This window comes from Phaseolus vulgaris, chromosome 1 (assembly GCF_000499845.2).
Source record: "Phaseolus vulgaris cultivar G19833 chromosome 1, P. vulgaris v2.0, whole genome shotgun sequence".
Lineage (NCBI taxonomy): Eukaryota > Viridiplantae > Streptophyta > Magnoliopsida > Fabales > Fabaceae > Phaseolus > Phaseolus vulgaris.
In genome coordinates, this window is record NC_023759.2 from 27,825,926 (window position 1) to 27,896,522 (window position 70,597).

Here is a 70,597-nt window from a genome sequence, read left to right on the forward strand (position 1 = left end):
AATGATTCTTGACATTCTTAGGAATCACCTTGAGCTGGACATTATAGAGGCACTTTTCTTAGAGTTGGATCATTGTTCTAAGACAAGAACTCACCAAAAACTAGTACCAAATCCCAAACTCATTTGGATGTTCCACATATTTTCAAATTGAATCAACAAAGAGAGGTAAAATTAAAACACACCGAACAGAAAAGGATGATAAGCAAACTGAACCGAACAAAGTGAAATTAAAAGGCAAAGAACAGAAAATAGGTGCTAGAAAACAAGAACAGCCAAACGAAAACAACAAGACAACAAACTTAGAACAAGGAATTAAAAAAGAAGAAAGGAAGGAGAGAAGAATTGCTCATGAAGATGGATGAATGATGGATGATCTCGCCACTAGAAGTGTGGATGCTCCTAGATGAGAGTGTTGCCGCCACTTGAGGACACCATGGATCCTTCAAGATAAGACTAGAGAAGAAGGCTCAAAAGCTCTCCAATGCTCACTCCAATTTTGAGTATAGTTTCTTTAGATAAATTCAAATATGAAATTTACAAAGAGAGCACCTCTATTTATAGCCTAAGGTGCTGAAATGTAAGCTACACAAATTCAAAAACTCCCCCCTAAAAGCTTCTAGAATTGGCGCCTAAAACAATGCATGAGGAAGGTGTGACCTCTTCCTTCACTTTGGCACCTCCTATTCTACTCCTACACCTATCTACTAACACACCCCCCCTAAGACTCCTAACTAAAGACTAAAAGATGCTTTAACAATAGAGGTTTCTAATGTTTCCCTCTAAGCACCTTCAACAATATTCTTTATTATTTAATACTTGGACTTGCCCTTCATAGGATGGACTTGGGTTTGGGTTTGGGCTTTGGGCTTGGGCCTCTCTTTATTTTATGTCTTCTTTTAATTTTTCAGAAGACTATAAGGAAGAACTTCAAGTGTGATGGTGAATTGCCTCTTCCTTCATTAATAAAAACCTCCTTTACTTGACTCTCATCATACTCCCCGAGTTGGAGAGAATTCGTCCACGAATTCTGAATCCCTGCATATAACAAAGTCAGTTTACTTTTACAATCAAAAGTGTAAGAAAAAGGAAGACATGACTTAGCAGATGGAACCAAAGGGATTGTAGAAAAGGAGGTCCTATAAATCGACCAAGTTGGAAAAATTTGTTTGGGAATGATGATGTTTTTTGGAAAAAGACCTCTTAAATGGTGAAACCCATTAGGAGGTATGAAAAAATCATCCCTAACATATTTTAACCAAGGTGGTGTTGAAATAGGAACCTTGGGTAATGAAAAAGAGAAAGAAGAAGAAGACCTTGGAGGGTCCATTTGAGGTATAGCACGAGTCAACATGATGGATTTAGAGGAGAAAATGGTGTGACTCGGTGTAGTACTTACTTCTTTTTCTTTCTCATTTTCTCTTTTAGTTTTCATTTGTATTTGGTCCTCATGAACCTCTTTGGGAGAGAGGGGTTTTAATATAACCTTGCGCCCTAGGAAGGAAAAAGACATTGTATTGGATAGGCCATCATGTAAAACATGTCTATCATATTGCCAAGGCCTTCCTAAAAGAAGATGAGATGCTTCCATGGGCACAACATCACATAAAACCTCATCTTTATACTTTCCTATTGCAAAGTTAATGAGGACTTGTTTATTCACCATGATTTCACCTACTTCACTAAGCCATTGTAATTTGTAGGGCTTGGTATGAGAGATAGTGGGTAAGGCTAACTTCTCGACAACTCTTGTACTAGCCACATTAGTGCAACTTCCCCCATCAATAATCAAGGAACATAACTTGTTGTTGATAAGACATCGGGTGTGAAAAATATTTTCTCTTTGAGTATCATTCAAAGATTTTGGAATTGTGCCCAACATACGTCTTACCATCAATAAGTCATCTTCACAAGGACTTTCACTCTCATTTTCACTTGATGGTCTAGAAGGTAAAGAATGCCTAGGTGAATTGGAATCATGCTCACTAACTACAATGCCTTCATGCATGTACATACTTCGTTTAGAAGGGCAATTAGTAGCAATGTGACCATATCCCAAACATTTAAAACACTTTTGACTAGACGATTTAATTGGGGATTTAGGCCTAGAAGTAGATGGTGTAGGATCCTTGGGTTTGAAAGAAGAATCTTTGGAAGGAAATTTTGAAAAAGACTTTTTGTTCTTCCAAGAATTGTTGTAGTAATCATCTTTGGGAATATTTTTAAAAATATTTTTCTTTGCAAGTTGGGCTTCCACCTTCATTGCAAGATGAACTAAAGAGCCCAATGATGAATACTCTTGTAACTCAACAATGTCTTGAATATCCTTCCTAAGACCACTCACAAACCTAGCAATCATAGCTTCCTCACTTTCCTCTAATTCAATTTTAAGCACAAGCGTTTCTAGCTCTTTATAATATTCATCCACATTTAGCGTGCCTTGTTGAAACCGTTGGAGTCTCAACATGAGGTCTTTCCTAAAATGTGGGGGCACAAATCTAGCGCGCATTTGATCCTTTAAAGAGCTCCAAGAGTCCACGGGAGGACCCTTGTGATAGATAATGTCCTTTACAATTCCATGCCACCATTTCATGGCATAATCACTAAACTCTAGGGTGGCTAGCTTAAGCTTATGCTCATCTTGGATCTCATGGATCTCAAATATTTGTTCACACTTAGCCTCCCAATCTAAATATACATTAGGATCACTAGAGCCATTAAAACAAGGAAGCTTGACCGAAGGTAGCCTATCCTTTGCATCTTGGTAGTAACCATTGCCGTAGTGATGTCTTTCTCCTTGATGATGAGGTCTTTGTCCATGAAATTGTGGTGGATTCCTCCTTCTCCTATGCTCTTCTTCACGGCCAAAATCATTTGAAGAGGCTCTTGAAGATGGTCTATGAGAATGATGTCCATCATGGAATAGAAGGAGATGGTCTAGCTTGTTGGACCTCCATCTTTTGCATTTTCTCTTCCAAGCGTCTAATAGTTCTTTGTGCTTCATGTAATTCACCATGGATTGAAGCTTTGGAAGGAGAATTCTGCTTGTATGATGCATCACTTGAAAATCCAGCCATTTTGGAAATAAAAAACAGCAAACACACAAAAACAACAAACAAGTTAAGAAACAAAAATTAGCAAAAACAGTGAGTGTTTTAACAAAAATGCCAAAGTGAAATGAGGCAGAAAAATAGGTCACTCTCAAAGAAATAATGTCCTTGCACCAATCTGATCTTGAGGCCTTGGAATCCTCGAATGAATGATGTCAAAGCAAGCACACCAATCTCAAAGGCAACCAACAAAACCAATGAAACAATAAAGACAAACAAGAAAAGGTATAAGCAAAGAAAGGTAATTCCAAAAGGAAAACTATATGTAAGACAAACTCAAAGAGTAAAGAATGAAAGACAATCAAGAAAATAAAGAACTCAATGAGAAAGTAGGCACACAAAAGAATACTTAATGAAAAGCACTAGAGTAGATGAAGAAAACAAAAATTTAGCTACTGGAAATTTTTATTTTTTTTAATGCAAACTGATCCGGTCGGTCATCGGTAGTCGATGACGTCAGCAGCAGATAACCACGTGGACCACTCGCAGGGTGACACGTGGATCAGGTGGCAGAGAAATCAGGGAGGAGATCACCCGGTATGGTTATCGGTGGTCAGTAACCGAGTGGCCACCGGCAGATCAGTCCAAGATAAACACCCCGGGGGAGAACGCGAGAAGCAATAGAGCACCGATCAGTCATCGGGTGCATGGTCATCGGGGTTTCATGTTACACGCAGTTAAACTGGGACTGAGATTCCCAGCGAGAGCGTTACGCATGGACCTCGCATGATCATACCTCAGAGAAAGAAAAGCTCCTCGCCGGTATAATTGTGCACGAGAGTGGCCTGAGGGAGTTAGTAAACCAGTCAGTGATTGGTGACTTCCTCAACCCATTACGTGCATGACGTAGTGGAGGGGAAATCGCGTATGCAGAGAGAAGTGCTTGGTGAGTGTGCCTAGTCCAGCCACACCTGGCGTTCTCCTGGGAATGTGCGATTCACCCAAATGGAAGAAACGCGCTAAGTTACTCCGCAAGGGAATAACTTAGGCGCACAAAGAGATGCGCTAGAGCCCTTCAGGTGGTGGCACGTGAACGGTTAGATATGAGTTGCATGCCTCCACGTGTCACTGTCTGAGAGGGGCGCGGCCCAGATAAAGGTGCACTCCGTGTCGTGAAAGGTACAGACAGAAAACCCAGACACCCACGACCCTGACTGTGGTACATTTTCGTACAAAAGCATAACAGAATTCTGACACACGAGAGAACAGCGTAGCAGAATTCTGTTAGGCACAGACACAAAGGGAGATAAAAAGAGAATCAGAGAGAAATACACACACACATATTATTTTCTAGTGATTCTGTGATCTAACTTGAGCGTCGGAGTGCAAACGGCCGCTAGAGGCGCTGTCTGTGTGTTTGCAGGTTGCGTTCGGAGTTCCCAGAGGAGGAGGTTCTAAGAGTATTCTTGCAGATAGCACAGTTGCCTTAGGCGGGTCAAGCAAGCGACAAGGCAATTCCTCCACGCTCGAGATGTCGGCAGGATCACAAACTGTGCTTGATATTCACTGATTTAACTGGAATGATGTAGAGCGAACTGGATTATGAAATTTAAACCATAGAAACTTCAAGATGTTAACTCAATAATGGCACTGGAATCAATTAAAAACAGTAAGCCAATAATTAATTGAGATAAATATTTTAAAATCGCTGCCAGATTACCGTATTCTTTTCGGCAGAATTGTACACTTTTTTTATTTTATTTATCATTTTTTGTGTACTTTGAATTTTTGAATGATTATTTTTTTTTACTCTTTTCTAACACTTTGAATATCACAAATCCAGAATTTCAGAATTTTCCAGTGAGTAAATCAATTGCAATAAGGAAAAACAGTAAGCACTTTTTTCAGAAACAGAGGAATCCTAATAGGAATAAAAAACAGAATTATGAACTAGCAAAGACATAATGGAAAATGATGTATTGGAACTTGTATAGGTCTAGAATACAAGTATGAACTCAATTCTAAAAAGAAAAATGCACAAAGAATCAATATCAATTCAGAAAATTATATGACACTAAAGCAAGAAACAATCAAAAACAATAAAAGTACTACTAGAAGTAATGACAATTATGGAATAACATGACTAAGACAAAACTTGACATGATTCAAAAAGGAAAATACTCAAACATATGATAGGCAAAAGAATTAAAACAGCAAGTAAACTCAAAATAAGCCTAAAACAGAAACTTAAATTGCAAGAAATTAAAAGAGCTCTTGAAAAAAAAGTGCTACACAACTCAACAATTAAACAAGAACACACCTAAACTCATGATACCACATGATGTGATTCCACTAACCATATAGAAAATGATTCTTGACATTCTTAGGAATCACCTTGAGCTGGACATTATAGAGGCACTTTTCTTAGAGTTGGATCATTGTTCTAAGACAAGAACTCACCAAAAACTAGTACCAAATCCCAAACTCATTTGGGTGTTCCACATATTGTCAAATTGAATCAACAAAGAGAGGTAAAATTAAAACACACCGAACAGAAAAGGATGATAAGCAAACTGAACCGAACAAAGTGAAATTAAAAGGCAAAGAACAGAAAATAGGTGCTGGAAAACAAGAACAGCCGAACCAAAACAACAAGACAACAAACTTAGAACAAGGAATTAACAAAGAAGAAAGGAAGGAGAGAAGAATTGCTCATGAAGATGGATGAATGATGGATGATCTCGCCACTAGAAGTGTGGATGCTCCTAGATGAGAGTGTTGCCGCCACTTGAGGACACCATGGATCCTTCAAGATAAAACTAGCGAAGAAGCCTCAAAAGCTCTCCAATGCTCACTCCAATTTTGAGTATAGTTTCTTTAGATAAATTCAAATCTGAAATTTACAAAGAGAGCACCTCTATTTATAGCCTAAGGTGCTGAAATGTAAGCTACACAAATTCAAAAACTCCCCCCTAAAAGCTTCTAGAATTGGCGCCTAAAACAATGCATGAGGAAGGTGTGACCTCTTCCTTCACTTTGACACCTCCTATTCTACTCCTACACCTATCTACTAACACACCCCCCCTAAGACTCCTAACTAAAGACTAAAAGATGATTTAACAATAGAGGTTTCTAATGTTTCCCTCTAAGCACCTTCAACAATATTCTTTATTATTTAATACTTGGACTTGCCCTTCATAGGATGGACTTGGGTTTGGGCTTGGGCTTTGGGCTTGGGTCTCTCTTTATTTTATGTCTTCTTTTAATTTTTGAGAAGACTAGAAGGAAGAACTTCAAGTGTGATGGTGAATTGCCTCTTCCTTCATTAATGAAAACCTCCTTTACTTGACTCTCATCACAACGTCTCATGCTGGCGTCGCCCTCTGCGCCTTTCCTGGCGACGCCTTGGGCGTCTACTGCTGGCGTCGCCTTGGGCGTTAACTGTACCTTGGCATTGGCTTTAACCTTGGTCCTGGTCGACACCTGGAGATAGCGAAGAGCTCAAGGTTTCGCTTGTGCTATCCACGTGGCGCTTCTCGTATGGCTGATGGGATGTTCAGCCACTGGACTTGGTCCTGACATTTTCTGTGCCTCTGACCCACTCTCGACGGCATATCGTACCCTCGGGCATTCTGTTGATACGACGTTTTCTAAGTGTTAACCAGTGGTGCCAGGGTCATCCTCCCATCCTCTGCCACGTGGCTCGATCGCACGGTGCGTCCATTTGCGTCGTTTGGCGCTCTAACCGCAATATTTAGTTCTTCAAAATGTTGAAACTGTCCTCATCATTTCTGCGCTCTTCGTAACCTACTTGCACCCTTTCTCTTCTCGCGAAGAGTTCTTCCAGTGTTCGTTGCGATCAGCGTTTTACCCTTGCGTTACCAGCAGGCCACTCTCCTCTAAACCTCCTAGATTCTATTCAGGCATGTCTTCTCGTGTTCCTCCCCCCAGGGTTAACCCCAAGGACCTGTATACTTGGGCCTCGAGCGAGCTTCTTGACGAGTGCTCGTGCCTGCTTTCTACTCGGGCCATACGGGAACACAAAGGGGATTCATGCTCCTATGATCACCGTGCCTTCGTGAAGAGGCACGACGACGATATTGCTGTGCTCCCTTGCACTCTAGGGGAGCCAGTATGCGGAGACGAACGGGCCAACGACGGGGTCCCCTTCTTTTATTTCTATCAGGTGGTTTTTAAGACCATCGGAGTGCGCCTACCCTTCTTCAGGTTTGAGAAGGAACTGCTGACAGAGACCAATGCTGCTCCGGCCCAGTTATATCCCAATAGCTGGGCCTTCGTCAAGGCCTTTGACATCCTTTTCGGGTTTCTGGGTTGTGCACCCTCGGTTGATATCTTTCTTCACTTCTTTGAGGTGAAGAGGCAAAGGAATAACCTTTGGGTAACCCTCAGTAACGTTCCTGGCAGGGTTCTCCTGACCCCTTTCCAAAACTCATTCACTGGGTGGAAAGGCAGGTTCTTCAAGATCTGTTGCTCTGATCTCGTTCCCTCCGCCCTAGATGGTTTTCCACTGTACTGGGTGAGGGAGACGAGGGCCCTCAAATCCAAACCCTTCAAGAAGCTAGCCCCGAATGACCAGGTGGTTTGCCGGATCCTTGCTGAGGCGGGAGGCTTTGACTCCGCCACCTTGATCAGTTTGGAGTTCAACGCTGGAACCCTAGAGAAGTATATATGTATGAGTCACTGCCCTAGAAACTTCCGCCTTTGTTGCTTTCTAACTGTGTGTGTTTCGCTTCATGGTGTCTCTGACACGTTCATCTCCCTTGGTGCAGGTTCGAAGATAAGCCAAGAGCTGAGGTCACGACTTACCCGGGCTTTGCGGACTGAGAGCGGGGCTTCGTCTTCCTCCCGTGCTGACTCCGGCGGCCACTGAAGAGTGGTTCGTTTGTGTTTTTTGTATGAGTTGTAATGTTTGCCCTACTCGCATTACTCCCATTTACCTCGAACACTGCTTGTAAAATTAACTCTACTATACCATGCTTGGTTTCCGTAATGCCGCTTTACTTTTGCATACCCTTCATATATTGTGCATTTTTCCTCCGTCATGTTTCTTGGCGGCGCCTGCGCTTGGGCGACGCCTTCTACCTTGGCGACGCTCTCTTCTTGGCGACGCCTTTCTTCTTGGCGACGCCTTTCTTCTTGGCGACGTCTTTCTTCTTGGCGACGCCTCCTCTTGGCGACGCCTTCTTTCTTGGCGACACCTTCTTTCTTGGCGACGCCTTCTCTTGGCGACGCCTTCTTTACTGGCGACGCCTATCGCCGCTTCAAACGGGGAAAAGATAAAGACTAAAAACCAAGGCAAGGTTTTTTCTCAAACTTGTTTTTCTTTTATTTGGGTGACCTCATTAAAAAACCCCGGGAGGGGAAAAAGAGCGTCCCCTTTAACAAGACTATTACATCGCTACTTACATAAGTCAACTAAAATAAAACTTCAAGTTGGCTGCATTCCAACTGCGCGGGATGGGACCCCCCTTCCAAGGTCTCTAGGTTGTACGAACCGTTGCCCTTAGCCTCGGTAACTCTGAAGGGTCCGGTCCACTTGGGAGACAACTTATTCTCCAGCTCGTATGGGTGGGCTTTCCTCATAACTAGGTCGCCAATCTGAAACTGTTGTGGCTTTACCTTAGAGCTATATTGCCGCTCTACTCTTCTCTTTACCGCTTGGGCTTTTATTCTGGCTTCCTCCCTGGCTTTGTCTAGTAGATCCAGGTTTACCCGCCTTTCTTCGTTGGATTCCTCAACCACAAAGTTTTGAAAACGTGGCGAGCTTTCGTGTATTTCTACCGGGATCATCGCATCCGACCCATACACCAAACTGAAAGGCGTCTCCATGGTAGAAGATTGGGGCATGGTGTGGTATGCCCATACGATCCTTGGTACTTCCTCTGCCCACGCCCCTTTGGCCTTCTCCAGCCTTCTCTTTAGCCCCCTCAGCAAAACTCTGTTTGCTGACTCTACTTGCCCGTTGGTCTGTCGACTGATGCGAACACCTGCTTGATGCCCACCTCAGCGCACAGATTTCACAACTGCTGACTGGCAAACTGGGTTCCATTATCGGATATCAGCCGCCTAGGTACGCCAAAGCGACACACAATGTTCTTCCACACAAAGTGTTGCACCTTGTGCGCAGTGATCTGTGCCACGGGCTCTGCCTCTATCCACTTGGTGAAGTACTCGATGGCAACGATCAAGTACTTCATCTGCCTTATCGCCAGTGGGACCGGACCTAGGATGTCAATCCCCCAGGTATGAAAAGGCCACGGGCTATATATGGATCGCAGCTCTTCTGGCGGCGCCTTGTGCCAGTCAGCGTGCTTTTGACATTGCTTACAGCGCTGGGCATGTCGCGCGCAATCCTCTTTTACCGTTGGCCAGAAAAAACCTGCGCGTATTACCTTGGAGGCTAATGACCTTCCCCCCACGTGGCTCCCGCAAATGCCCTCGTGGAGCTCCTGGTACACTCGTCGCCACTTACGCACGTTAAGATGGGGTGAGTGAACCCGTGCCTGAACAACACTCCGTCCACCAGAGTGTATCTGGCGGCATTTCTTGATGAGAGTCAAGTAAAGGAGGTTTTTATTAATGAAGGAAGAGGCAATTCACCATCACACTTGAAGTTCTTCCTTCTAGCCTTCTCAAAATTAAAAGAAGACATAAAATAAAGAGAGGCCCAAGCCCAAAGCCCAAGCCCAAGCCCAAGTCCATCCTATGAAGGGCAAGGCCAAGTATTAAATAATAAAGAATATTGTTGAAGGTGCTTAGAGGGAAACATTAGAAACCTCTATTGTTAAAGCATCTTTTAGTCTTTAGTTAGGAGTCTTAGGGGGGGTGTGTTAGTAGATAGGTGTAGGAGTAAATAAGGAGGTGCCAAAGTGAAGGAAGAGGACACACCTTCCTCATGCTTTGTTTTAGGCGCAAATTCTAGAAGCTTTTTGGGAGGGAGTTTTTGAATTTGTGTAGCTTATATTTCAGCACCTTAGGCTATAAATAGAGGTGCTTTCTTTGTAAATTTCAGATTGGAATTAATCTAAGAAAACTCTACTCAAATTTTGAGTGATCATTGGAGAGCTTTTGAGCCTTCTTCTCTAGTCTTATCTTGATGGATCCATGGAGTCCTCAAGTGGCGGCAACACTCTCATCTAGGAGCATTCCACACTTCTAGTGGCGAGATCATCCATCCTCCTTCCATCTTCATGAGCAATTCTTCTCTCCTTCCTTTCTTCTTTGTTAATTCTTTGTTCTAGCTTGTTGTCTTGTTGTTTGGTTCGGCTATTCTGTTTTTCCAGCACCTATTTGCTTTTCTTGCCTTTTAATTTCACTTTGTTCGGTTCAAATGTGTTCTTATGCAATTCTGTTCGGTACTTCTTAGTTTTACCTCTTTTTGTTGGTTCAATTTGACAATATGTGGAACATCCAAATGAGTTTGGGATTTGGTACTAGTTTTTGGTGAGTTCTTGTCTTAGAACAATGATCCAACTCTAAGAAAAGTGCCTCTACAATGTCCAACTCAAGGTGATTCCTAAGAATGTCAAGAATCATTCTCTATATGGCTAGTGGAATCACATCATTTCTCTTTACCTTCTTACCCTCTTCAGGCTCCACTGGGAGAGCCCCATCCGCCAGGTACCGTCTGTATGGCGACATCCAGGTGTCCCCCTCGGCTAGGGCACATATCTGCATCTGCCTTCTTTCATCGGGCGTGTCCGCGTATGTGCTGATGCGGGGCGTCTTCAGCGTATCTTGGGTCAAAGAGCGATGACTCCTTGGACTCCCTCTTGGTGTACAGATCTAGAGGACATCCACCCTGTTATCTTCCACAAACTTACGCGGAGCTTTAAGCGTCTCTTGGATCACCGTCCTCTATCTACCCCCCTTGCCTGAGCTGGCCAGCTTGGCATGCAGGTCAGCTCTGGCATTCTGTTCCCTTGGGACATGTACTAGCTCAAGAGCGCTGAATGCTCCTCTCAACAGTTGAACGTATTGCAGATATGCCGCCATCTGTGGGTCTTTCGCCTGAAACTCACCCGACACTTGCCTTGTAATTAGTTGGGAATCACTTTTTACCAAGAGGTCCTGCGCGCCCATTTCTTTAGCTAGGAGCATTCCTGCAATCTGGGCTTTGTATTCAGCCTGATTATTACTTGCCCTGAAGGCGAAGCGCAGAGCTTGCTCGATCAACACACCATTGGGTCCCTCCAAGACTATTCCCGCACCACTTCCCTGCTGGTTGGAGGAGCCGTCCACCGAGAGTAACCACCGCGAGCCCGCCTCCACATCTTGTTCATCTCCGGGCGAGAGTTCTGCCACAAAATCCGCGTATACTTGCCCCTTGATGGATCCTCTGGGCTCATATTGGATGTCGAATTCTGATAACTCCACCGCCTAGCGCACCGCCCTTCCAGCTACGTCAGGCTTCTGTAGCACCTTCTGTATAGGGAGGTTCGTCATCACTACCACCGTAAAGCTGTGGAAGTAATGACGGAGCCTCCTGGCTGAAAACACCACTGCCAATGCTGCCTTCTCCAACGCCTGGTATCTCGTCTCCGCGCCTTGTAAGGCCTTGCTTACAAAATAGATGGGCTTTTGAATCTGGTGCTGCTCCTGGACCAGCACTGAGCTGATAGCTCGCTCTATCACTGTGAAGTACAGCCGGAGGGGCACATCCGCCACCGGTTTGGAGAGGAATGGTGGCGTCGCCAGGTATTCCTTCAACTTGATGAAAGCCGCTTCGCATTCGTCAGTCCATGCGAAGCGACTATTTCTCTAGAGGCACTGGAAATATGGGTGCCCCTTCTCTCCTCCGGCAGAAACAAACCTTGAGAGCGCCGCCATCCGCCCCGTCAACTGCTACACTTCCTTTACTGACGTCGGGCTTCGCATGGCGATAATTGCTGCGCATTTGTCAGGGTTCGCCTCTATCCCCCTTTCCGTGAGCATGAAACCTAGGAATTTACCGGCCTCTACCCCGAAGACACACTTCTCGGGGTTTAGTTTGAGGTTGTACTTGGATATAGTGACGAACAACTCCTCTAGGTCCGCCACGTGCTGTGTCCTGTCCTTCGACGCCACTACCATATCATCCACGTAGGCATACACATTGCTTCCTAACATGGGCGATAGGACTTTGTCCATCAGCCTTTGGTAGGTGGCGCCCGCGTTTTTCAGCCCGAAAGGCATTACCTTATAGCAGTAACTGCAAGTCTCTGTCATGAATGCAGTTTTGCTCTCGTCTCTCGGGTGCATTTTGATCTGGTTGTACCCCGAGAATGCATCCAGGAAGCTTAGCACCTTGTAGCCGAATGCACTATCCACCAACGCGTCGATAATGGGCAGTGGGTACGAGTCCTTCGGGCACGCCTTATTTAAGTTCGTGAAGTCCACGCACATCCTCCACTTTCCATTCGCCTTCTTTACTAGGACGATGTTGGCTAGCCACTCAGGGTATTGGATCTCCCTGATGTGGCCAGCACTCAGCAACTTCTGCGTTTCCTCCCTTACCACCATCTGCCTCTCTTCGTTGAACTTCCTTCTTCTTTGGCGGACGGGGCGGACCGTGGCGTCCATGCTGAGGTGATGACATAGGAAATCAGGGTCGATGCCGGGCATATCCGAGGCAGACCATGCGAAAGCATCCAAGTGGCGTGAAATCACCCCTGCCACCCCCTCCTGTTCTTTCTGGCTCTGCAAACGCCCTAGCTTAAATATTTTGCCTCCAATCTCCCTCTCCACGGCATTATCCACCTGTTGATCCCTATTATCCCCCTCGACGGGCGCCGCCTCTTCCACGGGCGCCGCGTCGTCAGGGCCTTCTTCCATGGGTGTATCTGCTTCGGGCGTCGCCCTCACGGGTATGGCCTCGCTAGGCGTCGGCCGCGCGGGCGTCGCCTCAATCATCCTCGTGTCTGCACTTGGCGGACGCTCATACACCATGAACATGCCTCTCTTTGTTTTCAGGCTGTTCTCATAACATTTTCTCGCCTCCTCCTAGTCCGACTTGATGACTATCACCTTGCCACTGAGGTCCGGCAGCTTCATCTTCATATGGCGCGTGGAGGCCACTGCATTCAGCCTATTCAACGCCGGCCTACCCAACAAGATGTTGTAGGCGGAGTTGGCGTTTACGACCAAGTACCGGATGCTTTCGGTACGCGAGGCCTCTCCATCTGTGAACGTTGTCCTCAACTCCAAGTAGCCTCGGACTTCCACTTGGTTATCTGCAAACCCGTATAGGCACCCTGTATAGGGCCTAAGGAGGTCGGGAGACAACCGCAACTTGTTGAACGTCGACCAGAACATGACGTCCGCAGAACTTCCCTAGTCCACTAGAACCCTGTGCACCTTTCTTCCAGCCGTGACAACCGAAATGACCACGGGATCATTGTCGTGTGGCACGACGTCTCGCAGATCCGCCCTCGTGAACACGAGGTCTGACTCCCACGGATTACCTGATATTCTCTCCTCAATCGAGTTGACCCCCCTCGCGTATTTCTTTCGCTGGGAGGCGGTGGGTCCTCCGCCGGAAAAACCTCTAGCTATGGTATGGACGTCGCCGAGAACCGGCGTCTCGTGTGCTTGTTCTTCCACTGGCGGCGGCAGGGCGGCAGTCATGGCGGGTTCCGCGCCATAATCCTTCAAAAACCCGGTTCTCACCAGCTCATCTAACTGGTAACCCAGCGACAGGCAGTTATCAATGTGGTGACCGAAAGCCTCGTGGAACTCACACCAAGAGTCTTTCCGAGGCCCTAACACCTTATCAGACTTCGCCGGTCACCTCAACCTCTCAACTATATTAGGCACGGCGATCAGGTCCTTCAATTCCACCACAAAATTGTATCTCGCCGTCCTCGTCCTCTCTCTGGCCGGGCGATCGCCTCCTGCTGGACCCCGGGGCTGGGGCTTTCTGGCCTCGTAGGGGCGTCTCCCCTCTGGTTTCTTCCTTCCCGTCGTGGTCTCATTGACCCTGACGGGTTGAGTTCGCGTCGGTCCTCTCGGGTGTGAGGGCACGACGCTGGTGCGCTTCTCACACACCTCTCCCTCAGAAGCGATATGTTCCACCGCCCGACGTTCTAGGGCGGTTGCGAATGATGGATTCGCCAAAAGGGCCGGGGCATACACCTTTCACGAACGCGTACACAATCATGGGTTCCTCTGACGTACCAACCTTTACTACCTGGGCCCCAAAACGGTTGATGTATTCCTTTAGGGTCTCCGCTTGATACTGTTTAACATCAAATAGATCGTAGGAAACCGCGGCGTGGCCTTGTTTGCTAGGTATTGTTCCCTGAACAACCGCGACAGTTGTCGGAAAGAGGTGATATGGCCGTCCGGGAGGCTGATAAACCAATCCATAGCCATCCCCGTCAGGGTGCTCATAAACAGCTTGCACTTGGCAGCGTCGGAGCCGCCTACCAGGACCATCTGTGTGTGAAATGCAGAGAGATGCGCCTCAGGATCCTCCATCCCGGTGAAGATCACCTTGGGCCCTGCGAACGTGTTGGGGATCACTGCATCCAGAATCTCCTACGAGAAGGGAGTGGAAAACTCCCTTGGCGGGGAGAGGTTCTCCATCTCATCATGTTCGCGTTGCCCCCGATTATTCCGCAAACCCCGGCGCAACTCCTCATTTATACGATGGAGCTCTTCGTTCCTCACGTGCGAGGCTTCGAGATCCGCTTGCATGCGTTCCTGTTCCAACTTCTACTCCGCCATACCATCTTGCAACCCCCGCATTATCTACAGGACCTGCTGCATGGACAGTTCTTCTGGCGCTGCGCGTGCAGTACCTCGTCTTGTGGTGGCCATTCTTCACTGTCTCCTCAAACCTCCTCCAACGTTACTGTGACTTGATAGGTCTTCTCAAACTTGCGATGGGACTGATGTTTTATATCGGCCCCACGGTGGGCGCCAAATGTTCTGTCCGATTGACCTAGGACATCTTCGTGCGCGACCTCAACCGTCAGCTAGGGACTCCTTCCCACTGGATACCTGGGGATTCCTGAAAGAAGGACAAAAGGGCGCCCTAGCGGCCGTTTGCACTCCGACGCTCAAGTCAGCAAGCAAGAAACACCAAAAACTGTGCACCTCCGTATCGGAGCACCGTGAAGGGTACTCTGAAGGTGGTTAAATGAACTGTGTCTAGTGTGTATTTTCTCCTTCTAGCAAAGATCTTTCCCTAGTCCCTTGTGCGTAACCCCAAGGATAGAGCAAGCAACTAGAGAGTTTCTGGAAAATTTGCCAAAAGTTCGAACCCCGTTTCCAACATTCAAAGCGCTATTTAAGCTACTCCCGCATTCAAAGCGTCTTAAAACGCATTTAATTATGAAACGTAGCGCATTTAAGACGTTTAAAACGCTTGGGAGCATTTATAGTACCTTAAACGCTCGAAACGGAAACTGTATTAAATAACTTTAATTACCTTGTACCTGACAAAATGGCGTTTCTATTCTGACCTGGCTGTTGTACACGTGGAGGACCTCACAGCGTCGTGACCCCATCTGGGGGCGTTTCTTCGTGTGAGTCCTCCTACCTGGGAGTGCATCTGCGCTAGAGCTGACTTTTTGGGTGTCAACTCATACCCCCAAACATCTAGTCACTCACTTTGAGAGCGTATCTGCCCTCCTCTCGTACCCTGCACCTGGCTACCCTGGGCGTGACCCTCCTCTTGAGTCGTATCTATCCCAAGGGCGTCTTTGGGGCGGCAGGGGCACTTCACGAGTCAGGCTGCCCTACACTGGCGCTATCACTATGGCCTTGAAGCCACCTTTCTCTTCTCTTTATCACTACCCCGGATTACCGGGACTTGAGGCCTTCCCACGGCGTCACTCCCTCCATGGTCTTTCCTAGCCATGGGTATCGGGGAACCACACTGTGATTGCCTTGCCTTAGTGACATTGATCTTGGCGACGCCCTGGTTGGGCGACGCCTTCACCTAGGCGACGCCTTACCTGGGCGACGCTTCCTCTTGGCGACGCTGGCACTTGGCGTCTCTTCACCTAGGCGACGCCTTATGTTGACTTTGACCCCTGACGTTGACTTTGACCTTGACTTTGGGAACGCCCGGATACGGGACGGTACAATTTCTGATTCTGCTAGTTTTCACTCTTGCTTGCATATGAATTGTCTGTTTGCTTCATGGTCTAACTTAGCCTGTGCCTAACTTCGGTTGTGTTTGCTTCCTTGGTGCAGATTCAAAAATGGACAAGAACAAAAGGCTGAGGCTTGTCAAAGCCTTGACAGCCAAGGGCAAAGCTGCGTCCAAGGGAGCTGGGGACTCCACACACCCAGGCTCTGAATCTGCTCTTCCCACTTCTCCAACATCTCGCTCCCAAAACCTTCCCAACACCACACCTGACCAAAACCTTCCTTCTCCAAACGCCACTCATCCTCCTACCTCTCCACCTCCCATCGCGGCAGTGCCCCTCACCGTGGTTGAGACCGCAACCACACCAGCCCCCTGGACAAAGGCAAAGGGGTGGTGATGGTTCCTTCTGATGATGATGAGGACTCCGCAAATGGGCAAGTCTTCAAGAGGAGGAGGACTACAAAGGTTGTCACCTCCAACTCTTCCTCAAATCATGGTGCAGAGTCCTTAAGGGAGCACCCTCCGAGCGCCACTTCACCGCCTCAACAACTAGCTTTGGAGGGTGGGGTCGAGTTTGAGCCCACGCCTACACCTGCACCGGCCCCAGAACTTCCCCAACCAGTCCAAGAGCTGCTGAGAGGCTACATGCGCAGAGCGACGCTAGGACAGGGCCATCTGAAGAGGCCAGGAAGGAGAGCATGGCCTACTACCTTGGGGCATTCCTTGCTTGCGCCACCACTTGGCGTGATCAGGCTAGAGCCAAGGCCAATGAGCTTTCTTCCCTTCAGGCTCTTGAAAAAGAGTGTGCCTCCCTGAAGGAAGAAAAGCAGACTCTAGAGCGTCACTGGGCCCGCCAAGAGGAACCCTACAAGGACTCCTTGAAGGAGGCTCAGAAGGCGAAAGACGCCGCCAGCAAGAGACTGCACGAAGCTGGGCAAACCTACACCGAACTCCTAGGGCAGGTTGTTCCTCTTCGTGTGGAAATTGTGGATCTGAAAGACGCTGCCAAAACCTCCGAGGCCAAGATGAAGAAGCTCGAGGATCAATGCGTTGACCGCGACGTGAAGCTGGGCGCGACGGAGGCAGCGTTTGAGGCTAAGACTAAGGCCTTCGACCTGCTGGAGGCTGAATTTGTAAAACTGTGGGCGGAGTCGGTCAAAGCTGTAGCAGCCAAAGACCAAGAGTTGGCCTTTCTAGCTGAGCACTTCAAGAAGGCAGAGCAAGAGCTGGTCGATGATGCCGCGGGTGCTTTCGCCAATGGGTTCGCTGAGGCTCTTGCCCAAGCGGCCTACGCAAACTCGGGAATCGACGTCTCTGGCTGCAGCCCCCTTAATGAAGTCGTAGAAGGCAAAATCGTGCTTGTAGAAGCTCCTGAGGATTAGCCTCCCTTCTGTAATTCTGTAGCTCTGTAACTCTGTCAACACTTGTATCGCCGTATTTGAATATAATTGACCATTTTAACTTCACATTCTTTTGTACTCTTCTCCTCCCTTACTGCTTTGATAATTGTGTTTGTGTTTTATCTTCGCTTCTTTAACTCGTAATGAACTTTGGCTTGATCTTTGCTTATCCTTCGTGGCCCCGAAGCGCCTACCACCGAAGGTGTTAATGGCCTCGTCATCACTTAAGATGAAAAAGGACTCATCTCTTCCCTGGCCTCAATGTTGCTCAAGGGCGAGGGAGGACTTAGCTCTTCTGGCCTCATCATCACTCGAAGGCAAAGGAGGACTTATCTTGGCCGAAGCCTGCTTACCTGCACTGGGTGTCCACACTCGAGGAGAGACCTGTTGAATGCAAGGTCGTTTCGTCCTCAGCGTGACTAAACACTTGGGACAAAGTTGCAGTTTGGTGCCCACGCCCGAGGAGAGGCTTGCTAAAAGCAGTGTCGTATCGTCCTCGGGGTGTCTAAACACCAAGGCAACTAGCCCTTATCTCTGCGCACTTGGTGCCCACGCCCGAGGAGAGGCCTGCCCGAAAGCAGCACCGTTTCATCCTCAGAGTGTCTAAAAACACCAAGGCGATCAGTGTTCTTGGTGCCCACGCCCGAGGAGAGGCATGCTTGATGAATTTTTACGGCAAGTGCACCGCATTTGTCAGAAGTAATAACTGTCCCTAAGGACGGATATCGATCCCACAAGGAACAGTGAATTATCAAGTAAAATATTTGCTAAATATAACAAGAAAACAATAAAAAAAGTGTTGAATTGAGTGGGTTGGCAATGATCAATAAGAAAACAAACAAAGAATTAGTTGCTTCAATTGGAGAAATAGGGATTAGGTTTCATCTCTCTCACTCACATGTATTTTGATTAGGATGTCAATATTAGGTTCTTTGATTGAAATTGATGCCCGTAGAAAATTCATTTATATCGATCTCTCGCATATAAAATTCTTAAGAATGTTTCCTAAATATCGATCTTTCGCATACTTATAAAAACAACTTAGAAATCACAATCAGACGTTAATGGCAATTAACATTTCAAGTCTATCTCTAGCACTCAAATATGTTAAGTATTGATGTTTAGGTCTGAACCCTAAAAATACCTCTCGGTCAGATTTAAGATTTTCAATTTGTAACGGAAAATTAAAAGTAAAACAACAATACCAATAATCAATCAAGAACTGAATATTAATATATGTTCCGGCCGGTTGACCCGGGTATGTCTTTGTGCGCAACCTTGCCCGTCAGCTAAGGACACCTTCCCTCTGGCAATCTGTGAACACCTGCAAAGAAGGACAAATGGGCGCCCTAGCGGCCGTTTGCACTCCGACGCTCAAGTCAGCTAGCAAGAAACACCAAAACTCTGCACCTCCGTATCGGAACACCGTGGATGGTCCTCTGAAGGTGGCAAACAACCTTTCTCTAGTCCCTTGTGCGTAGCCTCAAGACTCGAGCAAGCAACTAGAGTGTATTATGGGAAAATTTGCCAAAAGTTTGAACCCCGTTTCCAACATCCAAGGTTCTATTTAAACGACTCTAGCATTTAAAGCGTCTTAAAGCGTGTTCCGTCCGGTTGACCGGGGCGTCTTCGTGCGCGACCTCAACCGTCAACTAGGGACTCCTTCCCACTGGTTACCTGTGGATTCCTGCAAAAGAGAGGACAAAGAGGCGCCCTAGCGGCCGTTTGCACTCCGACGCTCAAGTCAGCCAGCAAGAAACACCAAAACTGTACACCTCCGTCTCTGAGCACCGCGTATGGCACTCTGAAGGTGGTAAAAAGAACTGTGTATATGTGTGTGTGTTTTCTCCCTCAGGCAAAGATCTTTCCCCAGTCCCTTGTACGTAACCTCAAGCACGAGCAAGCAACTAGAGAGCTCTCTGGTAAATTTGCCAAAAGTTCGAACCCTGTTTCCAACATTCTCCGCGCTATTTAAACTACCCAAGCATTTAAAGCGCCTTAACGCGCCTTTAATTGCAAATGTAACGCACTCAATCAGTGTATCTGATTTAGGAAACGTAGCGCATTTAAGACGTTGAAACGCTTGGGAGCCATTATAGTACCTGAATGTTCGAAACAGAAACTGTATTGAATGACTTTAATTACCTGGCACCTGACTGGAGGGTGTTTCTATTCTGACATGGCTGTCGTACACGTGGAGGGCCTCACGACGCCATGACCCCATCTGGGGGCGTTTCTACGTCTGAGTCCTCCTGCTTGGGAGTGCTACTGTGCTAGGGGTGACATTTTGGGTGCCAACTCATGCCCCCAATTATCTAGTCACTTACTTTGAGAGCGTATCTGCCTTCCTCTCCCACCCTGCACCCGGCTACCCTGGGCGTGACCTTCCTCTTGAGTCGTATCTGTCCCAAAGGCGTCTCTGGGGCGGCAGGAGTACTTCACGAGTCAGGCTGCCCTACACTGGTGCTATTACTATGGCCTTGAAACCACCTTTTCCTTCTCTTTATCACTGCCCCGGGTTATCGGGACCTGAGGCCTCCCCACGGCGTTGCTCCCTCCATGGTCTTTCCTACCCATGGGTATCGGGGAACCACACTGTGATCGCCTTGCTTTAGTTGAGCTGGCGACGCCCTGGTTGGGCGACGCCTTCACCTAGGCGACGCCTTGCCTTGGCGACGCTTCCTCTTAGCGATGCTAGCACTCGGCGTCTCTCCACCTAGGCGACGCCTTGCGTTGACTTTGACTCTCTAGTCGTTGACTTTGACCTTGACTTAGTCAACGCCCGGATACGGAACGGTACAAAGCGCATTTAAGGTTATGAAACGTTCAGCGCCTTTAAGACGTTTAAACCGCTTGAAGCATTTAAAGTACCTTAAACGCTCGGAACGTAAACTTTAATTACCTTTAATTACCTTATACCTGACAAATTGATGTTTCTGTTCTGACTTGGCTGCTATTACACGTGGAGGGCCTCACAACACCGTGACCCAACTCAGGGGTATTTCGTCGTGTGAGTCCTCCTTCCTTGGAGTGCACCTGGCGCAAGGGGTGACTTTTTGGGTGCCAACTTATGCCCCCAAATCTCTGGTCACTTGCTCTGAGAGCGTATCTACCTTCCTCTCGTACCCTGCACCTGGTTACCCCTGGGCGTGACCCTCTCATGAGTCGTATCTATCCCAAGGGCCTCTCGGGGTGTCACGGGCACTTCGCGAGTCAGATTGCTCTCCACTGGCGCTAGTATTATGGCCTTGAAGCCACCTTTCTCTTCACTTCATCATTTTTCCTGCACTTGGCGGGCCCAAAGCCTCCACGGCGTCACTCCCTCCGTGGTCTTTCCTACCCACGCGTATCGGGGAGTGACACTACCGGTGGCTTGTTTGGCGACGCCGTATCTTGGTGGCACCTTGCCTAGGCGACGTCTTATCCCGGCGACGCCATGTCAAGGCGACGCCCTTCTTTGGCGACGCCTTGTCCTGGCGACGCCTTGTTTAATTATTCTGTTGACTTCCTTTGTTTGTCCCCTTCGTATGGTCTCGCCACGTGTTGACCTTGGCCCCGACGTTGACTTTGACTTTGGTCAACGCCCGGGGCGGGACGGTACAATATATAAGATATCACCTCAATACATAAGAGTTTGAGCAGATTACTCCCAATCCCAAATGGTAAAATTAGCCACGCATACTTCTAGCACCTGCCATTTTCCCAATTGGGTTACAATTCACTCTATGGTGTTTTCCTCTCAATCTAGCACACTACAATTGAGCCTCTAGCCCTCTATTTATCCTAGTTTTCTAGGGTTAGGTTGCTTTCTATGTCGCGCTAATGGGCTAAATGATAAAACATAAAAAAGGCCCAATCTTTCTTTTCATCTTTTTCCATTCTGGGACATTCTATCTTTATCTTTTTAGCTCAAATCATTCATCTTAAATCCAAATCTCCAATCTTCCTTAGAAATCTGCAATTAACACCAAATTTGGGAATAAAATACTCTTATTCAAATAAAGATCATAAAAAATATAAAAAGGTATAAATTCATAAATTAGGGATTATTTTATATGTAAATTAGCAATAAATTCTCATAAGTGCCTATATTTTAATATGAAATATTATTGAAATTAGGCACTTATCAATGCTGAAAGTAGTGTCGTATCGTCCCCGGTGTGTCTAAACACCAAGATGACCAGGGACTTTGGTGATTACGCCCAAGGAGAAGGTTTCCCGAAGGATGGCGCTTCTCCTACATGACGTGTATTTGCACCAAGTCACCCGACTCTCCACTGCTCCAAACTTCCTCACTGCCTGATGCCCACACTCGAAGGAAACGGCTCCCGCCATTTCCTTGCGAGGTGTCTAGGCATCAGACACCGGGGCTAGTCGTTCTTACCTGGGGAGGGGACGTCCCAAAGGAATCCATTAACCCCTGCCCAGGGACTAAATGCCCGGATTTTAGATATGCTATGCGTACCTTTCAAACTTGACGCCCACACCCGAAGAGTGCGCTCCCGCCACTCCCTTTGGGGTGTCTACACGTCCAAGTTGGTTCGCGCGCTTGGTGTCCACGCCCAGAGGAGATATCCGCGTCCCTCCTGCTGAGGTGTCTACACACCATGGTGGCGGGTTCGTTTCTTAAGGAACCGCGCCCTTTCCTTTTAGCGTTTCTTTACATTGCGAAAAAAGGAAATTGAGACAATGTATACTTAATCTCATTCTTTCACTTGGGTGACCTCATTAAAAAACCCTCAAAAGGGAAAAAGAGTGTCCCCTTTAAAACTGTGTACTACATAATGTTCTTTAACTAAAGTAAAACTTAAAATTGGTTGCGTTCCAGGTGTGTGGAATGGGGCCTCATTCCAGAGTCTCAAGCTTGTACAAACCGTTCCCCTTAGCCTCGGTTACTCTAAAGGGCCCGGTCCACTTGGGAGATAGCTTGTTCTCCAACTCATATGGATGAGCCTTCCGCATGACCAGGTCAGCTACTTGGAACTGTCGCGGCTTCACCTGGGAGCTGTACTGATGCTCTACCCTTCTCTTCACAGCCTCAGCCTTTATCCTCGCCTCTTCCCTGGCCTCGTCCAATATGTCTAGGTTCACCATCCTCTCCTCATTGGATTTCTCTGCCACAAAGATTTGGAAACGGGGCGAGCTCTCATGAATTTCCACTGGGATCATGGCGTCTGACCCGTACACCAGGCTGAACGGCGTTTTCATGGTGGAAGACTGGGGCGTGGTGGGGTAAGCCCACACGATCCTTGGTACTTCTTCTGCCCACGCTCCCTTGGCTTTCTCAAGCCTCCTCTTCAACCCCTTCAACAAAATTCTGTTCGCGGGCTCCACCTGTCCGTTTGTCTGGGGTGTTCGAGAGATGCGAACACCTGCTTGATGCCTACTTCTGAGCACAACTTACCCATTTGCAGGCTGGCAAACTGGGTACCATTATCTGAGACGAAGCGCCTCGGTACACCGAAGCGACACACAATATTTTTCCACACGAAGTGTTGTACCTTGTGTGCCACCTGCGCCACCGGCTCTGCTTCTATCCACTTCGTGAAGTACTCGATGGCGACTATCAAGTACTTCATCTGCCTTATCGCCAAAGGGAAGGGCCCCAGAATGTCGATTCCCCATGTGTGGAAAGGCCACGGGCTATAAATCGACCTCAACTCTTCTGGAGGCGCCTTGTGGCAGTTAGCGTGCATTTGGCACTGCTAGCATCGCTTGGCGTACCTCACGCAATCCTCCCTTACTGTTGGCCAGTAGAACCCTGCACGGATCACCTTGGATGCCAACGACCTCCCCCCTACATGTCTTCCACAGATCCCTTCGTGGAGCTCCGACATTATCCTTGTGCACTCGTCGCTGCTCACACATGTTAGAATCGGGTGCGTGAATCCATGTCTGAATAGTGCTCCATCGATGAGAGTGTACCTCGTGGAGTTTCTCTTTATCCTCTTGCCCTCTCCAGGCTCCGCTGGGAGGATCCGTAGCGCCTGTAGGGCGTCATCCATGTGTCCCCCTCTTCTAAGACGCACACCTGCATACGACCCTCCTCTTTGGGCGAGGCCAGATATACATTAACGCTGGGGACCCTCGCCGTGTCCTGAATCAAAGACCGATGGCTCTTCGGCTTTCCCCTAGTCGTGCTGATATGAAGGACATCCACCCTATTATCTGCCACAAACATTCGTGGCGCCTTGAGAGTCTCCTGGATTACCGTCCTCTGCCTTCCCCCCTTGCCTGAGCTGGCCAGCTTTGTGAGCAGGTCAGCTCTGGCATTCTGCTCCCTTGGGACGTGGACCAATTCAAATGCCACGAACGCCCCCTTCAGCAACTGGACGTACTTCAGATACGCCGCCATCTGTGGATCCTTCGCTTGGTACTCCCCAGTTACCTGCCCCGTGACCAACTGGGAGTCGCTCTTCGCCATCAGACTCCGCGCACCCATCTCCTTGGCCAAGAGCATCCCAGCTATGAGGGCTTCGTATTCTACTTGGTTATTGCTGGCCTTGAATGCAAACCTCAGGGCCTGCTCAATCAGCAAACCCTTTGGCCCCTCCAAGACCACGCCGGCTCCACTTCCTTGCTGGTTGGAGGACCCATCCACTGAAAGCATCCACCGCGAGCCTACCTCCATCTCTTGCTGTGTGCTTCCTGGCGAGAGCTCTGCCAAAAAGTCAGCGTATACCTGCTCTTTGATGGATCCCCTGGGCTCGTATTGAATATCGAACTCAGACAGCTCTACCGCCCAACGAACCATCCTTCCTGCGACGTCTGGCTTTTGCAATACCTTCTGGATAGGGAGGTCCGTCATCACCACCACTGTGAAGCTTTGGAAGTAATGGTGAAGCCTCCTAGCTGAGAACACCACTGCCAGTGCCGCCTTCTCCAATGATTGATACCTCGTCTTCGGCCCCTGCAAGACCTTACTGACGAAGTATATGGGCTTCTGAGTCTCATCCTGCTTTTGAACCAGCACAGAGCTGATGGCCGACTCCATCACTGCGAAATACAAACGGAGGGGCTCGTCGGCCCGCGGCTAGCATAGCACGGGAGGCGTCGCTAGGTACTCCTTTAGCTGAGGAAAGCTGTCTCACACTCCTCTGTCCACACGAAGCGGCTGTTCCTTTTCAGGCACTGAAAGTATGGGTGGCCTTTATCTCCACTAGCAGATACGAACCTCGACAAGGCCGCAATGCGCCCCGTTAGCTACTGCACTTCTTTCACCGAGGCGGGACTCCTCGTCGCTAGGATCGCCGCACACTTGTCGGGGTTCGCCTCTATCCCCCGCTCGGTGAGCATGAAACCTAAGAACTTCCTCGCCTCGACCCCAAAAATGCACTTCTCCGGGTTCAGCTTGAGGCGGTACGTAGCTATTGTGGCGAACAGCTCTTCCAGGTCAGCTGGGTGTCGCCCTCTTTCCTGGGAGGTCACCACCATGTCATCAACATAGGCCTGCACGTTTCTACCTAGCATAGGTGCGAGGATCCTATCCATCAGTCTCTGATAGGTGGTGCTTGCATTCTTTAGTCCGAACGGCGTGACCTTGTAGCAGTAGCTACACGTCTCGGTCATGAATGCCGTTTTACTCTCATCACGTGGATTTATCTTGATCTGATTGTACCCCGAGAATGCATCCAAGAAGCTCAGCATCTTGCAGCCCGAGGCGCTGTCCACCAACGCGTCGATGCTGGGCAGTGGATACGAATCTTGGGGGCACGCCTTGTTCAGGTCTGTGAAGTCGATGCACATTCTCCACTTCCCATTCGCCTTCTTCACTAAGACAACATTGGCCAGCCACTCAGGGTACTAGATTTCCCAGATGTGTCCGGCGCTTAACAACTTCTTCGTTTCTTCCTGCACGACGAGGCGCCTCTCCTCGTTGAACTTCCTCCTCCTCTGTCGTACAGGACGGACCTTGGGGTCCATGGTGAGATGGTGGCACAGACAATCTGGGTCGATGCCCAGCATGTCTGAGGCGGACCATGCGAATGCGTCCAGGTGGTGCGAAATTATCGCCGCCACCTCGTCCCGCTCTTCTTGACTCAGCAGTCGCCCCACCTTGAAGATCTTCCCCCCAATCTGCCTTTCAACCGCATTTTCTACCGGCTCGGGTCGCCTGTCCCGAGCGCTCTCAACGCGAGACTCACCTCCACGACCTTCTCTTCTAGGCGTCGCCCTCTGCGGGCGAGGCCTCCACGGATACTCCCTCCATGGGGGAGGCCTCCCCGAGTACTTCTTCCATGGGCGAGGCCTCCCCATGTGATCCTTCTAAGGGTGCCGCCTCCCTAAGCGCTTCCCCCGCGGGCACGGACTCGACAGGCGCCGCCTCCACGGGTTCCGCCTCCTCCAAAGGCTCCACCTCCATAGGCGTATCTGCATTGGGCGGTCGCTCCACCACCATAAACACTCCCCTTTTTGTTTTTAGGCTATTCTCATAGCACTTCCGGGCCTCCTCCTGATCTGACTTGATCACGATAACCCGGCCACTAAGATTTGGCAACTTCATCTTCATGTGGCGTGTGGAAGCCACTGCCCTTAGCCTATTCAACGCAGGCCTTCCCAACAAAATGTTGTAGGTTGAATTGGCGTTCACGACTAGGTGTCGGATGCTCTCGGTACGTGATGCCGTTCCATCTGTAAACGTCGTCCTCAGCTCCAGGTAGCCACGTACCTCCACTTAGTCCCCTGCGAACCCATACAGACATCCCGTGTATGGCCTCAGCAGGTCAGGGGACAACTGTAGCTTGTTGAATGTGGATTAGAACATGACGTCGGCGGAGCTGCCCTGGTCCACGAGGACTCGGTGTACCCTTCTGACAGCGGTGACGACCGAAATGACCACGGGGTGATTGTCATGGGGGACGACGTCGCGTAGGTCAGCCTTCGTAAACACCAAGTCTGACTCCCACGGGTCATCCAATCCTTCCTGAGCTACTGCATTAACCGATCGCACGTACCTCTTGCGCTGAGAGGCAATGCCTCCTCCTCCTGAGATGCCACCAGAGATGGTGTGTACTTGTCCATGGATCGGCATCTCGTGTGCCTGATCCTCTTCTGGTACTGTCAGGGTCGCGGCTGTAGAAGACCCAGCCAGATAGTCCTTCAGGAACCCACTTTTTACCAACCCGTCCAACTGATGGCCCAACGCCAAGCAGTTGTTGATGTGATGCTCGAACGCTTGGTGGAACTCTTGGGCGTGCGGGTGCAACGCTTGTGCGCTTCTCGCACACCTCGCCCTCTGTGGCGATGTGCTCCAACGCGCGACGCCTTATTTTTGCAAAGCTTTGGGGGCGGCTTCTGATGATTGACTCACAGAATGGTCCAGGGCACATCCCCTTTCTGAACGTGTAGACGATCATCGGCTCCTCCGTGGTGCCAACCTTCACCACCTGCGCCCCGAAGTGATTGATGTATTCTTTCAAGGTTTCGCCTTGATACTGCTTCACGTTGAATAAATCATACGATACCGGTGGAGGAGCCCGGTTCGCTATGTACTGTTCACGAAACAGCTGTGAGAGCTGTGCGAAGGAAGTGATGTGGCCGTCTAGAAGGCTGATAAACCAGTTCATGGCCATTCCAGTTAACGTGCTCATGAAGAGCTTGCACCTCACGACGTCGGAGCCACCTACTAGCATCATCTGCGTGTGGAACGCAGTGAGGTGCGCTTCGGGGTCTTCCATCCCCGTGAAAGTCACCTTGGGACCTACGAACGTGTGAGGGATCACCGCCTCCATGATCGACTGCGAGAACGGTGTGGAGAACTCCCTGGGTGGCGTGAAACATTCACGATCCTCCGCTTCATGAATCCCAGGGTGGTTGCGCAACTCGCAGCGCAACTCCTCATTCACGCTGCACAACTCTTCATTCCTTGCCTGCGATGCCGCCAGATCCGCCTGTATACGCTCTTGCTCAACCTTTGATGCCGCCATCGCTTGCTGCAGGTCTTGCATCATATCCATGACCTGCTGCATGGTCATGTCACCGCTCTCAGCGCGCGTCGAACTTTGCCTTGTTGTCCTCATTCTTGCAGTTTCTTGAAGAACTTCGAACTGTAACAGTGGTTCTTGAAAATCCTTCGGTGAAAACGAGGGGAATCGCAAACGGCCGGTAGAAACTCAAGAAAACTGGGGAACGAACTGTTGGAACTAATCAAGACCGAAAAGAAACGGTAGAAACTGAGCCAAACTGAAGAACGATCGGTGAAAACTGAGCAAACCACGAACAAACGGTAGAACTAAGCAAACTTCAACTACGAACAGCGAAAACTTGAGCTGGACCGAAAGCAATCGGTGGGACTGCGTAAACTTCAAGATGAACGGTGGATTTTGCAAGATTCTTGGAAAACTTCTCAAAAACTGCTACTGAACCTCTTAGCACTTGCGGTGGAACTGATGTTTTAGATCGGCCCCACGGTGGGCGCCAGATGTTCCCGCTGGTTGACCAGAATGTGCTTCGTGCGTAGCTGTGACTCGCGTATCAAGGACACCTTCGTCTTGGTTCCAGATTTTCACCCTACACCGCCGTGAGTACCTGAAACAGAGAGAACAAAGGGCGTCCTCGCGGCCGTTTGCACTCCGACGATCAAGTCAGTAGGTAGAAAACACCACGCACCTCCGTATCGGAACACCGTAGCTGCGATGTTCTGAAGGCGCGTAACTGTATTCTAACGAACTTCTCTCTGGTGCTCAAATCACTCGTGCGTACAGTGTGTATGCGTGCAAATGATTAGAACGTACCTTACGAATCTTTCAGAAAAGCTTATATACCTTGGGTTTCAAGGCATACTGCCACGTGGCTTCTCTGACTTAAGCGCAGCTCCACGTGGAAGGTCTTACGATGCTGTAACCCAACTTAGGGAAATCCCAGCGTGTAAGTCTTCCTTCCTCGAAGTGAATCAGGCGCAAGGGGTGACTACCTGGGTGCCAACTCATGCGCCCCAGCCTCTAGTCACTCGCCCTGGGAGTGTATCAGCCTTCCTCTCGTACCATGGACGTGGATTACCCCTAGGGCGTGGCCCTCTCCCGGGTCGTATCTGTCCCAGGGATTCTCCAAAGGTGGCGCGGGTAGCCACATCCTACACGTCATGCATGAGTACTTCACGAGTCAGGTTACTCCCTACTGGTACTGGGAAAATGGCCTTGAAGCCACCTTTCTCTTCTCTTTATTACTGTTCTGATGTACCGGGGCCCGAGGCCTCCTCGCCCGTACCGTGGCCTCTTATCATGCCGCCCCCTCTACAGTCTTCCCTACCCGTGGGTATCGGGGGGTGGCACCATCAGGGCCGAAACGCTCTCTTAGGACAACGAGTCGCCTTTAAGGTGGGAGATGCTTAAACCTGTCGACGCCCTCTCCTGGCGACGCCCACACCTGGCGACGCCCACCCCTGGCGACGCCCACACTTGGCGACGCCCATTCTTGGCAAAGCCCAACGCGGTCAATGCACTAACTTTCCTCCTTGGAGCCCCTTGGTGGGTCCCACCGTATGTTTGACTTTGGTCAACGCCCTTTATGTTATTTAATTCACTTTGTTTATTTCAATTATGACAGGATTGTCAGAAGAAAAGCTTAAGAGATAGCTTTGAAGAATGTTACCCCGCATGTACTCTCTCGTTTCGGGTATCGAAAACTAGAGCAATCACTGAGGGTGGAAAAGGAGCAATCTAGACAGGGGACGTCGTCTGAGAATGTGGAAACAAGGGGTCCCTTCTCCTCCATCACCACCTTTTTGCCATGTAAAATGGAAGAGGGCCCGAATTAAAAAGTCGGGTGCACCAAGTTTTGAGCAATCTGAGGTTATCATCGGAAATTTTGTAAGTTATTTTTAACTTTTTTATTTTAAAGCATTAATTATATTAAAAACTGATATGCTTATTGGTACCTGACTAAATGGTGTTTCTATTCTGAACTGGCTGTCGTACACGTGGAGGGCCTCACAGCGCCATGACCCCATCTGGGGACGTTTCTACGTGTGAGTCCTCCTGCTTGGGAGTGCTACTGCGCAAGGGGTGACTTTTTGGGTGCCAACTCATGCCCCCAATCATCTAGTCACTCACTTTGAGAGCGTATCTGCCTTCCTCTCGTACCCTGCACCCGGCTACCCTGGGCGTGACCCTCCTCTTGAGTCGTATCTGTCCCAAAGGCGTCTCTGGGGGCGGCAAGGGTACTTCACGAGTCAGGCTGCCCTACACTGGTGCTGTCACTATGGCTTTGAAGCCACCTTTCTCTTCTCTTTATCACTCCCCCGGATCATCGGGACCTGAGGCCTTCCCACGGCGTCACTCCCTCCATGGTCTTTCCTACCCATGGGTATCGGGGAACCACACTGTGATTGCCTTGCCTTAGTGATATTTGATCTTCGCGACGCCCTGGTTGGGCGACGCCTTCACCTAGGCGACGCCTTGCCTTGGCGACACTTCCTCTTGGCGACGCTGGCACTTGGCGTCTCTTCACCTAGGCGACGCCTTGTGTTGACTTTGATTCCAGGCGTTGACTTTGACCTTGACTTTGTCAACACCCGGATACGGGACGGTACACAAGCCCCCCAGTCTTAAGCCGAAGACTTGTCTTCAGCGCAGAGACTAAGGCCTCGCCCACGCCGTCCACGTGTCACCCTGATGACGTGTCATTCCCTGCTGACTCAACAATTCTCGAATTATTGACGTGACACTCTCTGAACCATAGGGGCGCTCTTAATGCTGATTGGACATCCTCTGAAGCGGGGAAAATAACACCTTTTGGGGCTACGCTTAATCGTGCGCCACGTGGCTCATCACACGGCCAGCCTCTAGAGTCTCTTGCGCTCCCTTTGGGCGCTTAATCCTTTGACACGCGGCACGATCTCATGGCTCATGATTAGCGCCTCTTGGGTTGCAAATGTAACGTTCAAGTTACCCCCAAACCCCGCGCTCACACCACTGTTACATCCATTCTCTCTGCATCTCCGCACTGTTCATCGCCTTCAAACCCTTTCCCTGCAACTCCTGCTCTTTCCTTCGTGCTCTCCTTCCTCCCTTACTTCGACAACAAAGGTATGATTTTCGCACATCCCGACTCTTCTCCTTCGTCGCATTGCATAGTTTATTGAACTGCCTGGGACTGTTTACGTTTATGCGTTACTGTGTTCTTCCGCTTCTCCTTTCTTTTCTGTTCCCTTCTCCTTGTTTCTGGGTTTTCTCGCGTGGGTGGTATTTCCTGGGGTTTTACACCCTTTTCTGTCTTGGCATCACTTTGTTAAAAACCTTTTTCCTTTCTTCTTTCTCCAGCTATTTATTCACACCATGACGCGCCCGAACTCCCAGTCTGGTTCTTCCCCCAAGACCCTCAAGTCCAATTATAAAGCCTTCTATACATGGGCCCCCGACGAGCTTTTGAACGAGTGCACCAGGCTGACATCCTTTCAGGACCTGGAGAATCATCGTGGGGATCCCCACTTGTATAACTTTAATGCCTTCTGCCGCACTCATGACGCGCACATCTCCGTTCGTCCCGGCCGACCGGGGGAACCTGTGTGTGTGGATGACAGACCTAGAAAGGGGAGTCCCTTCTTCTTCATGTACCAGACGCTGTTTAAACGCGTCGGGGTGCGCCTCCCATTCACGCCCTTTGAGAGGGAACTCCTTACTGAGATTAACACAGCCCCCGCCCAGCTCCATCCCAACAGTTGGGCATTTGTAAGGGGCTTTCAAATTCTCTGCGGGCACCTGGGCATCCTTCCTTCCGTGGATGTTTTCTTGCATTTCTTCGAAGTGAAGAAACAGGGGAAAAGCTTTTGGGTAAGCTTCTCCGGCATCGCGGGCAGGATCATACTCTCCCTCTTCCAGAACTCCTATAAAAACTGGAAAGGAAAATTCTTTAGGGTGTGCAGCGCCAAGCACGACCCCACAGCCTTTGACGGCTTTCCCTTGTACTGGACGGAGCACCCTAAGTTGCTCAGGGCCAAAACCCTGGATGAGCTATCCCCTACTGACAGGGAGGTATGCAAGGCCTTGGCTGACCTGGGGATCGTCTTCGATACATTGAAGCTCATCGCGAGCGAATACAACGCTCACGCCCTGACCACATATTTTGGTATGGAGACCCTCCCCTTACCATCTTTCATTATCTGTACCTTACTACCAGATGTTTGTTCCTTTGGCCTCTTTCACCTGTCTTCCCTTATACCATGTGATTCGCGTCTCACGTTTCTACGCGTTTTGTGATTTTGCATAATTGCTTTGGCTTTGACTTCTGCTGCTTGGTTTATCTGAATGTAGGATCGGTGATGGGCGCTTCCAAAAGGATGATGCTGGCGAAAGCGATAAAGGACGCTCGTGCTGCCAAAGCGGGCGCCTCTTCCGCCTCTGCTGCTGACCCAAACCCCCATCAACCCTGCCTCTGCCACCACCGACCCCTACTGAAGCTCCACTAGGCTCATCTTCACCGTCCCCACGTAGCCCTGAGGCGCTTCAGACTCCCGGCTCTCCTCTGCCCATTGATGTCGTTCCTATGGCCGTGGCCTCATCGCCGGCCCCAACCCCCTCGACAAAGGGAAACGGGTCTTGGAGATCATATCCGACGATGAAGACTCGGATGGCGTGGCACCCTTCAAGAGGAGGAAATCTGCAAGGGTTCCCCTCCTACCGGCGGCGTGGCCCCAGGGAGAGGATTCTTTCAGGGACAACCCTCCCAGCGCTACTTCCCTTCCCCCCACAACCGTCCAAAAGGATATAGGCGAAGGCGCCGAGTCTGCTCCACCTCCGCCACCGGCAGAGGTCTCTGCTTCTCCTGCCCCCATCGCTGCCGCCCCCGATTTTATCGCCATCCCTCCTCAAATTATGCATCTGATGAGGGGCTTCAGTCGTGGAACAATGCCAGAGGGCTCCGATAGGAAGGAGGGCATGCCTTTCTACTTGGAGGCCTTCTTGGCGGTGGCCCTTGAATGGCGCACCCAGGCCAGAAACGCTGTTCTGCAAACTCAAACCCTCCAGGCCTTGGAAACAAGGGTAGCTGCCCTGGAGGAGAAAAAGAAGATTCTGGGACGTCAAAACGAAGCTTACCAAACCACCCTGAAGCAGGCGCAGGAGTCCAAAGCAGAGGCTGAAGAACAACTGGCAGAGGCGGTGGAGCTTCAGGCCGACTTCTACGCTCGGGAAGTCGCCCTCAAAGTTCAGGTAACGAGCCTTCAAGACATAGTCGAAGCTTACGAAGAAGTTCAAAAGGACTTGAAGGACCGCTGCTGTGAGCAAGCTGACGGAATGGAGCGGATGGAAGGGGAAATGGCTACCCAGGCCAAAGCTATGGGCCTTCTCCAGGTTGACTACGACAAACTGCAAGTCGAGGTCAGCCGACTCCGTGTGGAGAAGGAGGCTTTGGAGAAGCAGGTAGCTTCTGGGGATGCCACCATTGAGGAGCTAGAGAAGGACAAAAAGACCCTCATCCAGGACATGGCGGGAACTTTCGAGGAGGGATTCCAGGAGGCTCTGGCCCAAGCTGTCTGCATGAATCCGGGGCTCGACATTTCCAACTGCGATTCCACTCACCACATTGTTGATGGAAAAGTCGTGCCCCTGGAACTGGACGATTGAACCGCCACCCTCGACCATCACTTTATTCCTTTACACTTGTTTTAACCTTCTTTGATAAACTTGTAATTCTTTGAATTGTCTGCACTTTCGTTACAACTTTGGGTTTTTGCATGATTACTTTCGTGCCATTGCGATATAGAATTTCGCCTGTGTGATTTTACTTTCGTTCTTTGCCTTCACGTGCTTCGGTTGTTTTGCCTGTACTATACCCGTTTCTTTCACTGTGTTGGGCGGCCTTGTATGTCTGGGGAAGGTCACGCGTCGATGCCCACGCCCATGGAGAGGCTTGCCTAATGGGGCCGTATCGTCCACGGGGTGTCTCTAACACCAAAGCGATCCGTCCCTTGATTCTTAGTGCCCGGCGCCCACGCCTAAGGAGAGGCCCGCTACAGCAGCGCCGTATCGTCCCCGGGTGTCTAAAAACGCCGAGTGCTCTGGGGGGTGGGGGTCGTTCCCTCCATGGTCTTTCCTTCCCATAGGTATCGGGGAACAACCCTGCCAGTGATTCGCTGGCTTTTGGCGATCTCGTCTCCCTCCACAGTCTTTCCTACCTGTGGGTATCGGGGAGGCGACGCCACTAAACTAGCTTTGACCTCTTCGATTTCGTCTCCCTCCACAGTCTTTCCTACCTGTGGGTATCGGGGAGGCGGCACTGCTGATACTTGGGTTGGCGATGCCCGCAACGTCTCATGCTGGCGTCGCCTTTTGTGCCTTTCCTGGCGACGCCTCGGGCGTCTCATGCTGGCGTCGCCTTGGGCGTTATCTTTACTTTGGCCCTGGTCGACGCCTGAGGATGGCGAAGAGCTTAGGGCTTCGCCTGTGCTATCCACGTGGCACTTCTTACATGGCTGATGGGACGTTCAGTCACTCGACTTGATTCTGACTCCTACTGTGCCCCTGACCCGCTCTCGACGGCGCATCGTACCCTTGGGCATTCTGTCGATACGACGTTTTCTGAGTTTAACCAGGGGTGTCAGGGCCATCCTTCCATCTTCCGCCACGTGGCTCGATCGTGCGGTCCATCCATTCGCGTCGTTTAGCGCTATAACTACAATACTTCCATTTGCGTCGTTTGGCGCTCTAACCGCAATATTTGATTCTTCAAAGCTTTGAAACTGTCCTCATCATTTTTGCGCTTTTCGTAAACTATTTGCACCCTTTCTACTTGCACCCTTTCTCTTCTCGCGAAGAGTTCTTCCAGTATTCATTCCCACCAGCGTTTTACCCTTGCGTTACCAGTGGGCCACACGCCTTCGAACCTCCCTGATTCAGTTCAAGAATGTCTTCTCGTGCTACTGCCCCCAGGGTCAACCCCAAGGACCTGTATGCTTGGGCTTCGAGCGAGCTTCTTGACGAATGCTCATGCTTACTCTCCACCAGGGCCATAAGGGAACACAAAGGGGATTCATGCTCCTATAATCACCGTGCCTTCGCGAGGAGGCACGACGACGACATTGCTGTGCTCCCTTGCACTCTAGGGGAGCCAGTGTGTGGAGACGAACGAGCCAACGACGGGGTCCCCTTCTTTTACTTCTATCAGGTGGTTTTCAAAACCATCGGCGTGCGCCTGCCCTTCTCCAGGTTCGAGAAGGAACTGCTGACGGAGATCAATGCCGCTCCGGCCCAGTTATATCCCAACAGCTGGGCTTTTGTCAAGGCCTTTGACATCCTTTTCGGGTTTCTGGGTTGTGCACCCTCGGTTGACATCTTTCTTCACTTCTTCGAGGTGAAGAGGCAAAGGAACAACCTCTGGGTAACTCTCAGTAACGTTCCTGGCAGAGTTCTCCTGACCCCCTTCCAAAACTCATTCACTGGGTGGAAAGGCCGGTTCTTCAAGATCTGCTGCTCTGACCTCGTTCCCTCCGCCCTGGATGGTTTTCCACTGTACTGGGTGAGGGAGACGAGGGCCCTCAAATCCAAACCCTTCAAGAAGCTAGCCCCGAATGACCAGGTGGTTTGCCGGATTCTCGCTGAGGTGGGAGGTTTTGACTCTGCCACCTTGATCAGTTTGGAGTTCAACGCTGGAACTCTCGGAAAGTATATATGTATGAGTCACTGCCCTAGAAACTTCCGCCTTTATTGCTTCCGCATTACACATTCATCTCCCTTGGTGCAGGTTCGAAAATAAACCAAGAGCGGAGGTCACGACTTACCCGAGCTCTGCGGACTGAGAGCGGGGCTTCGTCTTCTTCCCGTGTTGACACCGATGGCCACTGAAAAGTTGTTCGTTTGTGTTTTTGTATGAGTTGTAATGTTTGCCCTATTCGCATTACTCCCATTTGTATCGAACACTGCTTGTAACATCAACTTTACTATACCATACTTGGTTTTTGTAACGCCGCTTTACTTTGCATACGTCTCATATATTGTGCGCTTTTCCTCCGTCATGTTTCTTAGCGGCGCCTGCACTCAGGCGACACCTTTCTTCTTGGCGACGCCTTTCTTCTTAGCGACGCCTTCTTTCTTGGCGACGCCTTCTTTCTTGGCGACGCCTTCTTTCTTGGCGACGCCTTCTTTCTTGGCGACGCCTATCTTCTTGGCGGCGCCTTTTTTCTTGGCGACGCCCCTTTTACTAGCGACGCCTCACGCTACTTCAAACGGAGAAAGATAAAGACTGAGAACCAAGGCACGGTTTTTTCTCAAACTTTTTTTTTTCTTTTATTTGGGTGACCTCATTAAAAAACCTCGGAAAGGGAAAAATAGCGTCCCCTTTAACAAAACTGTTACATAGCTGCTTTACATAAGTCAACTAAAATAAAACTTCAGGTTGGCTGCATTCCAACTGCGCGGGATGGGACCTTCTTCCAAGGTCTCTAGGCTGTACGAACCGTTGCCCTTAGCCTCGGTAACTCTGAAGGGTCCGATCCACTTGGGAGACAACTTATTCTCCAGCTCGTATGGGTGAGCTTTCCTCATAACTAGGTCGCCAATCTGAAACTGTCGCGGCTTTACCTTAGGGCTTTATTGTCGCTCTACTCTTCTCTTCACCGCTTCAGCTTTTATTCTGGCTTCTTCCCTGGCTTCGTCTAGTAGATCCAGGTTTACCCGCCTTTCTTCGTTGGATTCCTCCACCACAAAGTTTTGAAAACGTGGTGAGCTTTCATGTATTTCTACCGGGATCATCGCGTCCGACCCGTACACCAAACTGAAAGGCGTCTCTATGGTAGAAGATTGGGGAGTGGTGTGGTATGCCCATACGATCCTTGGAACTTCCTCCGCCCACGCCCCTTTGGCCTTCTCTAACCTTCTCTTTAACCCCCTCAGCAAAACTCTGTTTGCTGACTCCACTTGCCCGTTGGTCTGGGGGTGTTTGACTGACGTGAACACTTGCTTGATACCTATCTCAGCGCACAGATTTCTCAACTGCTGACTGGCAAACTGGGTCCCGTTATCGGATATCAAGCGCCTAGGTACGCCAAAGCGGCACACAATGTTCTTCCACACAAAGTGTTGTACCTTGTGCGCAGTAATCTGTGCCACGGGCTCTGCCTCTATCCACTTGGTGAAGTACTCGATGGCAACGATCAAATACTTCATCTGTCTTATCGCCAGTGGGAACGGGCCCAGGATGTCGATTCCCCATGTATGAAAAGGCCACGGGCCATATATGGATCGCAGTTCTTCTGGCGGCACCTTGTGCCAGTCAGCGTGCTTTTGGCATTGCCTGCAGCGCTGGGCGTGTCGCGGACAGTCCTCTTTTACTGTTGGCCAGAAGAACCCTGCGCATATCACCTTGGAGGCTAAGGACCTTCCCCCTACGTGGCTCCCGCAAATGCCTTCGTGGAGCTCCGCCATTATCCTGGTACACTCGTCGCCACTTACACACGTTAGGATAGGGTGAGTGAACCCGTGCCTGACCAACACTCCATCCACCAGAGTATATCTTGCGGCATTTCTTTTGACCTTCTTACCCTCTTCTGGCTCCACTAGGAGAGCCCCATCCGCCAGGTACCGTTTGTATGGCGTCATCCAGGTGTCTCCCTCGGCTAGGACACATACCTGCATTTGCCTTCCTTCTTCAGGCATATCCGCGTACGTGCTGATGCGGGGCGTCTTCAGCGTATCTTGGGTCAGAGAGCGATGATTCCTTGGACTCTCTCTTGATGTACAGATCTGGAGGACATCCACCCTGTTATCTTCCACGAATTTACGTGGAGCTTTGAGCGTCTCTTGGATCACTGTCCTCTGCCTACCCCCCTTGCCTAAGCTGGCCAGCTTGGCAAGCAGGTCGGCTCTGGCATTCTGCTCCCTTGGGACATGTATCAGCTCAAGAGCGTTAAATGCTCCCTTCAATAGTTAGACGTATCTTAGATACGCGCCATCTGTGGGTCCTTCGCCTGGAACTCACCTGACACCTTCCCCGTAATCAGCTGGGAATCGCTTTTCACCAGGAGGTTCTGCACGCCCATCTCCTTGGCCAGGAGCATTCCTGCTATCAGGGCTTCGTATTCCACCTGATTATTACTTGCCTTGAAGGCGAAGCGTAGAGCTTGCTCAATCAGTACGCCGTTGGGTCCCTCCAAGACTATTCCCGCACCACTCCCTTGTTGGTTGGAAGAGCCATCAACCGAGAGCAACCACTGCGAGCCCACCTCCACCTCTTGCTCACCTCCTGGTGAGAGTTCCGCTATCATCCTCGGTTTTGCCGCCAATCTCCCTCTCCACGGCGTTAGCCGCCGGTTGTTCCCTGCTATCATCCTCGACGGGCGCCGCCTCTTCCACGGTCACCGCGTCGTCAGGGCCTTCCTCCATGGGTGCATCTGTTTCTGGCGTCGCCCTCGCGGGTACGGCCTCGTTAGGCGTCGACGCAGCGGGCGTCGCCTCAATCATCGTCGTGTCTGCACACGGCGGACGCTCATACACCATGAACACGCCTCTCTTCGTTTTCAGGCTGTTCTCATAGCATTTCCTTGCCTCCTCCTGATCTGACTTGATGACTATCACCTTGCCACTGAGGTCCGGCAGCTTCATCTTCATATGGCGTTTGGAGGCTACTGCGTTCAACCGGTTCAACGCCGGCCTGCCCAACAAGATGTTGTAAGGGGAGCTGGCGTTCAAGACCAAGTACCGGATGCTTTCGGTACGCGAGGCCTCTCCGTCCGTTAACGTAGTCCTCAACTCCAGGTAGCCTCGGACTTCCACCTGGTTGTCCGCAAACCCATACAGGCACCCTGTGTAGGGCCTCAAAAGGTCGGGGGATAACCGCAACTTATTGAATGTCGACCAGAACATGACGTCTGCTGAACTTCCCTGGTCGACAAGAACTCTGTGCACCTTTCTCCCAGTTGTGACAACTGAAATGACCACGGGGTCATTGTCGTGCGGCACCACGTCTCGGAGATCCCCTCTCGTGAATACGAGGTCCGACTCCCACGGCTCACCCGAGATTCTTTTTTCGATCGAGTTGACCCCCCTCGCGTATTTCTTTCGCTGGGAGGCGGTGGGTCTTCCGCCGGAAAATCCTCCAGCTATGGTATGGACCTCGCCGAGAACCGGCGTCTCGTGTGCTTGTTCTTCCGCTGGCGGCGGCAAGGTGGCGGTCGTTGTGGGTTCTGCGACATAATCCTTCAAAAACCCGGTTCTCACCAGCTCATCCAGCTGGTAACCCAACGACAGGCAGTTATCAATGTGGTGACCGAAAGCCTCGTGGAACTCACACCAAGAGTCTTTCCGAGGCCCCAACACCTTATTGGACTTCGCCGGTCGCCTCAATCTCTCAGCTATATTAGGCACGGCGATCAGGTCCTTCAATTCCACCACAAAATTGTATCGCCGGCCTCGTTCTTTCTCTGGCCGGGCGATCGCCTCCCGCTGGACCCCGGGGCTGGGGCTTTTTGGCCTTGTCGGGGCGTCTCCCATCTGGTTTCTTCCTTCCCGTCGTGGTCTCATTGACCCTGGCGGGTTGAGCTCGCGTCGGTCCCCTTGGGCGCGAGGGTACGACGCTGGTGCGCTTCACGCACACCTCTCCCTCAGAATCGATATGTTCTACCGCCCGACGCCGTAGTTCAGCAAAAGTCCTAGGGCGGTTGCGAATGATGGATTCCCCAAAAGGGCCGGGGCATACGCCTTTCACGAACGCGTACACAATCATAGGTTCCTCTATCGTACCAACCTTTACTACCTGGGCCCCGAAGCGATTGATGTATTCCTTTAGGGTCTCCCCTTGATACTGTTTCACATCAAACAAATCGTAGGAGACCGGCGGCGGGGCCTTGTTTGCTAGGTATTGTTCCCTGAAAAATTGTGACAGTTGTCGGAAAGAGGTGATATGACCGTCCGGTAAGCTGATAAACCAGTCCATAGCCATCCCAGTCAAGGTGCACATAAAGAGCTTGCACTTGGCAGCGTCAAAGCCGCCTACCAGGACCATCTGTGTGTCAAATGCAGCGAGGTGCGTCTCAGGGTCCTCCATCCCGGTGAAGATCACCTTGGGCCCCGCGAACGTGTTCGGGATCACTGCATCCAGAATCTCCTGCGAGAAGGGAGTGGAAAACTCCCTTGGCGGGGAGTGGTTATCCATCTCATCATGTTCACGTTTCCCCCGATTATTTCGCAGACCCCGGTGCAACTCCTCATTTACACGGCGGAGCTCTTCATTCCTCTCATGCGAGGCTTCGAGATCTGCTTGCATGCGTTCCTGTTCCAGTTTCGACTCCGCCATATCCTCCTGCAGCCCCCACATTATCTCCAGGCCCTGTTGCATGGATAGTTCTGCTGGGGCCGCGCGTGCAGTTCCCCGTCTTGTGGTGGCCATTGTCACGGTCTTTTCAAACCTCCTCCAACGTTGCTATAACTTGGTAGATCTTCTCAAATTTGTGATGGGACAGATGTTTTATATCGGCCCCACGGTGGGCGCCAAATGTTCCGTCCGGTTGACCTGGGACGTCTTCGTGCGCAACCTCGACCGTCTGCTAGGGACTCCTTCCCATTGATCACTTGTGGATTCCTGCAAAGAAGGACAAAAGGGCGCCCTAGCGGCCGTTTGCACTCCGACGCTCAAGTCAGCCAGCAAGAAACACCAAAAACTATGCAGCTCCGTATCGGAGCACCGCGTATGGCACTCTGAAGGTGGTAAAAAGGAAACTGTGTTTGGTGTATATTTTCTCGTCCTAGCAAAAATCTTTCCCTAGTCCCTTGTGCGTAACCTCAAGGCTCGAGCAAGCGACTAGAGTTGATCCGGTCGGTCATCGATAGTGAATGACGTCAGCAGCAGGTAACCACGTGGACCACTCGCAGGGTGACACGTGGATCAGGTGACAGAGAGATCAGGGAGGAGATCACCCGGTATGGTGATCGGTGGTCAATAACCGAGTGACCACCGACAGATCAGTTCCAAGATAAAAACCCCGGGGGAGAACGCGAGAAGCAATAGAGCACCGATTAGTCATCGGGTGCATGGTCATCGGGGTTTCGTGTTACACGCAGTTAAACCGGGACTGAGATTCCCAGCGAGAGCGTTATGCATGGACCTCGCATGATCATACCTCAGAGAAAGAAGAGCTCCTCGCCGGTATAATCGTGCACGAGAGTGGCCTGAGGGAGTTAGTAAACCAGTCAGTGATTGGTGACTCTCTCAACCCATTACGTGCATGACATCGTGAAGGGGAAATCGTGTATGCAGAGAGCAATGCTTGGTGAGTGTGCCTAGTCCAACCACACTCGGCGTTCTCTTGGGAATGAGCGATTCACCAGATGGAAGAAACGCACTAAGTTACTCTGCAAGGGAATAACTTAGGCGCACAAAGAGATGCGCTAGAGCCCTTCAGGTAGTGGCACATGAACGGTTAGATGTGAGTTGCATGCCTCCACGTGTCACTGTCTGAGAGGGGCGCGACCCAGATAAAGGTGCACTCCGTGTCATGAAAGGTACAGACAGAAAACACAGACACCCACGTCTTCACTGATTGTGGTACGTTTTCGCATAAAAGCATAACAGAATTCTGACACACGCAGAGAATAGCGTAACAGAATTCTGTTAGGCACAAACACAGAGAGAATAAAAAGAGGGAATCAGAGAGAGATACACACACATTTTTTTTAGTTAGTGATTCTGTGACCTAACTTGAGCGTTGGAGTGCAAACGACCGCTAGAGGCGCCGTCTATGTGTTTTGTAGGTTGCATTTGAAGTTCCCAGAGAAGGTTCTAAGAGCACTCTTGCAGATAGCACAGTTGCCATAGGCGGGGTAAGGAGCGACAAGGCAATTCCTCCACGCTTGAGTTGTCGACAGGATCAAGAGTGTTTCTGGAAAATTTGCCAAAAGTTCGAACCCCGTTCCCAACATTCTCGGCGCTATTTAAACTACCCAAGCATTTAAAGCGCCTTAAAGCGCTTTTATTCATAAAACGTAACGCACTAAATTAACGCGTCTAATTAGAAAACGTGGCGCATTTAAGACGTTGAAACGCTTGGGAGCCTTTATAGTACCTTAAACGCTCGAAACAGAAACTGTATTAAATGACTTTAATTACCTGGTACCTGACTAAATGGTGTTTCTATTCTGACCTGGCTGTCGTACACGTGGAGGGCCTCACAGCGCCATGACCCCATCTGGGGACGTTTCTACGTGTGAGTCCTCCTGCTTGGGAGTGCTACTGCGCAAGGGGTGACTTTTTGGGTGCCAACTCATGCCCCCAATCATCTAGTCACTCACTTTGAGAGCGTATCTGCCTTCCTCTCGTACCCTGCACCCGGCTACCCTGGGCGTGACCCTCCTCTTGAGTCGTATCTGTCCCAAAGGCGTCTCTGGGGCGGCAGGGGTACTTCACGAGTCAGGCTGCCCTACACTGGTGCTGTCACTGTGGCCTTGAAGCCACCTTTCTCTTCTCTTTATCACTCCCCCGGATCATCGGGACCTGAGGCCTTCCCACAGCGTCGCTCCCTCCATGGTCTTTCCTACCCATGGGTATCGGGGAACCACACTGTGTTTGCCTTGCCTTAGTGATATTTGATCTTCGCGACGCCCTGGTTTGGCGACGCCTTCACCTAGGCGACGCCTTGCCTTGGCGACGCTTCCTCTTGGCGACGCTGGCACTTGGCGTCTCTTCACCTAGGCGACGCCTTGTGTTGACTTTGACTCCAGGAGTTGACTTTGACCTTGACTTTGTCAACGCCCGGATACGGGACGGTACAGTAATTATGAGGCCAAAAAGATTCTTTGTCCAATGGGTATGGAGTATAAAAAGATACATGCATGTCCAAATGATTGTGTATTATACCAGAAAGATTTTGAATTGTTGAAAAGTTGTCTGAGGTGTGGGTTATCACGTTATAATTTTATACAAAAAGATGATGATACTATTGAAGATATAGAATAGCATGGACCGCCAATGAAGGTTATGTGGTATCTTCCCATCATTCCAAGGATGAAGCGTTTGTTTGTGATCCTGCCTGTTGACCAGAACGCTGGAACTTGCCTCGTCAAACTTGGATCGACGTGTGCACCGCTTCTACCTCCGTCCATCGTCGCGATCCACCTCAAGAACCTGCAAAAGAACAGAGCGGCGCCGCAGCGGCCGATCGCACTCCAACGCCCAAGTCAGTGACCGAACCACCAAATACTAAGATCAATAACACTCAAGAACTCTCAAGGAACCGTGCAATGTTCTCTCTCACAGTATGCTCAAGAAGTCGCAAGCGTGAAGAGTATAATCTGAACGTGCGTACCTCAAGAGTTCGTTGGGGAACCCTTAAATACCTGGCCACTTTCTCTCTCCTGGCAGTTACAGACCTGGACACGTGGCTCGCATCCAGTCGTACACGTGCCACCATCTGGAGCCTCCCTGACTTGGGCGCTGCTTCTGACTCTCTTTTGGCTAAGTTACCTATGCATGGTACTGCCCAGTGCATAGCTAACTTGGAGTGCGATCTTTACTAGGATTGGCGAGTTAGGGTGCCTTCGTACACCTTCCCTGTGGTCTCGCCGGCCGCCTTCATAATCTGCACCACCTTCATCTTCGGCGATGTGCTTGCTTCGGCGATCTCCAAGCACTTGGTCGCCTGAGTTTACATCTGGCGACTTCATCTTTACCCGGTGATCGCCGGTTCTGGTATGCTGGAGATCGGAACACGCCAACTTAATAACCGGCGACTTCACGAGCCCCCCGACTTCTTTCCCTTCTGCCAACCTGGCGTCTTGTCAACATGCCGATACTGTAGCTTGATGCCACGTCATCACATCCGACTACCAGGGCGGTACACAAGCCCCTCAGTCTTAAGCGAAGACTTGTCCAGCGAAAAGACTAAAAGAGTCACGTCAATATCGATCTACGTGGCTCTGGCGCAGAATTTCAAGCGGTTGTACTTTCTGCTTTTCTGACGCTCCACCAAACACCTCACCCATCGCTCGACACGTGGCTTCATCAACGGTTACCTTCAGTTAACGTTTGCGCTTCCCAAACCCATTTCGAAAAACCCTTAAACCCATTTTCGCTCCACTGTTCCATCACTTTTCTTCGTATTCTCAAACGCTCCAACTTTCTTCTGCAAAAAAGCTCTCAACGTTCTTCAACTTCCTGAATCACCAACTTCTTCCATCACTCTTCCGATCATCAAAAGGTACTTCCTTTCCTTCTTCTGCTGGTTTTTCCTGCATTTTAACCGATTCGCATCATCCTTTAACTGTCTGGTGCATACGCTGTGGGTTGTCTTTTCCATTTCTCCTTTCTCGTAACTTAGGGCTTCGTCAATCGTTGCAACGAACCTACGTTCGTTCGTTTTTCACCCTTCTCCCATGATCGAGTCAGCCTCTGCGAACCTTGATCATTTTTCCTTTCCTTTGCAGCTTCAACAATGACTCGCTCAAAGATCACCCCAAATCCTCCTCCTTCATCACGAAACCCTTCCTCACAAGCACACGACCCACCGCGAGCACGCGGCGCTTCGTCTTCTCAGGCTGAGAGGCCTGCACCTTCCCGCCCCAACCCGGCCCAGGCTACTCCGCCTGTCACCGGAAGAGCCTCCGTCCCCCCACCAGACTTCAAAAAACTGTATCCCTGGGCCAACTCGACCCTGTTGGGGGAAACATCTTCATGTGAACACTGCTGGGGCAGTTCTGCGATTGACGAAGGGGGATGAGCCTCACCAATCATTCCACAAGGAGCACGACGAGAAGATGACAGTGCTACCTTGCCCCCCTGGCCTGCCAGTTTGCACCGACGACAAGGCGAGCAACAATGGGCCCTTCTGTTTCGTTTACACAACTTTATTCAAGAAGGTGAAACTCAGGTTTCCCTTCATTCGCTTTGAGAGGGAGCTTCTCACCGAGCTCAACATCGCCGCCGCCCAGCTTCATCCCAACAGTTGGGCGTTTGTGCGGGCGTTCCAAGTCATGTGCGACCACCTGGGGTTGCCAGCATCTGTGGATGTCTTCTTGTTTCTTTTTTAAGCCAAGCACCCAGGAGATCGCCTGTGGGTTAGCTTGAACGGGATTGCTGGGAGGTCGATCCTCTCCATCTTCCAGCAATCCTATAAAGACTGGAAGGGCAAGTTTGTCCAGATACGCCCCAACGACAAGGACGCTTCCTTGCTCGACGGTTTCCCCTTGTACTGGGTAAACAAGGGGAACAAAGAGTCCAAAAGCAGCTTCAGGAGACCCAGAAGTCCTGATAGCATGGGCGCTTTGGACAGAGATCTCTGTTTCTTCTGGAAGAGTGTGGCGGACGCCAACATCACCTTCCTCACCACCACACTCATCTGCTTCGAGTTCTTCGAGGACCAACTCGAAGTTCGAATAGGTTAGAACGTTTAAGTTCTTGTTCTAATACTGCTTCTGTTAACTGTTTCTGGGCGTCTTGTGCGTTGTGCGCAAGACTTTGGTTTTATTTTTCTGCACCCTTTATCTGCTTTGCTGCATATTGCCTTATGCATTTATTTTCTCTCTGAACTAACCCATGCATTTTTGCTCTATGCAGATAATATGTTGGGCCAGGGCAAGCTCGCTGAACTGAGGGCGCTCACCCGAACCCACGGGTTTGCATCGGGTTCACAAACCGTGCCAAACTCGGTGGTGGAGATCGCCGCCGCACAGGGCCGATCGCCACCCAAGGGCCCCTCACCTCCCGATGTCCAACCCGCCACTCAACGCAAGAAGCTTGTCCTCAGAAAACCCAAGAGGAAAGCTCCCCAAGTAGTCCACGAGGAGGAGGAGGAAGACGACGAGGCCACTGAAGATGGCCTTGTTACGAAGAGGATGAGGGTGGCACCTTCTTCACCACCTGCTCCACCCCCTCTTCCGACATCAACACCGCCATCCACGCCTGCTCCACCTCCAACATTGCCTCCTCCGCCAGCTCCTGCCTCACCAGTCCAAGCAATTCCATTGGCAACTGCGCCACCTGCGGTTGAGGCCCCCGAGCCAAACTTCATGGAGGATCCCCCAAGCGCCTCCACGCCTTGTGCAACAGCTGGAGGGGGTCCTCCTTCAAATGCCTCAGCCGCAGACGTTGCTCCAATCAGGGATGAGGTTGCCCATACCTCTCCAATTCTGATTACTGAATCCCCGACGTCGCCACCGCGCCAAGAAGCACCTGCTGAGCAACCAACTAAAGAAGGTGGCGGCGAGAGCCAACAACAGGCCCACCCGGTGCCTCCACCAGCAAGCCTCTCTCTCGAGGTCACAAGGATGTGGGAGCCTTTCTCGGCCAAACTGAAGATGATGGCAGAGGACTTCCCCACCATTATATCTAGAGCTGTGGAGAGCTCCACCAGGAAGCTCCAGGATGACCTCTTCAACCTTCGAACTGAGAATAGCACTATGAGGGTTGAGGTGGAGAAGTTGTCCTTCAATTTGAAACTCGCGGAGATTGAACACTCCCGAGTAGAAGATGCGATGAGCACCGAGCTCCGGTTGGCGCGCAAGGAGGCCACCGATCTACACCACAAGGTGCAGCTTCTGGCTCAAGAGAAGATTGACCTGGAAAGCAAGATTGTACCTTATCACGTTAGGGTGGCTGACCTAGAGGCCTTAATAAAAACTGACGCCGCCAAGGTGAAGAAACTGGAGCAGAGGTCAGCTGATCGAGAGATCTTCCTGGGAAAGGTGGAAAAAGAAAGGGACGACACCATGGCGAAACTTGCTGAAGCCAACACAGAGAAGGGGAAAATCGCTGCTGAATTGGGCCAAGTGCAAGCAGAATCCAAGAAGGTTGCTGAAGACCTTCTTCAAGCTCAAGGAACCATTGAACAACTCAAGAAGCAAGCTGAAGAGCTGGAGCAGCAGAACAAGGGGCTGAAGGAACAAACTGAAGAACTCAAGAAACAGATTGAAGAGCTTAATCTGAGTTCTGCCCAAATTCTGGCTGCTGGATTCGAGGCTGCACGGGAACAGTTCGCCTGCTTGTTCCCCGATCTGGATCTCAGCATGGTGTCCCTTAACAATGAGGTGGTGGATGGGAAAGTGGTTCCCGCTGAAGACTGATCAATTTCCCCTCATCCACCACCTTTATGCTTTTTCTTTGTATGTAATTGTAATAAACTTCATATTTTCCTGTATATGTGTTTTTGAACTGATACTTATTTCAATGGCAAAGTCTGTGTATTTCCTCTTATGACTTCTTTAACTGTTTTAACTTTCCTTGCGCGATTTACTTCAGAGAAATGACTTAGTAATTTCATAAGCGCAATCATACACTTAACTGCTTCGAGCCACTTCAACTTCAAATAATAATCACTTTAACAACTCGTAATCTTAAGGCAATTAACCTTAGCGTAAAATTACTCTTCAAGCAACGAACTTTAACTCAACTACTGGCTTAAAACATCGCTTCACCCGATCTTCTTCATCAAAACGGGTTTTTAACTTTCTCGCCACTGTTTGAACTCTTTCTGGTCGCCCGAGACTCTTGGCGATATCAGCTTCTTTCTGGCTTCATACCTTGGCCATTGTTCTTTATCTGGGGTAGAGGCGCCTTTCGGATCCTTCTCTATCTTCCTGATCTTCAGAACAAAAGACCGGGTGGCTAGGCGCTCTCTTCGAACCTTCCTTAGCCACCTTCCAAACTTCTTCCACCCTTTACACCATACCCGAACTCGTTCGAGACGAGAAGGATTTTATCTTGCCTGAACTCGCTCGTAGGCGAGAAGGTCTTTAACTCGTCTGAACTCGCTCGTAGGCGAGAAGGTCTTTAACTCGTCTGAACTCGCTCATGGGCGAGAAGGTCTTTAAATCGTGCCTCTACATTGCCCCAGGGGTTACATCTCCTCCCTCCCAGAAACACTGAGGACTTTTCACTGGTGCCTCTACATTGCTCCAGGGGTTACATCTTCTCGCCCCCAGAAACACTGAGGACTTTTCACTGGTGCCTCTACATTGCCCCAGGGGTTACATCTTCTCGCCCCCAGAAACACTGAGGACTTTTCGCTCTTCCTCGCCTGCACTCGCTCGACGGCGAGGAGGTCTTTAACTCGCCTCAGGACGCGCGAGGGCGTTGAGGTCTTTTAACTGGTGCCTCCGATCGCCGAAAGACGATGAGGACTTTGACTTTAACTTGCGCCTCCGATCGCCGAAAGACGATGAGGACTTAAAACTTTAACTGATGCCTCCGATCGCCGAAAAACGATGAGGACTTAAAACTTTAACTGATGCCTCCGATCGCCGAAAAACGATGATGACTTAAAACTTTAACTGATGCCTCCGATCGCCGAAAAACGATGAGGACTTAAAACCTTTTAGAAAGCATGCAATATATCTTTAACTTGCCTTAAGTCACGTATAAGTGACAAGGTCTTTCTTCAAAACTTTCTAAAAACAACAGGCATGCAATCTGAAACAACTTAAACTTTTTGAAAACTTCTCTTTATTGGGTGGCCTCGTTAAAAACCCTCCTTAGGGAAAAAAGAGTGCCCCCTTCAAACTGTTTTAACAGAGACATTGCAATGTAACTTCGTGTTTATCTTTACTTACAAAGTTCTCAACTGTAATATAACTTGAGGTGCGTAGCGTTCCAAGTGCGAGGAATCGCCCCTCCTTCCAATGTCTCTAAGCGGTAGGCGCCGTTCCCGAGCGCCTCGGTTATTCTGAACGGCCCCGTCCACTTGGGCGACAGTTTATTCTCCATCTCGTACTGGTGGGCTTTCCTCATCACGAGGTCGCCTTCTCTAAACTGTCTTGGCATCACCTTCGAGTTGTATCTTCATTCAATCCTTCTCTTCACCGCCTCAGCTTTCAATCTCGCCTCTTCCCTGACCTCATCCAGTAGATCCAGGTTCAGCCTTCTCTCTTCATTCGAGTCTTCCTCTACAAAGTTCTGGAATCTCGACGAGCTTTCCTGGATCTCTACTGGAATCATTGCATCACACCCATAGACCAAGCTGAACGGGGTCTCATGGGTTCCTGACTGCTCGGTGGTGTGGTACGCCCAGACTATACGGGGTACCTCCTCAGCCCAGCTTCCTTTGGCTTTCTCTAGCCTTCTCTTCAAACCTCTTAGCAACACCCGATTAGCTGACTCTACTTGGCCATTTGTCTGAGGGTGCTCGACGGATGCAAACACTTGTTGAATTCCCACCCCTTCGCAAAGCTTCTTCAACAGGTGGCTTGCAAACTGAGTCCCATTGTCCGACACCAGGCGCTTAGGCACACCAAACCGGCACACAATGTTCTTCCATGTTCTTCCACACGAAACCTTCGATCTTGTGTGCGGTGATCTGGGCCACTGGTTCTGCTTCGATCCACTTGGTGAAATACTCAATCGCCACCACCAAGTACTTCATCTGCCTGATCCCCAGCAGGAATGGTCCCAGGATGTCGATTCCCCAAGTATGAAACGGCCAAGGGCTGTAGATCGACTTCAACTCCTCGGGAGGCGCCTTGTGCTAATCGGCGTGCTGTTGGCATTGTTTGCAACACTGCGCATACTTCTTGCAGTCTTCTCTCATCGATGGCCAGTAGTATCCTGCACGGAGAGTTCTTGCGGCCAGAGCTCGACCCCCGACGTGGCTTCCGCATATCCCTTCGTGGAGCTCTGCCATGATTCTCGTGCATTTCTCGCCATGCACACATTCCAGGAGTGGATGAGTGAACCCAAACCTGTACAGATCGCCATCAATCAATGTGTACTTGCTAGAATTTTTCTTTACCTTCATAGCCTCTGTCGGATCCAGCGGGAGAAGGCCATCTGCCAGGCACCGCTTGTACTGTGTTATCCAGGTGTCTGGCTCATGGGTAGCGCAAACCTGTGTCATGTTCACCTTCTCTCCTCGACATGCTCTAATTCTCGGCGATCTCAAAGTTTCTTGCGTCAGGGACTTATGACTTCTCGCTGCTTTCTCCGTCGACTTGCTTATCTGAAGAACCAGGTGATCTGCTACAAATGCTCTCGGCGTCTTCAGAGTTTCTTGAATCACCGTCCTCTGCCTACCCCCCTTGCCTGAACTGGCGAGCTTAGCTAGCAAGTCAGCTCGGGCATTCTGCTCTCTGGGCACATGCACTACATCAAAGGAGGCAAAGGAACTCTTCAATTCATCCACATACTCCAGGTAAGCCGCCATTTGTGGATCTTTAGCCTGGAACTCGCCTGTTACTTGCCCTGTGACTAGCAGCGAGTCACTCTTAGCCATTAACACCCTGTCTCCCATCTCTTTGGCCAGCAAAATCCCGGCGATCAGCGCCTTATATTCTGCTTGATTGTTACTGGCTTTGAAGGCAAATCTCAAAGATTGTTCGATCAGCACGCCGTTGGGTCCTTCCAAAATGACTCCAGCACCGCTACCCTGCTGGTTCGACGATCCATCCACTGAAAGCACCCAACGGAAGTCGTCCCCTTCAACTCGTGTCGCCTCGGATGAGAGCTCGACCACGAAATCCGTAAAGATTTGCCCCTTGATCGGGCCTCGGGGCTCATATTTAATATCAAACTCTGACAATTCTACTGCCCACTTCACCATCCTTCCCGCAACGTCAGGCTTCTTCAAGACCTTCTGGAGGGGCAGGTCAGTCATCACCAGTATGGTGAAGCTATGGAAATAGTGGCGCAACCTCCTCGCCGAAAATACCACAGCCAGCGCAGCCTTTTCTAGGGCCTGATATCTCGTTTCGGGGCCCTGCATCACCTTACTAACAAAATAAATAGGCTTCTGAGCCTGATCTTGATCCTGGGCGAGCACCGCACTCACCGCCCTCTCAGTTACAGCAAAATACAACCTGAGAGGGGTTCCCACCAGCGGTTTGCACAAAACCGGCGGGCTCGCCAGATACTCCTTCAGCTTGACGAAGGCTTCCTCGCACTCCTTCGTCCAAGCAAACTTGTTATTGCGCCTCAAACACTGAAAATAGGGATGGCCCTTTTCTCCGCTAGCTGACACGAAGCGAGACAGGGCTGCCATCCGACCTGTTAGCTGTTGAACTTCCTTCACCGTAGCTGGGCTCCTCATCGCCAAGATGGCGGCACACTTATCAGGGTTGGCCTCTATGCCTCTTTCAGTCAAGAGGAAACCCAAAAACTTTCCAGCCTCCACGCCGAAAATGCATTTCTCTGGATTCAGCTTCAACTTGAACTTGGCGATCGTCGTGAACAATTCCTCCAAGTCTGCAACGTGCTTGCTTTTTTCTGGCGAGGTCACGACCATGTCATCAACGTACGCTTGCACGTTCCTTCCCAGCATCGGTGCAAGTACTCGATCCATCAACCTCTGGTACGTGGCCCCCGCGTTCTTCAGCCCAAACGGCATCACCTTGTAGCAGTAGCACGATCTCTCCGTCATGAAGGCTGTCTTCTCTTCATCCATGGGATGCATCTTGATCAGATTATACCCCGAGAAGGCATCCAGGAAGCTCAACAACTTACACCCTGCAGCACTATCTACCAGGGCGTCTATGCTTGGTAAAGGATATGAATCCTTTGGGCAAGCCTTGTTCAGGTTAGTGAAATCGACGCACATGCGCCATTTCCCATTACTCTTCTTCACCAGCACGACATTTGCCAGCCATTCAGGGTACTGGACCTCCCTGATGTGGCCTGCAGCGAGGAGTTTCTGTGTTTCGTCGCTGATCGCCTGCCTCCTCTCCTCGTTGAACTTCCTTCTTCTTTGTCTCACTGGTCTCACCAAGTTGTCCATCGCCAGATGATGGCACAAGAAGTCGGGATCGATCCCGGGCATGTCCAGATGTCGCTCAATCACATTGGCGATCTGGTCCTGGAGCTCAACCTCCAGGGATCTTCCCAGCTTGAAGATCTTTCCCCCGATTTCTCTCTCGAGCCACTGCTCGACGGGTTTTGGTCTGGTTTCCCTGGCGATGACCGCCCTGGCGATTCCCAGTTCTCTCGCTTCCTCAGGGCGATTCCTTGCCTCTTCCTCCTCCAGACCGGCGTTCCCCTCCCCCAGCTCAGCGTCCACCATCTCCACGTCCCTTCCGGCGGTCTCTTCTGTTACCGTCGATCTGGGCTTCACACCAGGAGGCGGGGTGGTTATTACGTAACTCACCGATCTCTTGTTTTTCAGGCTATTCTCATAGCACTTCTTCGCTTCCTTCTGATCGGATTTGATGGTGATAACCACCCCCTCCATGGACGACAACTTCACCTTCATGTGCCGGGTCGACGGTATGGCACCTATCCTGTTGAGCGTGGGTCTTCCCAACAGGATGTTGTATGCTGAAGGAGCGTTTACAACAAGATATTTGATTTTTTCCGTTCTTGAACCCGCCACATCTGTAAACGTTGTCCTCAATTCTATGTACCCCCTGACCTCCACCTGGTCACCAGCGAAACCATACAAACACCCTCCATAGGGCCTCAGCTGGTCAAGGGGCAGCTCCAACTGCGTGAAAGTCGACCAGAACATCACGTCTGCCGAGCTTCCTTGGTCCACCAGTACCCTGTGGACCCTTCTTCCTGCTGTTATCAACGAAATTACTATGGGATCATTGTCATGAGGCACCACATCCCGGAGATCTTGCTTGGTGAATGTAATATCCACTTCCGGCGAGTGGTCTTCAAACATATCCACCGTCATCACAGACCTCGCGTACCTCTTCCTCTGTGATGCGGTGCATCCACCTCCTGAGAAACCCCCTGCAATGGTGTGGATTTCTCCGTGCGTAGGCATCTCGCGCTGCTGAGCCTCAGCACCTGCTGGTTGGGAGCTCGACGCGCCCCCCGTCCTTTTATCCAGCAAATAATCATTTAGGAACCCGCTCTTAACCAGATCGTCGAGCTGGTATCCTAATGCCAAGCACGAGTCCACTGTATGGCCAAAGCCCTGGTGAAACTCACACCAGGCGTCTGGCTTTGGTCCTAGCACCCTGTCGCCCACCTTTTCTGGCGCCTTCAACCTAGCGGATATATTGGGAATGGCGATCAAGCCCGCCAATCCCATGACAAACTTGTGCTTAGGCGGGCGATTGTATTCCCGGCGTGCTGGTTGCTGGCGTCCTTGGCCCCTACCCTTGTTCTTCCTTGGATCATAAGGATGGCGAGTCCTCTGATCCCTTCTGGCCACCGCTGTCTCCAGCACCCTCTGTGGCTGGATCCTGGTCTGGGCGCGTGGCCTAGTGGGAGCCACGCTTCCTCTCTTCTCGGCGACTTCACTCTCGTCGGCGATGTGGGCCACCGCAAGTCGCCTAACCTCAGCAAACGTGGCGGGGTGGGCCCTGATCAATGCCTCGCAGAATGGTCCCGGCAGCACGCCCTTCATAAATGCATAGACCAGCATTTCTTCATCTTTAGCCGGCGATCTGACCATCTGCGCCCCAAAGCGATTTAGGTAGTCCCTAAGGGACTCTCCCTGATACTGCCTTATATCAAACAGGTCGTAAGACACCCTGGGTAGGCTCACAAACCATTACAGCGCCGTTCCCTGGAGCGTGCTCACGAACATCTTGCAATACACGGCATCTGATCCCCCTGACAGCATCATCTGCGTATGGAACGTGGTGAGATGAGCTTCAGGATCCTCCACGCCGGTGAAAACAGCCTTAACAGGAACCACACTCGCAGGAATAGGCGTGTCAGTAATCGCCTGATCGAAAGGCATAGGAAAAACACGAGGTGGCGACGACGGCGCGACCTCTTCAGCAATAGAACGCCCTTGCTGCTCCTGAAGAGCTTGACGCAGCTCCTCAGTCACCTTGCTAAGCTCGTCATTCCTGGCCCGAGAGGCGGCCAGGTCCTCATGCATTCTCGCCTGTTCTATGCGCGAGGCTTCTACAGTTGCCTACAACGAGCGCATAATTTCTACCATCTGCGCCATGGTCATGGTGGCGGCGCCTTCAGCAGCGACGGGCGCAACTGGACTTGAACGATTGCTTCTCATTTTTCTCATGAAACTTGGCGAATCACAAAATGCAGCGAACAACACTTACTTCAGCTACGATCGATTCAGCGATCAATCGGAAAAACTGCGCAAAACTCCGCAAGAAAACTCAAGAACACCGCGAACCTCCAAAGAAACCTGCAACTCCACCAGAAACCACCGCTTCTCCCATGGATAACCAAACGAGCGAAAGAACTCAAACTCCACCGAGCAAATCACGCGTAAACAGCAGAAAACCTCACTTCACCGAACAAAAATCCAAACGAACGGTGGAAAACGCGAAATCACCGAACAAATCTCAAACGAACAGCGAACGATGGTTGCACCAGCACACAACCACGCAGAAAACTACGAAAACCTCCAAGAACTCACGCTGTGGATGGGAACAGGTTTTACACGACCCCACGGTGGGCGCCTGATGATCCTGCCTGTTGACCAGAACGCTGGAACTTGCCTCGTCAAACTTGGATCGACGTGTGCACCGCTTCTACCTCTGTCCTTCGTCGCGATCCACCTCAAGAACCTGCAAAAGAATAGAGCGGCGCCACTGCGGCCGATCGCACTCCAACGCCCAAGTCAGTGACCGAACCACCAAATACTAAGAGCAATAACACTCAAGAACTCTCAAGGAACCGTGCAATGTTCTCTCTCACAGTATGCTCAAGAACTCGCAAGCGTAAAGAGTATAATCTGAACGTGCGTACCTCAAGAGTTCGTTGGGGAACCCTTAAATACCTGGCCACCTTCTCTCTCCTGGCAGTTACAGACCTGGACACGTGGCTTGCATCCAGTCGTACACGTGCCACCATCTGGAGCCTCCCTGACTTGGGCGCTGCTTCTGACTCTCTTTTGGCCAAGTTACCTATGCATGGTACTGCCCAGTGCATAGCTAACTTGGAGTGCGATCTTTACTAGGATTGGCGAGTTAGGGTGCCTTCGTACACCTTCCCTGTGGTCTCGCCGGCCGCCTTCATAATCTGCACCACCTTCATCTTCGGCGATGTGCTTGCTCCGGCGATCTCCAAGCACTTGGTCGCCTGAGTTTACATCTGGCGACTTCATCTTTACCCGGTGATCGCCGGTTCTGGTATGCTGGAGATCGGAACACGCCAACTTAATAACCTATGTTAATACCTCAGCATGGACGCCACGGTCCGCCCCGTGCGCCAAAGAAGGAGAAAGTTTAACGTAGAGAGGCAGCTGGTGGTAAGGGAGGAAACGCACAAGGTGCTGAGTGTTGGCCACATCAGGGAGATCCAATACCCTGAGTGGCTAGCCAACGTCGTCCTGGTGAAGAAGGCGAATGGGAAGTGGAGGATGTGCGTGGACTTCACGGACTTAAATAAGGCGTGCCCGAAGGACTCGTACCCATTACCCAGCATCGACGCGTTGGTGGACAGTGCATCCGGCTGCAAGGTGCTAAGCTTCTTGGATGCATTCTCGGGATACAACCAGATCAAAATGCACCCGAGAGATGAGAGCAAGACTGCATTCATGACGGAGACCAGCAGTTACTGTTACAAGGTGATGCCTTTTGGGCTGAAAAACGCGGGCGCTACCTACCAAAGGCTGATGGACAAGGTCCTAGCGCCCATGTTAGGAAGGAATGTGTATGCCTACGTGGATGATATGGTAGTAGCGTCAAAGGATAGGGCACAACACCTAGCGGACCTAGAGGAGTTGTTCGTTACTATATCCAAGTACCACCTCAAGCTAAACCCCGAGAAGTGTGTCTTCGGGGTAGAGGCCGGTAAGTTCCTAGGTTTCATGCTCACGGAGAGGGGGATAGAGGCGAACCCCGACAAATGCGCAGCAATTATCGCCATGCGAAACCCGACGTCAGTAAAGGAAGTGCAGCAGTTGACGGGGCGGATGGCGGCGCTCTCAAGGTTTGTTTCTGCCGGAGGAGAGAAGGGGCACCCATATTTCCAGTGCCTCAATAGAAATAGTCGCTTCGCATGGACTGACGAATGCAAAGCGGCTTTCATCAAGTTGAAGGAATACCCGGCGACGCCACCAGCCCTCTGCAAACCGGTGGCGGATGTGCCCCTCCGGCTGTACTTCACGGTGACAGAGCGAGCTATCAGCTCTGTGCTGGTCCAGGAGCAGAACCAGATTCAAAAGCCCATCTACTTCGTGAGCAAGGCCTTACAAGGCGCGGAGACGAGATACCGGGCGTTGGAGAAGGCAGCGTTGGCGGTGGTGTTTTCGGCCAGGAGGCTCCGTCATTACTTCCACAGCTTTACGGTGGTAGTGATGACGAACCTCCCTATACAGAAGGTGCTGCAGAAGCCTAACGTAGCTGGAAGAATGGTGCGTTGGGCGGTGGAGTTGTCAGAATTCGACATCCAGTATGAGCCCAGAGGATCCATCAAAGGGCAAGTATACGCGGATTTTGTGGCAGAACTCTCGCCCGGAGGTGAACAAGAGGTGGAGGCGGGCTCTCGGTGGTTGCTCACGGTTGATGGCTCCTCCAACCAGCAAGGAAGCGGTGCGGGAATAGTCTTCGAGGGACCCAATGGCGTGCTGATCGAGCAAGCTCTGCGCTTCGCATTCAGGGCAAGTAATAATCAGGCTGAATACGAAGCCCTGATTGCAGGAATGCTCCTAGCTAAAGAAATGGGCGCGCAGAACCTCTTGGTAAAAAGTGATTCCCAACTGATTACGGGGCAAGTGTCGGGTGAATTCCAGGCGAAAGACCCACAGATGGCGGCATATTTGCAATACGTTCAACTGTTGAGGGGAGCATTTAGCGCTCTTGAGCTAGTACATGTCCCAAGGGAACAGAATGCCAGAGCTGACCTGCTTGCCAAGCTGGCCAGCTCAGGCAAGGGGGGTAGATAGAGGACGGTGATCCAAGACACGCTCAAAGCTCCGCGTAAATTCGTGCAAGATAATAGGGTGGACGTTCTCCAGATTTGTACAGCAAGAGGGAGGCCAAGGATTCATCGTTCTTTGACTCAAGATACGCTGCAGACGCCCCGCATCAGCACATACGCTGACACGCCCGAAGAAGGAAGGCAGACGCAGATGTGTGCCTTAGCCGAAGGAGACACCTGGATGACGCCATACAGACGGTACCTGGTGGATGGGGCTCTCCCAGCGGAGCCTGAAGAAGGTAAGAAGGTTAAGAGAAATGCCGCAAGGTACACTCTGGTGGACGGAGTGTTGTTCAGGCTCACCCTATCTTGACGTGCGTAAGCGGCGACGAGTGTACCCGAATAATGGCGGAGCTCCACGAAGGCATTTGTGGGAGCCACGTAGGGGGAAGGTCCTTAGGCTCTAAGGCGGTACGCGCAGGTTTTTATTGGCCAACAGTGAAGGAAGATTGCGTGCGACACGCCCAGCGTTGTAAGCAATGTCAAAAACACGCCGACTGGCACAAGGCGCCGCCAGAAGAGCTGCGATCCATATACAGCCCGTGGCCTTTCCATACCTGGGGGATTGACATCCTAGGTCCGTTCCCACTGGCGATAAGGCAGATGAAGTACTTGATCGTTGCCATTGAGTACTTCACCAAGTGGATAGAGGCGGAGCCCGTGGCCTAGATCACTGCGCACAAGGTGCAACACTTTGTGTGGAAGAGCATTGTGTGTCGTTTTGGCGTACCTAGGCGGCTGATATCCGATAATGAAACCCAGTTCGCCAGTCAGCAGTTGAGAAACCTGTGTGCTGAGGTAGGCATCAAGCAAGTGTTCGCATCAGTCGAACACCCCCAGACTAATGGGCAAGTAGAGTCAGCAAACAGAGTTTTGCTGAGGGGGCTAATGAGAAGGCTAGAGAAGGCCAAAGGGGCGTGGGCGGAGGAAGTACCAAGGATTGTATAAGCATACCACACCACGCCCCAATCTTCTACCACGGAGACGCCTTTCAGCTTAGTGTATGGGTCGGATGCGGTGATCCCGGTAGAGATACACGAAAGCTCGCCACGTTTTCCAAAACTTTGTGGTTGAGGAATCCAACGAAGAAAGGCAGGTGAACCTGGACCTACTAGAAGAAGCTAGGGAGGAGGCCAAAAGAAAGGTTGAAGCAGTAAAGAGAAGTGTGGAGCGACAATATAGCTCTAAGGTAAAGCCACGACAGTTTTAGATTGGCGACCTAGTTATGAGGAAGGCTCATCCATACGAGCTGGAGAATAAGCTGTCTCCCAAGTGGACCGGACCCTTCAGAATTACCGAGGCTAAGGGCAACGGTTCGTACAACCTAGAGACCTTGGAGGGGGGTCCCATTCCGCGTAGCTGGAATGCAGCCAACTTGAAGTTTTATTTTAGTTGACTTATGTAAGCAGCCATGTAACGATCTTGTTGAAGGGGACACTCTTTTTCCCTTTCGGGGGTTTTTTAATGAGGTCACCCGAATAAAAGAAAAAAGAAGTTTGAGGAAAACCTTGCCTTGGTTTTTAGTCTTTATCTTTTTTCCGTTCGAAGCGGCGACAGGCGTCGCCAAGAAAGGAGGCGTCGCCAAGAAAGAAGGCGTCGCCAAGAGAAAGCGTCGCCAAGAAGAAGGCGTCGCCAAGAGAAAGCGTCGCCAAGAAGAAGGCGTCGCCCAAGCGCAGGTGCCGCCAAGAAACATGACGGAGGAAAAACGCACAGTATATGAAGTGTGTGCAAAAGTAAAGCGGCGTTACAGGAACCAAGCATGGTACAATAGAGTTAAATTTACAAGTAGTGTTCGAGATAAATGGGAGTAAGGCGAATAGGGCAAACATTACATGCCCTGTGCTCATACAAAAAATACAAGCGAACCACTCTTCAGTGGCCTCCGGAGTCGGCACGGGAGGAAGACGAAGCCCCGCTCTCAGCCCGCAGAGCCCGGGTAAGTTGTGACCTCCGCTGCTGGTTTATCTTCGAACCTACACCAAGGGAGATGAACGTGTTAGAGACACCATGAAGTAAAACATACACAGATTTAGAAAGCATCAAAGGAGGAAGTTTGTAGGGCAGCCACTCATACATATATACTTCTCTAGGGTTCCGGCGTTGAACTCCAAACTGATCAAGGTGGCGGAGTCAAAACCTCCCGCCTCAGCTAGGATCCTGCAAACCACCTGGTCATTCGGGGCTAGCTTTTTGAAGGGTTTAGACTTGAGGGCCCTCGTCTCCCTCACCCAGTACAGTGGAAAACCATCTAGGGCGAAGGGCACAAGATCAGAGCAACAAATTTTGAAAAACCTGCCCTTCCACCCGGTGAAGGAGTTTTGGAAGGGGGTCAGGAGAACCCTGCCAGGAACATTACTGAGGGTCACCCAGAGGTTGTTCCTTTGCCTCTTCACCTCAAAGAAGCGAAGAAATATATCCACCGAGGGTGCACACCCCAGAAAACCAAAAAGTATGTCAAAGGCAGAAGATAACCACGTGGACCACCCGCAGGGTGACACGTGGATCAGGTGGCAGAGAAATCAAGGAGGAGATCACCCAGACCGGTGATCGGTGGTCAGTAACTGAGTGGCCACCGACAGATCAGTTCCAAGACAAACACCCCGGGGGAGAACGCGATAAGCAATAGAGCACCGATCAGTCATCGAGTGCATGGTCATCTGGGTTTCGTATTACACGCAGTCAAACTGGGACTGAGATTCCCAGCGAGAGCGTTACGCATAGACCTCGCATGATCATACCTCAGAGAAAGAGGAGCTCCTCGCCGCTAGAATCGTGCACGAGAGTGGCCTGAGGGAGTTAGTAAACCAGTCAGTGATTGGTGACTCTCTCAACCCATTACGTGCATGACATCGTGAAGGGGAAATCGTGTATGCAGAGAGCAATGCTTGGTGAGTGTGCCTAGTCCAGCCACACCTGGCGTTCTCCTAGGAGTGTGCGATTCACCCAGATGGAAGAAACGCGCTAAGTTACTCCGCAAGGGAATAACTTAGGCGCACAAAGAGATCCGCTAGAGCCCTTCAGGTAGTGGCACGTGTACGGTTAGATGTGAGTTGCATGCCTCCACGTGTCACCATCTGAGAGGGGCGCGGCCAAGATAAAGGTGCACTCCGCGTCGTGAAAGGTACACACAGAAAACACAGACACCCACGTCTTTACTGATTGTGGTACGTTTTCGCACAAAATCATAACAGAATTCTGACACACGCAGAGAATAGCGTAACAGAATTCTGTCAGGGAGGTAGAGAAGGATCCGAAAGGCGGCTCTACCCCCAGATGAGGGAACAATGATTGAAGCTATCTCAAGTTAAAGACTCAGGGAAGGTAGAGGGAGATCCGAAAGGCAGCTCTCCTTCCAGATGAGCAAAGATGAAGTCATGAGGTGGTCCCACACGGGACGTTCTCAGTTAAAAGGAAGATGACGTCGCCAGAAGCCCATGGCTTGGGATTGAAATAGAAAAAGGATCGCATGGCGAGGGCCGCATCAGCGAAGTTCTGGGCGACAACGTAGAAATACGTTTGTTCCTTGGCAGATCGGGCGAGAGAGGTTTCAGATACTAAGATCGGCCTACGCCCTTTTTGCCGAGTAAGTGATTTCATGTTAAACGTCATTACTACGAACTAACCGTTTGTTTAAGTTAAGGTGGTTTACAGAAAGTTAAGTACCAATTTGTGCAAAGTACATTGAGTTGAGAAAAACCAGCCAGTTAAACCAGTTGATCGCACAACAGATAAGTTAGAAGACCATATATATATATGCACATGAATATCGAACAGTTCGAGCAGCATGAAGAGTATTACATACAAGTCAAATTTAAATACAAGAGTTTCAAGGCGGTAAAGTAGAAAGTGGCAGGTGGGAGCAGCAATTATGTTGAAGGCATGATCTTGCCATCTACCACCTCGTTGTATACCGAGAACTCGGAGAGATCAAGGTCGGGATATTTGCAAGCAAACTGCTCCAAAGCAGCACCAAAGCCGGAAGTGAGAACTTGGGCAGCCTCAAGCTGAAGCTCGTCGATCTTCGTCTTGAACCCACTGTTCTCTTCACGAACCGGGGTGACTTCAAGCTCGAGCTCGTCGGCCTTCTTCTTGAGCCCGCTGTTCTCTTCGCGAACTCGGGCAAGCTCAGCAGCGGTTTCACTTAGTTCCTGGGAGGCCTTATCCCGATCTTGCTCAACCTTTCCCAGAAGAGTCTCCCTCTCGATTGACCTCTTCTCCAAGTTGGCCATCTTTTGGGCGTCAGTTTTCTTTGCCTCCTCCAGCGTGGCAATTTTCTCCCTCAGAGGGACGATCCTGTTTTCCAGCTCGACGGCATCCTGGAGTTTGTCGTGAAGTTTCTTGCGCAGTTCTTTGTTGTCCTTGCGCACGCTTTGGAGCTCGTCCTTGAGGGCGTTTTCGACCCGCGAAAACTCGAAGCCTTGCATCAGCATGTCGCACTTGGTCTTCTCGGCTTCGGCTTTCGCGGTGCTTGCCACCTCCTAATTGATCCGATTATTGAGTTCAAACTTCTCCAAGGAGTCCCTTAGCCCTTCGTCGACGACTTAGGGAAGACAATCGTCAACCATGGCACTTAGGCGCACGATGAAGGACTTGAAGGCTTCTTGAAGAGGGGCTGGGAGGCTTGAGGTTGCTGGAGGAGAAGGAGGTTGGTTCTCACCACCACCCTCACAAGGTTGAATGGCGGGGGGAGCTTCGAGGCGTGGTGGTGAAGCAGGAAGTTCTTCGGCGGCTTGGGAAGAGGCTTGCGTATCAGCAAGTTGCTCAGGAACGGCTTCAGCAACTGAGACGTTTGAAGCGAGAACATCCCCAGCGTACTTGTACCGTCCCGTATCCGGGCGTTGACAAAGTCAAGGTCAAAGTCAACGCCAGGAGTCAAAGTCAACACAAGGCGTCGCCTAGGTGAAGAGGCGCCAAGTACCAGCGTCGCCAAGAGGAAGCGTCGCCAAGGCGAGGCGTCGCCTAAGTGGAGGCGTCGCCCAACCAAGGCGTCGCCAAGATCAAATATCATTAAGTCAAGGCAGTCACAGCACGGTTCCCCGATAGCCATGGGTAGGAAAGACCATGGAGGGAGCGACACCGTGGGAAGGCCTCAGGTCCCGATAATCCGGGGTAGTGATAAAGGGAAGGAAAAGGTGGCTTCCAAGCCATAGTGATAGCACCAGTGTAGGGCAGCCTGACTCGTGAAGTACCCCTGCCGCCCCAGAGACGCCTTTGGGACAGATACGACTCTAGGGGAGGGTCACGCCCAGGGTAGCCAGGTGCAGGGTACGAGAGGAAGGCAGATACGCTCTCAAAGTGAGTGACTAGATGATTGGGGGCATGAGTTGGCACCCAAAAAGTCACCCCTTGCGCAGTAGCACTCCCAAGCAGGAGGACTCACACGTAGAAACGTCCCCAGATGGGCTCATGGCGCTGTGAAGCCTTCCACGTGTACAACAGCCAGGTCAGAATAGAAACACCATTTAGTCAGGTAACAGGTAATTAAAGTCATTTAATATAGTTTCTGTTTTGAGCGTTTAAGGTACTATAAAGGCTCCCAAGCGTTTCAACGTCTTAAATGCACTACGTTTTCTAATTAGACGCGTTAATTAAGTGCGTTACGTTTTATGATTAAAAGCGCTTTAAGGCGCCTTAAATGCTTGGGTAGTTTAAATAGCGCCGAGAATGTTGGGAACAGTGTTCGAACTTTTGGCAAATTTTCCAGAAACTCTCTAGTTTCTTGCTCGAGCCTTGCGGTTACGGACAAGGGACTGGGGAAAGATATTTGCCAGAACGAGAAAATACACACTAGAAACAGTTTCCTTTTTACCACCTTCAGAGTGCCATACGCGGTGCTCCGATACGGAGGTGCATAGTTTTTGGTGTTTCTTGCTGGCTGACTTGAGCGTCGGAGTGCAAACGGCCGCTAGGGCACCCTTTTGTCCTTCTTTACAGGAATCCACAGGTAATCAGTGGGAAGGAGTCCCTAGCTGACCGTTGAAGTTGCGCACGAAGACGTCCCAGGTCAACCGGACGGAACATTTGGCGCCCACCGTGGGGCCGATATAAAACATCAGTCCCATCACTAGTTTGAGAAGATCTACCAAGTTGTAGTAACGTTGGAGGAGGTTTGAAGAGACCGTGAAAATGGCCACCACAAGACGAGGTACTGCACGCGCAGCCCCAGCAGAACTGTCCATGCAACAGGTCCTGGAGATAATGCGGGGGCTGCAAGAGGATATGGCGGAGTCGAAACTGGAGCAGGAACGCATGCAAGCAGATCGCGAAGCCTCGCATGAGAGGAATGAAATGCTCCATCGTATAAATGAGGAGTTGCGCCGGGGTCTGCGAAATAATCGGGGGCAACGTGAACATGACGAGACGGAGAACCACTCCCCGCCAAGGGAGGTTTCCACTCCCTTCTCGCAGGAGATTCTGGATGCAGTGATCCCAAACACGTTCGCGAGGCCCAAGGTTATCTTCACCGGGATGGAGGACCCTGAGACGCACCTCGCTGCGTTTCACACACAGATGGGCCTAGTAGGCAGCACTGACGCTGCCAAGTGCAAGCTCTTTATGAGCACCTTGACTGGGGTGGCTATGGATTGGTTTATCAGCCAACCGGATGGCCATATCACCTCTTTCCGACAACTGTCACGTTGGTTCAGGGAACAATACCTAGCAAACAAGGCCCCGCCGCCGGTTTCCTACGATCTGTTTGATGTGAAACAATATCAAGGGGAGACGCTAAAGGAATACATCAATCGCTTCGGGGCCCAAGTAGTAAAGGTTGGTACGACAGATGAATCTATGATTGTATACACGTTCGTGAAAGGCGTATTCCCCGGCCCTTTTGGTGAATCCATCATTCGCAACCGCCCAAGGACTTTTGCTGAACTACGGCGTCGGGCGGTGGAACATATCGCTTCTGAGGGAGAGGTGTGCGTGAAGCGCACCAGCGTCGTACCCTCGCGCCAGAGAGGACCGACGCGAGCTCAACCCGCCAGGGTCAATGAGACCACGACGGGAAGGAAGAAACCAGAGGGGAGACGCCCCTACGAGGCCAGAAAGCCCCAGCCCTGGGGTCCAGCGGGAGGTGATCGCCCGGCCATAAAAAGCCCGAGGCCGGCGAGATACAATTTTGTGGTGGAACTGAAGGACCTGATCGCCGTGCCTAATATAGCTGAGAGATTGAGGCGACCGGCGACTCTTGGTGTGAGTTCCACGAAGCTTTCGGTCACCACATTGATAACTGCCTGTCGCTGGGTTACCAGTTTGATGAGCTGGTGAGAACCGGGTTCTTGAAGGATTATGTCGCGGAACCCGCCACGACCGCCACCCTGCCGCCGCCAGCGGAAGAACAAGCACACGAGACGCCGGTTCTCGTCGAGGTTCATACCATAGCTGGAGGATTTTCCGGCGGAGGACCCACCTCCTCCCAGGGAAAGAAGTACGCGAGAGGGGTCAATTCGATCGAAGAAAGGATCTCGGGTGAGCCGTGGGAGTCGGACCTCGTATTCACGAGAGGGGATCTCCGAGACGTGGTGCCGCACGACAATGACCCCGTGGTCATTTCGGTTGTCACAGCCGGAAGAAAGGTACACAGAGTACTTGTCGACCAGGGAAGTTCAGCAAACGTCATGTTCTGGTCGACATTCAATAAGTTACGGTTATCCCCCGACCTTTTGAGGCCCTACACAGGGTGCCTGTATGGGTTTGCGGATAACCAGGTGGAATTCCGAGGCTACCTGGAGTTGAGGACTACGTTCACGGATGGAGAGGCCTCGCGTACCGAAAGCATCCGGTACTTGGTCGTGAACGCCAGCTCCGCTTACAATATCTTGTTGGGCAGGCCGGCGTTGAACCGGTTGAACGCAGTAGCCTCCACGCGCCATGTGAAGATGAAGCTGCCGGACCTCAGTGGCAAGGTGATAGTCATCAAGTCAGACCAGGAGGAGGCAAGGAAATGCTATGAGAACAGCCTGAAAACGAAGAGAGGCGTGTTCATGGTGTATGAGCGTCCGTCGAGTGCAGACACGACGATGCTTGAGGCGACGCCCATTGGGTCGGCGCCTAACGAGGCCGTACCCGTGAGGGCGACGCCCGAAGCAGATGCGCCAATGGAAGAAGGACCTGGCGACGCGGCGCCCGTGGAAGAGGCGGCGCCCGTCGAGGATGGTAGCAGGGAACAACCGGCGGCTAACGCCGTGGAGAGGGAGATTGGCGGCAAAACGTTTAAGTTAGGAAGTTTGCTGAGCCCAGAAGAACAGGAAGGGGTGGCAGAGGTGATTTCACGCCACTTGGATGCTTTCGCATGGTCCGCCTCGGATATGCCCGGCATCGACCCCGATTTCCAGTGTCATCACCTCAGCATGGACGCCACGGTCTGCCCCGTACGCCAAAGAAGGAGAAAGTTTAACGAAGAGAGGCAGCTGGTGGTAAAGGATGAAACGCAGAAGCTGTTGAGCGCTGGTCACATCAGGGAGATTCAATACCCTGAGTGGCTAGCCAACGTCGTCTTGGTGAAGAAGGCGAATGGGAAGTGGAGGATGTGCATGGACTTCATGGACTTGAATAAGGCGTGCCCGAAGGACTCGTACCCACTGCCCAACATCGACGCGCTGGTGGATAGTGCATCCGGCAGCAAGGTGCTGAGCTTCCTGGATGCATTCTCGGGGTACAACCAGATCAAGATGCACCCAAGAGATGAGAGTAAAACTGCATTCATGACGGAGACTTGCAGTTACTGTTATAAAGTGATGCCTTTTGGGCTGAAAAACGTGGGCGCCACATACCAAAGGCTAATGGACAAGGTCCTGGCGCCCATGCTAGGGAGGAATGTGTACGCCTACGTGGATGACATGGTGGTGGCGTCGCGGGATAAGGCACAGCACATGGCAGACCTGGAGGAGTTGTTCGTCATAATATCCAAGTACCGCCTCAAGCTAAACCCTGAGAAGTGTGTCTTCGGGGTAGAGGCCGATAAGTTCTTGGGTTTTATGCTCACAGAGAGGGGGATAGAAGCGAACCCCGACAAATGCGCAGCGATCATCGCCATGCGAAGCCCAACGTCGGTAAAGGAAGTGCAGCAGCTGACAGGGCGAATGGCGGCACTCTCAAGGTTTGTTTCCGCCGGGGGAGAAAAGGGGCTTTGCATGGACTGACGAATGCGAAGCGGCTTTCATTAAGTTGAAAGAGTACCTGGCGACGCCACCGGTCCTCTGCAACCCGGTAACAGGTGTGCCCCTCCGGCTATATTTCACGGTAACGGAGCGGGCTATCAGCTCTGTGTTAGTCCAGGAGCAGGACCAGAGTCAAAAGCCCATCTATTTCGTGAGCAAGGCATTACAAGGCGCTGAGACGAGATACCAGGCGCTGGAGAAGGCAGCGTCAGCATTGGTGTTTTCAGCCAGGAGGCTCCGTCATTACTTCCACAGCTTTACGGTGGTAGTGATGACAAACCTCCCTATATAGAAGGTGCTGCAGAAGCCTGACGTGGCGGGAAGAATGGTGCGCTGGGCAGTGGAGCTGTCAGAATTCGACATTCAGTATGAGCCTAGAGGATCCATCAAAGGGCAAGTGTACGCAGATTTTATAGCGGAACTCTCGCCCGGAGGTGAGCAAGAAGTGGAAGTGGGCTCGCAGTGGTTGCTCTCAGTTGATGGCTCTTCCAACCAACAAGGGAGTGGTGCGGGAATAGTCTTGGAGGGACCCAACGGCGTACTGATTGAGCAAGCTCTGCGCTTCGCCTTTAAGGCAAGTAATAATCAGGCGGAATACGAAGCCCTGATAGCAGGAATGCTACTGGCCAAGGAGATGGGCGCACAGAACCTCCTGGTGAAAAGCGACTCCCAGTTGATTACAAGGCAGGTGTCGGGTGAGTTCCAAGCGAAGGACCCACAGATGGCGGCGTATCTAAAATACGTCCAGTTATTGAAGGAAGCATTCAACGCTTTTGAGCTGATACATGTCCCAAGGGAGCAGAATGCCAAAGCTGACCTGCTTGCCAAGCTGGCCAGCTCAGGCAAGGGGGGTAGGCAGAGGACAGTGATCCAAGAGACGCTCAAGGCTCTGCGTAAATTCGTGGAAGATAACAGGGTGGATGTCTTCCAGACTTATACAACAAGAGGAAGGCCAAGGAGTCATCGCTCTTTGACCCAAGATACGCTGAAAATGCCCCACATCAGCACGTACGCGGATATGCCTGAAGAAGGAAGGCATATGCAGGTATGTGTCCTAGCCGAGGGAGACACCTGGATGACGCCATACAAACGGTACCTGGCGAATGGGGCTCTCCCAATGGAGCCGGAAGAGGGTAAGAAGGTAAAGAGAAATGCCGCAAGATATACTCTGGTAGACGGAGTGTTGTTCAGGCACGGTTTCACTCACCCTATCTTAACGTGTGTAAGTGGCGACGAGTGTACCAGGATAATGGCGGAGCTCCACGAAGGCATTTGCGGGAGCCACGTAGGGGGAAGGTCCTTAGCCTCCAAGGTGATACGCGCAGGGTTCTTCAGGCCAACAGTAAAAGAGGACTACGCGCGACACGCCCAGCGCTGCAGGCAATGCCAAAAGCACGCTGACTGGCACAAGGCGCCGCGAGAGGAACTGCGATCCATATATAGCCCGTGGCCTTTTCATACCTGGGGAATCGACATCCTGGGGCCGTTCCCACTGGCGATAAGGCAGATGAAGTATTTGATCGTCGCCATCGAGTACTTCACCAAGTGGATAGAGGCAGAACCCGTGGCACAGATCACTATGCACAAGGTACAACACTTTGTGTGGAAGAACATTGTGTGTCCCTTTGGCGTACCTAGGCGCTTGATATCCGATAATAGGACCCAGTTTGCCAGTCAACAGTTGAGAAATCTGTGCGCTGAAGTAGGTATCAAGCAAGTGCTCGCATCAGTCGAACACCCCCAGACCAACGGGCAAGTGGAGTCAGCAAACAGAGTCCTGCTGAGGGGGTTAAAGAGGAGGTTAGAGAAGGCCAAAGGGGCGTGGGCGGAGGAAGTACCAAGGATCGTATGGGCATACCACACCACGCCCCAATCTTCTACCATGGAGACGCCTTTCAGTTTGGTGTATGGGTCGGATGCGATGATCCCCGTAGAAATACATGAAAGCTCGCCACGCTTTCAAAACTTTGTGGTTGAAGAATCCAACGGAGAAAGGCGGGTAAACCTGGATCTACTAGACGAAGACAGGGAGGAGGCCAGAATAAAAGCCCAAGCGGTAAAGAGGAGAGTAGAGCGGCAATATAGCTCTAAGGTAAAGCCACGACAGTTTCAGATTGGCGACCTAGTGATGAGGAAAGCCCACCCATACGAGCTGGAGAATAAGCTGTCTCCCAAGTGGACCGGACCCTTCAGAGTTACCGAGGCTAAGGGCAACGGCTCGTACAACCTAGAGACCTTAGAAGGGGGTCCTACCATCTCCGACGCCTCAACCTCTATCTCCAGCATCACTTCCACCCCCACCCCCAGCGAGCCAAGCTATTGGTCAACCCACTCCACCTGCTGGGAGTGATTCTACCCACTCGGGGGGTTTCCCAAGACTTCCTGCATCACCACCACCGCCAACCTCTGCTGCTACTGCTGAAGGTGGTGAGGCCAGCTCGCAGCCAAACAGCTCTGGTGCTAGCAATGAAAACTTCAGTCGAGTCATTGCCTTGGTTCGACATTTCATACGCAGCCGGGAGCTTCTCGAATGGAGTGGGCAAGAGGTGGACATGCACTTGGCCAAGCAGATAGTGCTTTCCCTAGAGTTTTCCACCCAACACCACAAGCAACTGGTCCTGGAGAAGAGGGTCAAGGAGCTTGAGCACGACAAGGAGTCACTGCAGAGTGACTTTGAGGCTGCCCAAGGGTCCATAGCCCTGATGAGGGATACGGTGGAAAAATCCAGGAAAGAGTACCTACCGCAGGTCCAGGAGACCATCAAGACTGAGATCTTGATGGGGCAAGCTGTCAATACTCTGGACAGCGAAGTGGTGGAGCTGAGGAGCAAGATAATCAACCTAGAGGCTGAGACTTCCTCCCTACCCCAACTGAACTCACAACTAGCGGGGGATCTCAAGTCTACCAAGGAGGAGGCCACTGATGGGGGGAAGAAACTTGAGAAGGCAGTGAGCGAGCTCTCTGCAGTGAAGGTCGAGCTTGCCGAAGCAAAGGGCAAATTGGAAGAAGCTGCCTCTTCCATTGCTTCCCTCACCACTGAGAAGAACGCCTTGGAGACTTCAAAGCAAGAGCTCGAAGCTGAGAACGCCGAACTTATGAACGTGGGTGCTGACGCCCTTGCTGATGGGTTCGAGCTGGCATTCGAGCAGATTCGTTGCGTTCTTCCAGATTTGGACCTTACGCAGTTCAACATCTACCACAAAGTGGTAGATGGCAAGCTCATTCCTCCTTCTTGAGTTTTCTTCTCGTAATTTCATATTTCTGCACAATTCTTGTACTTGAAACTTGTATAGACCTTGGTGTGAATATATACTTGCTTCAGCTATATGTTTCTTCTCTCGTATCTTCTTAAGCTTCATCTTTCTTTTTGCACACAACTAACTGTTAACTAGCTTAGGTTTAGCGCGATCTGTACTCTTTGATCTTGGCCTCTACCTTGATCACGACTAACAACTCCCTTAGCTTTGTCTTTAACAGTTCTTATGCACAGCTTCGTACTAGATGACTAACTAGGCATAGTCTGTCTGCTTCGGCTTGTTGTGTAAGAACTTGTTTGGAAAATCTTCCTCCGACAAGGCACTACCCACTAGCATATCCACCAACAACTCATCAGTCATCGTTCTTCGGTTTTCACCTTGCTTCTCTGTTGCTCTAGCGCTAAGTGCATAGAGGACTTTGACATCAATCGTCAGAGGTGATGCCTTGTTTTGGGGGAAGAAGAGTGTTTCTCGATAGCCCCTCTTACCTTCCCCAAGTTCATCAACCTTGGGCGGATCGGGTCGTTCTTTCCCTGCCTCACTCCTAGGGTGATAAGGGTTTAAACTAAGAGTTTTACTGGGCCAACATTGGTATATGCCAAGTGGGTAAGGACGTTTGTCGAAATGCTTCCTTTCCCTCTCTTGGTCTTACTAGCACCCCTGGCTTTTCAAACCCTAGTCGCCTGCACTCACGCCTGGGGTGAGGAGGACTTAGATTAGCGCCCATACTCGCGCCTAGGGCGAATAAGGCCTAACCGATCACCTGTACTCGCACCTGGGGCGAGGAGGATTTTAACTTGAAAACTCTCGCACACTTGATATGCTGATAATCTTTTCATTGGGTGGCCTCGTTAAAAACCCTCCTTAGGGAAAAGAGTGCCCCCTTATCTGTTCAACTGTTTTCAGTATATACACTGAGTGTGTCTTTAGCGCGAGAACGCAACTACTTTACAACTTAACTGAAGTAAAATTTCAAGTGGGTGGCGTTCCACGTTCTGGGGATTGCTCCTCCATCCAGAGTTTCCAGCCGATAAGCTCCATTCTCTGATGCCTCAACCACTCTGTATGGAGCTGTCCACTTTAGAGACAACTTGTTTTCCATCTCATTCTGATGCGCCTTTCTCATCACCAGATCACCTTCCTGGAAACGCCTGAGCCTCACCTTGGAGTTGTGCCTCCGTTCTACTCTTCTCTTGACGGCTTCAGCACTAACTCTGGCTTCTTCTCGCACTTCGTCCAGTAGGTCGAGATTCACCTTTCGTTCTTCGTTGGATTCTTCGGCAATGAAATTCAAAAACCTGGGGGAGTTCTCCTGTATCTCCACGGGAATCATGGTATCTGTCCCGTAGACAAGGCTAAAGGGTGTCTCATGGGTACTGGACTGTGGAGTGGTATGGTAGGACCATACGATTCTGGGGACCTCCTCTGCCCAGTTTCCTTTAGCTTTCTCTAGTCTTCGCTTCAGCCCCCTGAGCAGTACTCGGTTGGCTGACTCCACCTGCCCATTGGTTTGTGGGTGTTCCACCGAGGCGAAAACCTGCTGTATCTTTAACTCCTCGCACATCTTCCTTAGCTGATGACTTGTGAACTGGGTGCCATTGTCGGAGACCAGCCTCTTGGGTACTCCGAAACGACAAACAATGTTCTTCCAGACAAAGTGCTCGACTTTCTGTGCGGTGATGTGCGCGACTGGTTCTGCCTCCACCCACTTGGTGAAATACTCGATGGCCACGATGAGAAACTTCATCTGCCTTATCGCCAGGGGAAAAGGTCATAGGATGTCGATTCCCCATGTGTGAAATGGCCACGGGCTATGGATGGACTTCAACACCTCGGGAGGTGCCTTATGCCAGTCTGCGTGAAGTTGACACTGTTTGCAACGCTGAGCATACGTCACGCAATCGTTCGCACCTCCCCATGCACAGGGATTTCGTGCTGCTGTTCT

The 70,597-nt window shown here is 50.8% G+C and overlaps 5 protein-coding genes across 5 annotated transcripts; 2 read left to right on the forward strand and 3 right to left on the reverse strand.

Moving 5' to 3' along the window:
- Positions 1-22,391: 22,391 nt before the first annotated feature.
- Positions 22,392-23,383, reverse strand: LOC137815811 (uncharacterized). Its single transcript, XM_068618924.1, has 2 exons — positions 23,271-23,383; positions 22,392-22,929 (listed from the first exon to the last, which is right to left on the reverse strand). The coding sequence occupies exons 1-2, from the start codon at positions 23,381-23,383 to the stop codon at positions 22,392-22,394; spliced, it is 651 nt and encodes a 216-aa protein (XP_068475025.1).
- Positions 23,384-23,487: 104 nt separating this feature from the next.
- Positions 23,488-24,540, reverse strand: LOC137815812 (uncharacterized). Its single transcript, XM_068618925.1, has one exon. It carries the CDS (start codon positions 24,538-24,540, stop codon positions 23,488-23,490), a length of 1,053 nt encoding a protein of 350 aa, XP_068475026.1.
- A 7,849-nt stretch (positions 24,541-32,389) lies between these two features.
- Positions 32,390-33,106, forward strand: LOC137815813 (uncharacterized). Its single transcript, XM_068618926.1, has one exon. The coding sequence runs from the start codon at positions 32,390-32,392 to the stop codon at positions 33,104-33,106; it is 717 nt and encodes a 238-aa protein (XP_068475027.1).
- A 26,994-nt stretch (positions 33,107-60,100) lies between these two features.
- Positions 60,101-60,664, reverse strand: LOC137815814 (coiled-coil domain-containing protein SCD2-like). The gene has a single exon (XM_068618927.1). It carries the CDS (start codon positions 60,662-60,664, stop codon positions 60,101-60,103), a length of 564 nt encoding a protein of 187 aa, XP_068475028.1.
- A 1,696-nt stretch (positions 60,665-62,360) lies between these two features.
- Positions 62,361-68,631, forward strand: LOC137815815 (filament-like plant protein 1). The gene is made up of 2 exons (XM_068618928.1): positions 62,361-62,871; positions 67,703-68,631. The coding sequence occupies exons 1-2, from the start codon at positions 62,361-62,363 to the stop codon at positions 68,629-68,631; spliced, it is 1,440 nt and encodes a 479-aa protein (XP_068475029.1).
- The last annotated feature ends 1,966 nt before the right edge of the window (positions 68,632-70,597 follow it).

What these genes read in the sequence shown, in the direction of transcription:
- LOC137815811 (XM_068618924.1), bottom strand. Translation starts at nt 23,383, where the DNA reads ATGTCGGAGCTCCACGAAGGGATCTGTGGAAGACATGTAGGGGGGAGG. An exon ending in GTAAGGGAGGATTGCGTGAG is followed by an intron (nt 22,930 to 23,270) that starts GTACGCCAAGCG and finishes GCTCAGAAGTAG; the next exon opens with GCATCAAGCAGGTGTTCGCA.
- LOC137815812 (XM_068618925.1), bottom strand. Translation starts at nt 24,540, where the DNA reads ATGGAGTCGGCCATCAGCTCTGTGCTGGTTCAAAAGCAGGATGAGACT.
- LOC137815813 (XM_068618926.1), top strand. Translation starts at nt 32,390, where the DNA reads ATGCCAGAGGGCTCCGATAGGAAGGAGGGCATGCCTTTCTACTTGGAG.
- LOC137815814 (XM_068618927.1), bottom strand. Translation starts at nt 60,664, where the DNA reads ATGCTGATGCAAGGCTTCGAGTTTTCGCGGGTCGAAAACGCCCTCAAG.
- LOC137815815 (XM_068618928.1), top strand. Translation starts at nt 62,361, where the DNA reads ATGGCCACCACAAGACGAGGTACTGCACGCGCAGCCCCAGCAGAACTG. An exon ending in CTCTTTCCGACAACTGTCAC is followed by an intron (nt 62,872 to 67,702) that starts GTTGGTTCAGGG and finishes CCCCACCCCCAG; the next exon opens with CGAGCCAAGCTATTGGTCAA.